Source organism: Cervus canadensis, chromosome 28 (genome assembly GCF_019320065.1).
Source record: "Cervus canadensis isolate Bull #8, Minnesota chromosome 28, ASM1932006v1, whole genome shotgun sequence".
Lineage (NCBI taxonomy): Eukaryota > Metazoa > Chordata > Mammalia > Artiodactyla > Cervidae > Cervus > Cervus canadensis.
In genome coordinates, this window is record NC_057413.1 from 44,921,909 (window position 1) to 44,988,939 (window position 67,031).

At 42.3% G+C, this 67,031-nt stretch overlaps 1 protein-coding gene and 1 pseudogene across 1 annotated transcript in view; both read right to left on the reverse strand.

Moving 5' to 3' along the window:
* KIF6 (kinesin family member 6) overlaps positions 1-10,930 on the reverse strand; it is a 393,571-nt gene extending 382,641 nt beyond the window's left edge. The window contains exons 1-2 of the mRNA XM_043450851.1: positions 10,788-10,930; positions 6,451-6,560 (exon numbers count right to left, since the gene is read on the reverse strand). Coding sequence (XP_043306786.1) covers positions 6,451-6,560; positions 10,788-10,853 — 176 coding nt within the window. The 5' untranslated portion in view covers positions 10,854-10,930. The remainder of the gene's footprint in view (positions 1-6,450; positions 6,561-10,787) is intronic.
* Positions 10,931-28,616: 17,686 nt separating this feature from the next.
* Positions 28,617-54,063, reverse strand: LOC122429295 (annotated as a pseudogene).
* Between the last annotated feature and the right edge of the window lie 12,968 nt (positions 54,064-67,031).

Genomic DNA, 67,031 nt, shown 5'->3' on the forward strand with positions numbered 1-67,031 from the left:
GTTTGTTTTCACTACTAAGGAGTTCAGAAGGATGTCTGGAGCTGGATTGGAAATATAAAATGGAATGAATTTCACTGTCTTTCAACAACATTCATTTCAAAAGATTCCTATAGCATAACAACCACCCTCTTGAAGAAGCAAATAATGAAACTGTATATAAAGAGAGATTGTAAGGCACTCTGGGTACTCATTTAGCAGACAGGATTATAATTTAGCAATATTTACTGAGTGTGCCCAGAACACTCCTCAAAACCCCAAAGGTGTTTGAGGGCTTCAGGTATGAATATTGAGATAACGCGGCTGCTCAACTGCTCTTTGGAGGACTGCCCACTGTGATGTCTAAACAGGGACCCAGTGGTGCTTTTCGGTGATGACGATGCTTCTGAGGTTGTTTTGATTCTTTTACCAAGTTGGTGATGACTGAGTAAATGAATTAGTCATTCCCAACCCCACTTCCTTACACTTCCCTGGTGGCTCAGATGGTAAGCAATCTACCTGCAATGCAGGGGAGCTGGGCTTGATCCCTGGGTTGGGAAGATCCCCCTAGAGAAGGGAATGGCTACCCACTCCAGTATTCTTGCCTGGAGAATCCCATGGACAGAGGAGCCTGGTGGGCTACAGTCCATGGAGTCACAAAGAGTCAGACACGACCGAGGGACTAACATACATACACAACCCCACTTCCTTAAGGGGAATGACATCTACCACCATGTAAACCAAAGAGATGGGAGGAGGTTCAATAAAGCATACATTGTGCATTAAACATCAAATATCATCACTCTCAAACACCTTATTTTATATAACAGAGCTATACAATAATCTGGAAATTCATTATGATCAGCTGTCTTCTGAAAGCCACTAAAAAGCAAAATAAAATCATACAGTTTAAGAGGTTTAATCTAATCCTTTCCAGAGGAAGAAACGGAGGCCTGGAGAGATAAAGCAATCTACTCTTGGTCCTGGAGCTAATCTACAGTGTGCCTTGAGACATAACTTAAGTTTCCTGATTCCAAGCAGGTCCTTTCATTTATTAGGAGGTCACGTTATTGCTGTTGTTCAGTCGTTCAGTCTGTTCGACTCTTTGCGACCCTATAGACTGCAGCATGCCAGGCTTCCCTATCCTTCACTATCTCCCAGAGCTTGCTCAAACTAGTGTCCGTTGAGTAGGTGACGCTATTCACCATTTCATCCTCTGTTGTCCCCTTTTCCAGCCTTCAATCTTTCCTAACATCAGGGTCTTTTCCACTGAGCCTGCTCTTTGTAACAGGTGGCCAAAGTTTTGGAGCTTCAGCTTCAGCATCAGTCCTTCCAATGAATATTCAGGGTTGATTTCCCTTAGGAGTAACTGGTTTGATCTCCTTGCTGTCCAAGGGACTCTCAAGAGTTTTCTCCAACACCACAGTTTGAAAGCATCGATTCTTCAGTGCTCAGCCTTTTTTATTGCCCAGCTCTCACATTCATACATGACTACTGGAAAAACCATAGCTTTGACTATATGGACCTTTGTAGGCAAAGTAATGTCTCTGTTTTTTAATACACTGTCTGTGTTTGTCATAGCTTTTCTTCCAAGGAGTAAGTGTCTTTTGATTTCATGGCTGCAGTCACCATCTGCAGTGATTATGGAGCACAAGAAAATAAAGCCTGTCACTGTTTCCACTGTTTACCCATCTATTTGCCATGAAGTGATAGGACCTGATGCCATGATCTTTGTTTTTTGAATGTTGAGTTTTAAGCCAGCTTTTTCACTCTCCTCTTTCACCTTCCTTCATCAAGAGGCTCTTTAGTTCCTCTTCACTTTCTGCCATAAGAGTGGTGTCATGTGCATATCTGAGGTTATTGATATTTCTCCCCACAATCTTAATTCCAGCTTATGCTTCATCCAGCCCAGAATTTTACATGATGTACTCTGCAGGTAGCAACAGTTAGAACTGGACATGGAACAACAGACTGGTTCCAAATAGGAAAAGGAGTACGTCAAGGCTGTATGTTGTCACCCTGTTTATTTAACTTATATGCAGAGTACATCATGAGAAACGCTGGGCTGGAAGAAGCACAAGCTGGAATCAAGATTGCTGGGAGAAATATCAATAACCTCAGATATGCAGATGACACCACCCTTATGGCAGAAAGTGAAGAGGAACTAAAAAGCCTCTTGATGGAAGTGAAAGAGAAGAGTGAAAAAGTTGGCTTAAAGCTCAACATTCGGAAAACCAAGATGATGGCATCTGGTTCCATCACTTCATGGGAAATAGATGGGGAGACAGTGGAAACAATGTCAGACTTTATTTTGGGGGGCTCCAAAATCACTGCAGATGGTGACTGCAGCCATGAAATTGAAAGACACTTACTCCTTGGAAGGAAAGTTATGACCAACCTAGATAGCATATTAAAAAGCAGAGACATTACTTTGCCAACAAAGGTCCGTCTGGTCAAGGCTATGGTTTTTCCAGTGGTCATGTATGGATGTGAGAGTTGGACTGTGAAGAAAGCTGAGCGCCGAAAAATTGATGCTCTTGAACTGTGGTGTTGGAGAAGACTCTTGAGAGTCATTTGGACTGCAAGGAGATCCAACCAGTCCATCCTAAAGCAGATCAGTTCTGGGTGTTCACTGGAAGGACCGATGCTGAAGCTGAAACTCCAGTACTTTGGCCACCTCATGCGAAGAGTTGACTCATTGGAAAAGACCCTGATGCTGGAAGGGATTGGGGGCAGGAGGAGAAGGGGATGACAGAGGATGAGATGGCTGGATGGCATCACCGACTCAATGGACACGAGTTTGAGTAAACTCCGGGAGTTGGTGATGGACAGGGAGGCCTGGCGTGCTACAATTCATGGGGTCACAAAGAGTCGGACATGACTGAGCGACTGTACTGAACTCTGCATATAAGGTAAATAAGCAGGATGACAAATAGCCTTGACATACTCCTTTCCCAACTTTGAACCAGTCCATTGTCCATGTCCGGTTCTAACTGTTGCTTCTTGACCTACATACAGGTTTCTCAGGAGGCAGGTAAAGTGGTCTGGTATTCCTTTCTCTTTAAGAATTTTCCAGTTTGCTGTGATCTACACAGTCAAAGGCTTTAGCATAGTCAATGAAGCAGAAGTAGATGTTTTTCTGGAATTCTCTAGCTTTTTCTATGGTCCAACAGACATTGGCAGTTTGATCTCTGGTTCCTCTGCCTTTTCTAAATCCAGCTTGTACATCTGGAAGTTCTTGGTTCACATACTGTTGAAGACTGGCTTGAAGGATTTTGAGCATTACTTTGCTAGCATGTGAAATGAGTGCAATTGCATGGTAGTTTGAAGATTCTTTGGCATTGCCCTTCTTTGAGATTGGAAGATTGTGTAGGTTTTTCCTACACTCCATTTCAAATGTGGTATATGCTGATTACTTCTCATGCCAAACCAGCTTCTTCTGGTCTTCTCCATCCTGGTAAGTGCCAACTCTATCTTTTGCAAAGTTCAGTCCAAAATCTTAGAATATATGCTTGACTCCTCTCTTTCCATTATACTCTATCCAACCCATCAGCAAACTCTGCTCGCCTGACCTTCAAAACACACGCAGCAGAACCCAATTACTTCTCAACATTTCCACTCACTACTACTCTGGCCCAAGCAACCATAATTTCTTGCCTGGTGTCCCTTGGCCCTCTTTTAGTCCATTATCTACACGTTGGCAAGAATGATCCTGCTAAAACATAAGTGAAATTAGTCCAGTCTTCTGTTCACAACCCTCCATTACCTTCCCTGAGCACCTCGGGAAAAGCTCCAAAGTAGCTGACCACTCTGCTGCCCCTTAGCCTTCGTCTCCCTCCAGCCCTCTTGCTCACTCTCCTCTAGCCACACACATTCCTTGTGCTTCTTCAAGCAAGCCAGGCACTCTCTCATCCCAGGAACTTCATTTTTGCTCTATCCTGATATTGGAATTCCCATTCCTCACACAGCAGAGTGTCTGGTTTCCTTACCTCCTTCAAGTTTCTGTTAAAATGTTCACCTTCCCCGAAGCCCCTGTGAAAAACTGCAGCCATGCCTCCAGTTTGCTGCCCCTCATCCCGGCAATCCTTATTCCCCTTCCCTTAACGTATTTTCCTCCATGGTACTCAAGCTTTCTGACACACACACACTGCCCATTTATCTTCTCCCACTAAAATGCAAGCACCTGAGAGCAGAAATTTGGTGCATCCTTGCTGTATTCCCACCATGAAAGCAGCACGTAGTGGATGGGTAATACAGATTCACTGACTGCATGAATTTTCTTGGGTGAAAACAGCCTTTAAAATGCTTAAATATTTTATCTCTGAACATACATGATTTCCTAATTTCTTTATTTAAAATACTAAAGCCAATATTTTTTTGTTTCTATCATCCTATAGGTGACACAAATTGAAAGCTATTCCCTATTCTCTGACTTGTGAGGATAACATAATGGAAATTGGAAAGCTCAATGGATGTTGGGAAGCTCATGAAGAAAAAAAAAATCCTTTAATTTTAGTTTTCCAAATTTAATCTTATTTCATGTATATGGATCATACTATACACTCTCTATTTGTAACTGAATTTAATTCATTCAGCAATGTAATCAGATATCTTCCTATGAAAATAAATCTTACTTTATTACATCAAATAAAATAAAGATTTTTAATTCAGATGTTTAGGAAGAATGATCAAGAGATTTAAAAATAAGCAAACAGCACTTTTTCAATAAGCGTATGTGAAAATACACTGTTTATATCTGCATAACATACAGAATACTTTGGAAATGGCCAAAAGATAGGGACATGGCCAATTGTTTCTTAGCAATCAAACAGAATCAAGCTGAATACAATGTTTTAGGAAATTGTGGCTTTGTGGAGACAGGCCTAGCCCAGCTGTCATTAAGTCATCGCTAGTAAGGTATGTTGCATGCTTATACCAACGGGAGAATGCCCCCTTCAGAAAAGTAAGTCGTGTATTATGAGGCTACTCCTTAAAGGACAGAATATAAGGCAATGAGGAGCCACAAAGACAAGGTTAGACCTACCTCACCATGCAACCATGGGCTAGTCATTCTGCTGTCCTTACTGTAAAAGGTGACACAAGACACAGATGTGGAGGTGGCGGGAGAGATAACCATGATAGACATAAGGGGGAGTTGTGAAGACCAAAGAGAATCTTTATCAGACAAAGTCATCATCATCATCATCATCATGAGGAGGGAGGAGAAACAAGAAGTAGAGAGAGAGAAACACAAAAAAGTATCTGAGGTGGTTCTATCCATGGGCAAGGGCAGGAACGGTCTCAAATTAAGGCCCATGCAGAACAGCCTAGAGAGGAACACAAGAGGGCAATTAGGACACCTTCAGCAGGACCATACATAGTCACTCAGTCGTGTCCAACTGTTTGTGATGCTATGGAGTGTAGCCCGCCAGGCTCCTCTGTCCAAGGAATTTTCCAGGCAAGAATACTGGAGTGGGTAGCTATTCCCTTCTCATTTGGCCCAGAGATTAAATATGGGTTTAACTTGGGCTCAAACTTCTCCAGAAATTAAAAGTGGGGATATTAAAAGAAATTATGCCATCTGAAACTGGAGAATAAAGACAGTATGGAATGGCTGTAATCTCCAAATTTAAGGCCTGCCTACCAGGAGAGTTATTTGGACCAAAGGCACTGATGAAAATCCGGGAGTGGCTGAATGTTGCTTTTCCTCTGAATCTTGCAGTTCAACACTGTGACAGAGAATAAAATGCAACCCATAAGTATGAGTATATATGTAATTTAAAATTTTTACTAGCCACATTTTTTTAACTGAAATGAAACAGGTGAAATTAAATTTAATAATATATTTTAGCACAATATATTCAACATTTTATCACTTTACTGTGTAATTAATATGAAAAGAATTATTGAGCTATTTTATATTCTTTTTTCAGAGTACTCTTTCAAAAACCCTTGATATATCTCATACTCACAGCACATCTCAATTCAGACTAGCTCCATTTCAAGTGCTTAGGAGCTACACGTGGCTAGTGGCTGGTACCATAGACAGTACAGGCACAGAGTGTACATATGCACATGTGAGGTCACTATACCTTTTATGTTATTAAGAAAGCTCACCTATTCAGCATACAGATTGTTCCTTAAGTTGTCATCTTTAATAAATTTTAGTCACGCATTAAATGTCCTAAAAGTGGGCCAAAAAGGAAAAGATAACACTTGATAAACAGATGTAATTTTTTTTTAAAAAAAGGGTAGGATCTTAGGATAGCCTGTTGGATACAGAAATATACCCCCTTTATAATGCTTGGCACAGTAGTGAAAAGACAACTTGAATTCTATTTACTAGATAAGATAGAGAACTGTACTACATTCTCCCCAAGAAATGATACCAATGATTTCACAGTGGATATTAAAGCAGTACAAGAGTCACTTCAATAGTAAAACAGAACTGAAGATGAAAAAAGGAAAGCTTACTTAAATCTGTAGCTTTCTCGCTTATTATTCACAAATCCATCTGCCAAATCACGAGGTAATATGATTTCCAAGCTAGGTGTTAATTTTTCATCTTCATCTATGGAATAAATCTGCAAATATGAAGACAATAAATGAATATAAAATGATAAAATTACAACTTGAACAATAACCATGTTATTATGACATGTTTTGTAATAGTATTTTAACAACTGTACTTTTCAGATAAAAAGTCATAACATAACACAACTTGGATAATTTTCCTGTTTAAACTCTGAGCACACTCAAACAAATATATGGAACTGAACAAAAAATAAAACCTAAATCAATGCCTGATCAAAGCTCAGATCCTCTTTGAATGATCTAATACTCAAATTTGAGTCTTTGAGTGTCTGTCTCCATTGTTGAGAAAGTAATAGCCCTGACAACAACATATTCTCTAAGTATTGCTTTGGAATTATGTGCCAGAAATTAACATTTTACTACAACCAATAAGCATTTCTCAGCATTTACAAAATGCTAGACACAGAGATGAAAGGCCTGGGTCTGAGCCTTCTCAGAGAGCTCACAAGAATGCCCTAATTCAAGTTATGTTCAAAGAAGTCCGAGTTTCCATGAGACATATTTAAGCATTTGATAAAAGACATGTGGTTTCAAAAGACACATGTAATTCACGTCTTTGATGTCATTTTCTAGGTTCTCCTCCCAGTTCAGCCACTAATTAGAAAATGACCTGAGAGAAATCACTTAACCTCTTTAAGCAGATAGGGAAATGAAGGGTCTTAACCAACCCCCTTTACAACTGTAATATTCTGATTCTCTTCTTGGTTATCTACCCCTTTACTTATTGTCCAGGAAAAGCAAGAGTCCAGCCTATAAACAGATCATAGGGAATAAACAGAAGTCTACAATTTGATGTCCAAAGACCTGCGTCTAACACTGATCTCAATTTACCAGCTGTGTGACCAGTCACCACTTTTAGCATCTCAGTACATACATAAGATGAAGAAAACAGAATCGCCTCCATTACAAGATTGCTGTGGGGATCAAATGATGTCATGGAAATGGAAGCATTTTGTAATGCACCATAAAAAATGTTAGTCATTAGGTTTAGAGGTTTTTAAAAAAGACTTCTTGTCTTTCACCAAGAAATAAAATTCTTTCTAACAAGCAATACTTCCTGTTTAAGACCCATTTAGATGCTTGATTATGGGGGGAAAGTCATATTCTGAAATAAGTAAAAAGCCTACCTAAATCTCCAGAAAGTCTGAATAATTTTCCTAAGCAGATTTTTATTGAGCTCTCTCATTTAAAATGTGAGGAATTCATGTAAGAAAAGTCATGCTGTAAAATAAAATTATTCATAGAAAGTTATGGCATCAGGTCCAAGGCTTTCTGGTTAGATTTTCTCAAGAGACATTTAAAAATTATATTCTATAGGGCACTACATTGTTTTCTTAAAAAGGTTAACGGTTAGACAGGTGAGTGAAAGGGTAAGACAAAAAAGCATACAGGAGTGAGGGATGCCATACATTTTTTAAAAACCTGTAACAGTACTCAGAAGACAAAAAGGGCCAATAACTATTAACAGAGTAGGAACAGTGACTTTCCACTCCTCTCATTAAGCCATTCTTTGAGGCATTAAGAAAAGTCCACAACAAGAAAACTTGTTTAGTCTAATAGACTGGCTTTCTACTGTTAGTCATAAAAATATTTGAGATGGAGCTGTTCTTTAATAGGAGACAATTAAACCAAATGCAAGGATGAATATGAAGATATTTCAAAATATACAAAGCACTATGCAAATGAAAAGCACTGCTACTGTTAAAATTATCACAGAGGGTCATCTTATGTATCTTTTAATATATTAATCTATAAATTATCATCATTTGATTTATAGGGTCTCAGGGAGTATGATTAATGAAGTAACAGAGCCACAAAATGAAGAAGAAAAAAAAAATACCTTTGAGTCACTCTTAGTTTAATGCTACAAGGGGTATATCTAATCAGTGAAACAACCACACAATCTTTGGTAGCAAAAGTACAGGGTGCTAACAGTGGGATTTCTAAGGAAGGGTAGGGATACACTAATTCAAAACTCGTTCATCTGTGTTCCGTGATTTTTCTGTACATGGCATAATGTTGCAACTCAGTAAGAATCTGGCATTATTAAAGCACAATATGATACCTAAAAATATTTCATGGAATAGCAAACAAGACATTCCACAGAATCTCACGGAAGAAATGCAAAAGAAGGCACATTTAAAAAATACAAAGACTGCACTTTAAGGAAAGAAGTTCAAGTCAAATCCAACGTTCTCTATCAACTCCCCCCCTCAGTCCCACCTCTATCCATCCTGTCACATGATCACATCCAAGCACCTGTTTCTGACTGCTGAGTCAATATAGGCAGGTTCAGTATTTTTAGCTAAGAATCTGGGGGTGGGTATGGGGGAAAATGTGGGTGTGGGGGTAATCTTTATATGTGATGTACTTTAAAAAAAAACCTTGTAAGAGAATGTAAGAGGAGAAAAAATGGGAAGATACTCAATGGTTGCTTTCCATAGTCTATATTCCTTAAATTTTTTAAATGCCACACTTAGAGTGTTTTCATGCATCTTTTCCTAACCGTATTCCACAAATGAAAAGACTGAAGATGAAAACAATGACAAGACACTATATTCTCCTTGTTTTAAATATATAAATTTACACGAGGCAAATCTTAAATTATGAGCTGCTATGATGTTACATGGACTTCCCTTGTGGCTCAGCTAGTAAAGAATCCGCCTGCAAGGAGGGAGACCTGGGTTCGATCCCTGGGTTGGGATGATCCCCTGGAGAAGGGAAAAGCCACCCATTCCAGTATTCTTTCCTGGAGAATTCCATGGACTCTATAGTCCATGGGGTCGCAAAGAGTCAGACACGACGGAGCGACTTTCACTTCACATGATGTTACATGGGCTTCCCAGGTGGCTCAGTAGTAAAGAATCCACCTGCCAATGCAGGAGACAGAGATACTGGTTTGATCCCTGGGTCAGGAAGATCCCCCGGAGAAGGAAATAGTGACACACTCCAGTATTTGTGTCTAGGCAATGCCATGGAGAGAAGAGCCTGGTGGGCTACAGTCCATGGGGTCGCAAAAGAGTCAGACACGACTTAATGACTAGACAACCGCAAATGTTGTTACATATATACATACACTCTTTGTAGATAATGGAGTAGAGATAAAATATTATTAAAAATATACCCATTCCAGAGACTCATGAATATGACTCAGATGGCCGTTGCCTATATCCTTATTTTCTGAGGCAGAAAGGTTTTGTCCCAAAAGCTTTGGAATAAAAAAATCCTTAATTAAAATCAGGGTTCTGCCACTCACCAGGTGGCTGGCTGAGCCAAATTATTTAACCTGTCTGAGACTCAGCTTCCTCATCTATAAAATGAGGAAAACATCAGCCTTGCAGGGTTTTCATGAGACTCAGGGATAATGCAGACAAAGGATCTAAGGGGTAAGAATGAATACGCTCCCTCCCAGGGAAAGAAAACAATGTTTTGAAACATCTGAGGAGCATTCAAAGTATTTCTGCTCAGAGTAGGATCACGCCTTAGCTTCCTTTGTACACTTCTGAGCTTAGCATCCTTGAGGAAACGCCAAGTAAATGCTCAGTTAATGTTTTCAAAATAAAAGGTATGTACATTCTTTGTGTAAGTTGCATACATACCTGTTTACATCTGCAACGAGTGTATGTCAACGTTTATGTTCAGAATGACAATATAGTCAAAAAACCCTAAGGGCCCACTGCGTGAGAACCACCGTGTAGGCTCTGCGTGTCTCTATCTGTATCTATCATCCGTAACATCTTAGACGTGTGTAGACACTATCTCTGGCTTGCACGTTTTGCCCGAGGGTGAAACAGAAGTTTGAAAGCACCTGGGTGGGCAGAGCTGCGTGACTGTTTTCGAGAAAAGTGCAATAACGGCGCACAGCTGAGGCTAGCCTATGATCACGCATACACGCAGATGTACATGTGCGTGCACGGGTCTGCAGCTGCGTGAACACGTGTTCCCGGAGTACACAGGTGGTTCCGTGCAGGTTAATCGGGGCCCGCAGGTCTGTGTCGGATGGAAACGGGCTGAGTGCCTGTCTGTCCGCGCCCCCTGACAGCAAAGTGTTGGCGTCTGTGGGCTGCTCCACTGCTAGAACCGAGTGTGCTGGACGCCTGGCCGCATCCCGCGCCGGGCGCCGAAGCCCTCACCCGGGCCGGGGACCCTCGCGTGCCGCCCCTCCCCCGGCCTGAGAGGCCCCGCCGCGCCGGCGCCCGTGCTGCTCCGACCCGTACCCCTTGCTGCTGCTTCCGGACAGTGGGCTTCACCCTGGCGAAAATTTGGATCGTCTGCTTCACCATCTCCTTCTCGGCTCTTGCACTGACCCTTGACCTCTCTCAGGCACTGGCTCCCGAAACTTCTGACTCCTTCTGCCTCAGGCAAGCCGTAGCCTTGGCAACAGTAACTAGGGACACTACCCATGGAGCACCGCGCCAACCAGGACCGCCTCCTCTCCCCAATTGGTTGCTGACGGGGAAGGCCCGGAGGGAAGGATTAGGACGGGGGCGGGGCCGGGGGCGGGGCCGGGCGCGGGGCCGAGGGCTGGGCGGGGCCACGCGGAGAGAGAGCTGCGCGTGCGCGTGGTCACGTCTGGCACCTGGCTTAGAGCCAAAGCTAAACTGGAGAGTGGTTAATGGGGTGACAACCGTTATGCCTTGCCCGTTCTCTAATCCATTCTTTCTCTCTGCCAACACCTCTTTTTAGCACTGAAGTTCTGTTTTTTATTATCAATTTATTGAAAAGATGGCACTTGATTTGTGACAGCAATGTACTGCCTGGGGATTCTGAGCTAAGCAAAAACTTCCTGTGTCCACTTGGAGATTAGAGTCTGATGATGGAGACAGAATTTTAATGGGAAATCACAAGTTAAGACGGGGTAAAGCCGAGTCCTGTGGAAGGGCACCTTATCTAGTTCTATTTTGGAAGAGGCCAAAACTGGAGGAAGGGGGACTATTTCCCACGCAATAATCCTGTCATGAAAGGATGGGCTCTGGTGTGCACTGTTGGTGGGAATGTGAGTTGGTACAGTCACTATGGAAAACAGTGTACATGGGCCTTAAAAAATTAAAAATAGAACTACCATGTGATTCAGCAATTCCACTCCTGGGTATATATACAAAAGAATTGAAATCAGAGAGATAGTTGCACTCCCAAATGCACCAGAAATATTAACCAAGATATGGAACCAACCTAAATGCCCACTAATGGATGAATGGAAAAAGAAAATGTGATATATATATATGAATATTATTGTATATATTATGTTTTATATCTATAATGGGGGTGTATATGTATATATGAATATTATTCTGCCAAAAATATAAGGACATCCTGCCATTTTAACAACATGGATGGAACTGGAGGGTATTATGCTTGGTGAAATATGTTGGAAAAGACAAATACTGTATGGTCTCACTTACATGTGGAATCTAGAAAAGTTGAACTCATAGAAACGGAGAGTAGAATGGTGGTTTCCAGAGGCCAGGAAGTGGGGGAAATAGGGAAATACTGGCCAAAGGGTAAAAAGCTCCAGTTATAAGTTCTGGGGACTTAGTACAGCATGGAAACTTTGGCTATATAGTTGCTAAGAGAGTAAATCTTAAATGTTCTTACCAGGAAAAAAAGGAATTATGTGAGGTGATAGAGTTGCTGAGTGGCTTTATTGTGATAATCATTTCACAATATATGCATGATCAATTTATCACATCATATACTTTAAGCTTATATGTCAATTGTATCTCAGTAAATCTGGAAAAGAAGTAAATAAGAAAATAATAAAAAGAAAAGATGGAGTCTTCAAAAGATACTGTTAACCCATGAAAAGTTGTTCCACATGTATCCACCAAGGTGATACATGTTAAAAAACCACAATAAGATATTTCTACATGGTTTTCAGAATGGCTAAAATTAAAAATAGCCACAAAACAAGATGCTGACAAAGATATAGAGAAACTGAATCACTTGGGAGTGTATTACTGGTAGGAATGTAAAGTGTAAAACATATTGTGGATAATTGTACAACCACTCTAGAAAACCATTGAGTAGTTTCGTACAAAACTAAAGATGTAGCTATTATAAAATTCAGTATTAATCCCAGAGAAATGAACACATGTTCACACAAAAATCTATACATGAGCATATGTATGGCTAAGTCCCTTTGCTGTCCAAATGAAACTATTACAGTATTGTTAATTGGCTATACTCCAATATAAAATTAAATGTTAAAAAAATGCAGGAGACCCAGGTTGGATTATTGGGTGGGGAAGATCCCCTGGAGAAGGGAATGCAATCCACTCCAGTATTCTTGCCTGGAGAATCCCATGGATAGAGAAGCCTGGCAGGCTACAGTCCATGAGATCTCAAAGAGTCAGACACGAATGAATGACTGACACTTTCACTTTCTTTCATTAAAAAAAACAAAAACAAACAGAAAGTGTTCATAGCAGCTTGAACATGAGTCTTCATAGCACCTTCATTCATAGTAGCTCCAAGTTGGATGGAACCCCTATGTCCTTCAACTACTGAATGGCCAGACAAACTGTGGAATACTAGTCAGTGATTAAAATGAAGAAATTACTGACACATATAACTACGTGGATGAATTTCCAGGGAATTATGCTGAGGGAAAGGAATCAGACTCAGAAGTCAAATACTGTATGATTCCATTTATATAACATTCTTGAAATGACAAAATTATAGAGATGGAGATCAGATTAGTGGTTGCCAGGGGTCAGAGAGGCAGAGTAGGGGGAGGTGGCTGTGGCTATAAAAGGATCTTTGTGATGGATTGTTCTTTATCCTGACTGTGGTGGTCACAGAAATCTACATATGTGATAGCACCACACAGGAGGAGACACACACACACATGCTACATATAAACAGCTGAAAGTTTAGTAACATTGGATGAGATGGAGGGATTTTATCAACATTCATTCCTCAGTTATAATATTGTACTATAGTTATGCAAGGTGTTGCCAGTGGGAGAAACTGGGGGAAGAGGATGCCAGATCTTTCTGCATTATTTCTTACAATTGCATGTGAATCTACAATTATCTCAAAATAAAAAGGTTTAAAAAGAAACTCTTAGAGAATGAAAAGGCAAACCACAAACTGGGAGAACAGTCTTGCAAAACACATACCTAATAAAGGCCTTGCATCCAGAATACTTTGAAATTCTTCAAACCTAATAACAAATAGGAAAACAAACTACCCCATTTATTTTTATAAAGAAGGGTGTCAAAGATTTAAACAGACACTTTCCACTATAAGGGTGGCAGATACATGAAAAGATATTCAACATAATTATAATGAAATAAAAATTAAAAACACAATCATTATACACCATTACACAACCTTTTAGAATGACTAAAAAGAAAATAAGTTGGCACTAACAAGAACTGGCATGGATGCAGAGCAGTTGGAACTTTCAAACATAGCAGGAGAGGATGCAAGATGGACCAGTCACTTTGCAAAACAGCTTTTGAGTTTCTTAAATATAACATTATATATATACTTACCATGTAACCCAGCAATCCTACAACTCAGCATTTACCTAAGTGAATTGAAAACTGATGTTCACACAGAAAGGTAAACAGGAATGATTATCATGGTTTTATTCACAATTGCCAAAAGGTGGAAACAAGGCAAATGTTCTTCAGCTGCTGAATGGATAAACAAACTGGTACGTCCACACAATAAAAAGGAATGGACTGCTGATGACTGTAACAACATAGTTGAACCTCAAATTTATAATGCTGAGTGAAAGATGCCAGACTCAAAGTTACACACTTTAAAATTCCATTTTTATGACACTCTGGAAAAAGCAAGACTATAGGGATAGAATCACTGACCAAGTTAGTGGTTGCCAAGGGCTTGGGGGTAGGGAAAGAGATTGACTACAGATGAGCATGGCGGTTTTTGGAGGGTGATGGAATCGTTTCACATCTTGATTTTAGTTTTGATTACATGTACAGTAACATCTTAAGTCGTCATAATCGGATGTGTGAGTTGGACCATAAAGAAGGCTGAGCACCAAAGAATTGATGCTTTTGAATTGTGGTGCTGGAGAAGACTCTTAAGAGTCCCTTGGACTGCAAGGAGATCAAACCAATCAATCCTAAAGGAAATCAACGCTGAATATTCACTGGCAGGGCTGATGTTGAAGCTGAATCTCCAATGCTTTGGCTACCTGATGTAAAGAACCAACTCACTGGAAAAAACCCTAATGTTGGGAAAGATTGAAGGCAAAAGGAGAAGGAGGGGGAGGCTGAAGATGAGATGGTTAAATAGTATCACTGACTCAGTGGGCATGAATTTGAGCAAACTCTGGGAGATAGTGAAGGAGAGGGAAGCCTGGTGTGCTGAAGTCTGTGGTGTCACAAGGGGTCAGACATAACTTAGTGACTGAACAACATTACTGTGTACATTTGTCAAAAGTCATAAAACTATATACTTAAAAGGGTAAATTATACTGTATGTAAACTAGTATAAAAAAATTAAAAAAATGAAAAATAGAGAATGGGGAATGAACAGGTGGGGCAGTAGCAAGGCTGGAGAACAGGAGAGAACCAACTATGAAACGATTTTAAGAGTTTTTTTCACCTGGTGCTAAGTGGAAAGGAAGAAATGACTCAAGATTGGGCTGTTACATTGTTTTTATATGTTGGTTCTTGTGAATCATGCTGCTGGGTACATGTGGATGCAGATGTCTCTTCAAGATACTGGTCTCATTTCCTTCAGGTTTATTCCCAGAAGTGGAACAACCTTTGTCCACCCAGAAATAAATGGTCAAAGGTGTTGTGGCATGTGTATATACAATGGAGTATTATTCAGCCATAAAAAGATAGAAGTCATGATTTGTAATAACATAGATGAAGGTAAGTGAAATAAGCCACACAGAGGACAAACACTGTATAGTATCATTTATATATGGATTTTTTTTTAAGTCAAACTTATAGAAACACAGAGTAGAATGGTGGTTACCCAGGACTGGGATGGGGTGGGGGATGGGGAGATGCTGGTGAAAGTTTCAGTTATAAGATAAGTAAGTTCTGAGGACCTGATGGTACAGCATGGTGACTGTAGCTAATAATACTCTATTGCATACTTGGAATTTTTCTAAGAGGATAGATCTTAAGTGATCTCACCGCAAAAAAATTTAAAAGTAGCTATGTGAAGTGATGAATGTGTTAACTTGATTGTGGTAAATATTCCACGATGTATACCAATATTAAATCATCACATTGTGCACTTTAAATATATACAATTTTATTTTTTGATTATACTGTAATAAAGCTTGGGGGGGGTTGGAAAGATTGGGCAGTTGGACAGGTAACTCACCTGGACAGGTAACATAGATTAGAGCAGGAAAGAGGAGCATAACGAGTCAAGGACATGCTTAATTTCAAGTACCTGTGGGACCTCCGTCCGTAACTGGATAAATTTTAGGAGGAAGCTGTGGCTGAAAATACGGACTGGGGAGTCCTCCCAGGGTTGTTTTTTTTTTTCCCCAGAAAGTGATCGAGTTATTCACAAGGAAGAAGGCTGCAAACATTACAGTTATGGTTGGTGGTGTAAGCGAGACTGCACAGCAGACTGGAGGAGCAGCTGAAGTGATGCTCTGAGGCAGAAAGGCAGATGCTGTCACATGTAAACCAGGAGGAGAGTGGAAGTGTCCAATGGTGTTGGATACTAAAGAGGATGCCCTGAAAAATGTCCTTGCAGTTTAGCAATTAGAAGGTCACTGGTAACCTCGACAGCAGCTTCAATAGAGTGATGGGGTCAGAAGTCAGATTACAGGAGGCTGGGAAGTAAAGGGGAGGCTAGGAAGTGGAGGCTGCTGAGAGGCTACCTTTCCAGAAACCGGCAAAGGGTTGCAAAGAAGCAAAACACAGGGTGAAAGCTGGAGGAACATGGTAGGAAGGAAGGGTCTTTTGTTTGTATATGAGGGGGTGAAACCAATACAGAAGGAGAGGTTGAAGGTATAGGACAGAGAGAAGATAATATGTATTTGCCCCAGGTGAATAATGGGCATTATACCAAGATGGTGTGATGCAAGAGGCCAGGAAACCAAAAGCATTCAAAAAAGCTCATTTTAAGTGTTGAATCATGGAATTTAGGTTGGTTAGAGAGGTAAGAGACCTTTGACATGGAGGAATGTTGTGAGTTTCAGAGAGATCCCTATGGGTGCCGCATACAGAAAATGGGCACGTCTTGTCTTGAGCACCCAGCCACATGATCAAATGCATTGATGGGGAGGAAGTATATGTTCAGGTCCTGCTTCTCTCATACCTAAGGGTGTGACACAGGGTGGATTACTTATGTTATTAAGTTTCATTTACCTCATCCAATACATGAGGATGGATTGGATAATAAATAGCTATGTCACTGAGTTGGAAAGATCACATGTGGCCATGAATGTAAAATTGTTATTCTAGGGTGCATGCTCAATACCCGAAAGATTCTGACTTCTGAATTCTTTTTTTTTTTTTAGTTTTTATTTATACATTTATTTTTGGCTGTGCTGTGTCTTTGTTGCTTTGTGCAAATGTTCTCTAGTTGCGGCAATCATAACTCTCTAGTTACGGTGCCCAGGCTTCTCATTGTGGTGGCTTCCCTTGTTGTGGAGCATGAGCTCTAGATGCCTGGGCTTCAGTCGTTGTGGTGTGTGGGCTTAGCTGCCCTGAGGCATGTGGGATCTTCCTGGACCAGGGATCGAACCCACGTCCCCTTGCATTGTCAGGCAGATTCTTAAACAATGGACCACCATTAAGTTCCTGGTCTGTATTCTTTTGATTGTAAACATCTCCTCAAGAGTTGAAACTTCAACATATATATGTATAGGAGATACACCAGGGATTACAAACTTGCATCTGCTGGGCCCAGACTGATAGAGTAAGCATGTCAGACAGATAGATATATGACAATAGACTGCAGTCATGTGATCTGGAGACTAAGTGCCCACAACTAAAAACATTCACATTTAAAATGGTTAAAGCACAAGGCTTCCTAAATAAAGCACAACTATAAGTCCCCAGCTTGCAACCTCTGGTTTCTTTTCCTGGTATAATCGTCATCGGTAACTGGCAGGCCCAGAACCTCTGACAGGTTTACTTAAATCTCAAACAGATGGTTCTAATGAGTATTAAATTGGAGATTAAATCCCCAAGTTACAATGTCTTTCCCGCAAGTAGAATGATACTTGGTATTATTATTTGCACCTTATCCACTTGCTTAAATGTGGGAATTAAGATCCCTTCAAATTGTTCAAAAGATTCTTGAGTTCTGCAGTTGTCAAAATAACATATAATTGCATAGGCAAATTAGCCAAGGTTTAGAAGCCTCAAATCTGAAAGAAATTAAGGCTGTGCCTGAAATGAATTAGTCTGTAAGCAAGTTAGTTGGGTTTTGTGTGTTTGATTGTATGCTTTTTAAGAAAAATTGTAACTGTGACCTAGTACTAATTTTCAACCAGCTCTTTAGCTGTTGATACTGCAACTATAAAATGCATTAATCTTCTTTGTAGGTCTGAAGAGGGACTGGTTAAAATTTTAGGGTTGGTAATTTTGATATTATTGAATACATACATAAAATTACCTAGCTGAAATAAACTTCCCCTTCTGTTTTATTCAGTGACTTTGGGGGATTTATGATGGTTTGTTCAAAAATCTTTCACTGACATAGCAGTCCTCTTTTGTGTCAGATGAGCAAGCATGTTCAGACAGAGGTGGTAGGGTCCCCGCAAATGGGACAGAAAGTATTTGACTGAGATCTTCTCCCATTAACTCACTCCAAGGGGCAAGACAAGGAACCAGAATTTTGCTGCTTACTAGTTGTTGTTGTTTAGTTGTAAGTTGTGATTGACTCTCTGCAACACTAAGGACTGTAGCCTGCCAGGCTCCTCTGTCCATGAGGTTTCCCAGGCAAGAGTAATGAAATGGGTTGCTTATTGGTAAATAGCATTATTAATAGAATAAAAAGTCAGCCAATGTAAACTCTCTCTCTACTCTCTTGAAAGCTGCTGTTATCCATAATAAGAACTTAAGAATGTGTTTGAAGATGATGGAGAGGATATTGGGCATGATTCCTTCATGACTCCTGAGTGTCCCTCACTGAGGATTCCATGGAAAGGAATTGAAAGCTGAAGAAGAAAGCATATTTTTGGTAGTGGATGCTTTTCTTCCTTAGAAATCCCTTTTTCAGTTGAGCTCTTGTTCATCAGTCTTACGAATGGTCAGTATGGTCATTATCAGAGAGATCCGCTTATACCTGGGAGAATAAAAAAGCTGTTTATTCACTTGTTTCTGAATCAAGTGGAGAATACATAGAACATTTTCTGGTACTCATTAAGTGCAGAATAATAACAACATGCCATTAAATTGCAGAGTAAGTGTACCACAAAATCTGTAATATATAATTTCAGCAAGGAATTTTCTTTTGAGAATATGTTCAGCTAATTTAAAGCATAACTTCATTAACATAACCGTGTCTGCATACAGAGCAGAATGGAACTCATAAACTTTACCAGCACTTGGGTTTATAAGATCGCAGTGGGAATCACCAGGATTGGTAAACTTGCAAGGCTTCCCTTTCCCTATCAGACAGTGGATGCAGATTTGCAACGTTATACTGGGACCTCTCTCGGGTTCATCTCCCTCTGGCTCAGAGGCAGAGGCCCCTTTCCTCTTGCTTTGTCTGATCCTCTTCCTGCAGCTCTCCTGGGGCTCTCCCTGAGCAGCAACATCAAAGTCACTTATGGCTGGAAGCTGGTGGCCAGCCATATGGAATTACAGCCCAGGCTCTCGCAGGATTACAGAGTGTAGCATATGAAGCAAATGACAGTACCATGGCCCAGAGGCAAGGCTGGTGGAGCCTCCAGTTTTGAATGGAAAATATGACTGCTTGTGTATTTATATACAGGCTCCTCATAAACAACCTGAATGTTTCACCAGCGTCCCAATGAAGCAAGGGATGGGCTGAGTTAAAAATAGCTCCAGAATGCCTCTCTTCTAAGTAAATTACCCACCCTGTCCTATCTCCTCCGGGTGTTTACTGTAATATGTTTCCCTGCATATTTCAGAATTCAGGAAATGCTTACCAACACATAGCATAACTTTTAAGAAAAGAAAATGGCTCTCATAGCAGAGTTTCTTCATCGAGTGCTTTATTTATTTATTTGACTGCGTTGGGTCTTAGTTGCAGGACATGAGATCTCTCATTGCAGCACACAGACGCTCTAGTTGTGGAGCAAGGGTTCAGTATTTGTGATGTGCTGGCTTAGTTGCCCCAGGGCATGTTGGAGCTTAGTTCCCCAACCAGGAATCGAACCCACGTATCCTGCATTGCAAGGAGGATTCTTAACCACTGAACCCCCAGGGAAGTCCCTCATGTGTTATTATTGCCACTAAGTCCAACAATCCAACTTACCCATCCTGGATCTAGCTGTTTAGACATTGCATGTACCCGAATATCTACTTCCTCATCTCCTATTTGTTTCTCAACCCCTGCAGCATGGCTTTCATCCCCCAACACGCCACAGAACCTGTTTAAGCTTTGCAGTTCCAGAGTGATACCTTTTTGTGTGTACATCCTGGAAGTACAACGTGGTAGACCAGTTGTCCAGGTTTGACCTCAGAGCTGCTCCCTGCTGCTTTCTACCTCTGAGATAGCCAGTTTCCAAGTCTCAGTGATCCTGCCTCCTAAACCACTTTTGTCTCCTTCTGGTCAACTCCATGTGTGCTTAATGTGACTATCCATTCTTTGTGACAGTGAGCAGAGGTCTCCTAGCTGCTCTTCTTGCCTATAATCTTGTTCCCCCTTTATTTCATAGTCTACACCTGCTACTGGATTATCTTTATGAGGTGCAAATCAGTTCATGTCACTCCTTGTTTGAAAGCCACCAATCCTTCTCTGTTATGAATAAAACCGAGTCCAAAGAGCCTTCTTAACCTGATCCCAAACTGTCTTTACATCAACTTCGCATCCCTTATCATGTTCCGCACCCCTCCTCCCCTGTCCTACTCCTATCACGGATTTTCTGCAGTTCCCAAGCCTGCTATGATTTTGCATGCCTCTGCGCCCTTGTCTGTGTCATCCCTACTGTTTCCACAATGCTCCTTGAGAATATTCAACCCACCTTTCAAAGACCCAGCTCAAATGCCACCTGCTCTATAAAGGCCATCACCCTCATCTCCCTTCGGCAAAGTTAGTGACCTTTTTCTGAGCAGCTACGTCTTATGTGTCCCTTTGTAATAGCATTTATTGTCCTGTCAATATTGCCTGTACAAATCTATCCTCCATTCATGCCAGGGATTATTTAAAACTTCAACTGTTTCCTGCTTCTGCCTCTGTATTCCCAGTGACTAATAAGGTTTTACACACATACCAGAGGTTTCTACATGCCTCATGAATGAATGAGCGCATGCATAACTCATTGCAAGGAATCAATAAAATAAAACCCCTACAATTGAAATTTTTTATCTGAGGTTCATATTTCCAAGGCAAAAATCCTCCTCCTTCTCCTCTCTCAGCCCGGGGAACAAAGGTAGCCTGCAGACTGGGTAGAGACTGAACAGGAGGAAGAGAAGCAAATACAGCATCACCGTTTCCATTTCTGAACCCTCTTTCTTCAGGCACAAAAAGATGGTTACCAATTTCCCAGGGCGATAAAAAGAGTGCTTTTACTTCGGTGTCATTGGAAGAGAACAGAAACAGAGCGATAAGTCATAGAAGCAAAGGAGCCCCATTGTTAAGTCAGTGAGTTTCATCCAGGATGTCTGGGAAGCATTTAATGAATCTTGGAATAAACTTGTTTTTCATTTTAAAAAGAATGCGCTATTTACAAATGACCAATTAAATGTTTATTCACCTTCTTTTGTTTCACTTTGAAAAGGGTTTGTTTGACAGTTTGACAAAGGCAGTCTCTGGCAGTTCAGTAAAGGGCTCTCCCAGGAGCTTTAGTCCCCAGAAAAAAAGGAATGTTTCCTAAAGTACACAGCCTCTTGCCGCTTTCTCCTGCCTCTTTTCCCAGCCCTTGCTCAGTATTCAGGCCCAGGTGAAACCTCACTTTCTCTGAGCAACCTCTCCTTGTTACTGAATCCAAGCTCACTCTGCTCTTCGCGTGACTGGCCGATGGCTGGGAGATGAGGTGTTGAGGCGAGGAATAGCGACTCCTTGCAGAAAGCCAGATATCCAAAAAGATGGCGGGCTTGAGCCATCTTATCAGGGTCAGGATGCCATTTTCTCTTACAGAACCAAGAAGGGGAGGAGGTGAGTAAGTGAAGTAAAAACGCCATTAGTCTTGCCAACTATCTCCTGGCTTGGCCAACATCAAGAGGGGATGTGTTAATTTCTTCTTTTCTGTAGCCATTCGCAGGTGGGCAGGGTCAGAATGTCTCTCTGTGAACCGAACAAAGGCACCTTAGTTTAACATTCAAGCAGAGGGGCAAGGTTCCAAGATACAGGCCATTATGTACACTTTTAGCTACAGACAGCATCCTTTTAGTGATTATAATAACAAAAGCAACAAAAAGCAAAGGTTGAAGTAAAAGGAACGGATCCAAGATGGAGTCGAGCATGGCTCTTCCCTGTTACACACGGATCCTCTCAGACTCCATACCGCACTCCAGCTCTGCGAGCCCTTAGCTCCCCAAACACCCTATTGCACCCTTACTCCACACTATCATTATTGCTTATAACACTACGTACTCACTGTGGTTGAGACTCGACTATTTTTTTTGTGGGCATCAGTAGTCCGTTCTCTTGATTTTGCTGAGTATTGTCTGTGAGTTAGATGTGCTGCAATGTGTTTATTGCATTCCTATCATCCAGGGTCCTATCATCCAGGGTAGGACATAAGTCTTCATTTCTCAAAATTAATGCCTAGTGGTGCGATTGTTGGGTCATGTGGTTAGCATATGATTACATTTATAATAACCCCTAAACACTGTTTTCCAAAGTGACTCTACCATTTTGTCCTCTAAGTGGCAATATTTAAGAATTCTTTTTTCTATCCTCATCAACACTTGGTATTCACATTCTTAAAACACTTTCTAGACATTTAATAAGTACTGGTATCTCACATGGTTATAATGTTCATTCTCCTAGTGGTAAATGACAGTGAGCCTCTCTTTATGGACTTAAATATTTGTCATCTACATATCTTTGCTAAAGTAAAAACCTTTGGGCCACTTTCTAATTGAGTTACTTGCATTTTGCTGACTCTCTATTTATCGCAGCGCTTCCCCGGTGGCTCAGTGATGATGAATCCCCTGCAGTGCAGGAGGTGCAGGTGACATGGGTTCAGTCCTTGGGTGGGGAAGACTCCCTGGAGGAGGGCAAGGCAACCCATTCCAGTATTGTCCCCTGGAGAATCCCCACGGACAGAGGAGCCTGGCGAGTTAAAGGCCATAGTGTTGCAAAGAGTCAGACACAACTGAAGTGACTTAAGACACACATACAAACACATACATATCATATATACGTGTGTTTATATATGATCTATGAATATTTTCTCCCAAGTCTGTAGTTTATCTTTTCATTCTCTGAACAGCGTCTTTCATAAAGTAAAAGTTTTAAAACTGCTAATGAAATCTAATTTATCATTTTTTTATAATATTACTTTGATGTCATATCTAAGAACTCTGTCTAATTCACAGTCATAAAGATTTCCCTCCTCTTTTTTCCCAAAAGTTTTATAATTTGACATCAATTTCTATACTTAGACTTATGATACATTCTGATACATTTTAAATTAATTTTTACAAGATGTCTTTGGAGACATTTTACCTTTACCTTGGAATACTTTGCTTCCAGTTCAACCATTGCAAGATGGTTTATTTTTTATGTCATGGTTATCACTAGTGAGAATCTTTGAGGCTGGGTAAATTTGATTTGAAGAAAGGCTTAATTTTAACCAGAGAAGCTGTCAGCAATGAATATTAATAAAGAATAAAAAATGCAGATATTAAAATATCTAGTCCTTGCTTTGACAAGCATTGGTTGACAAAATCAACATACAGTATGTAAGTGTTTATTTGTATGTATGCATATGTTCATTTATTCACACATGCACACACATCTATAGACTCTTAAATATTTCTGAGTTTATTGCTTCTCGCTAGAGCTTTAAGCCACAATTTTACTTGTTCAGAAATTCCAGCTACCCTTTTCCCAGAGGCAGGAGATTTTGGTTAGTGGCTTTAGAGTTTGTCACAAATTGTCACATTCTTCAGTTAATAAAATGGACTTGACTTGGGTAAACCGAAGATGGATTTTCCATTACATCATTTAGAAATGGATAGGCCTTTCCATAAACACACTTAGACACTTTATCCCAACTTTTACTTTATTTCTATTTCATTTTCATGTTTTAATGGCCCTCTTGCAGGCATATCCCTTTTGGCATTGTTGGCAACGTCAAGAAGCTTGAGTGCATTTGCCTTACCCTGAATCCACCAGAATGGCAGAGGGGCTTCTTTGCCAAGCCCACTGAGCTTGAGGCCTGAGGCATCCCCATTACCACTTAGTACCATGAGACCTTCACATGGAGCTGGGAGCCTTCTAAATGTCTTGGATTTAGGACTAACGACTTTCTCTGTTGTCAATTCTTCAGTGTTTCTGGATTCACTCAATATAACACTGTCAGGCTTTAGTCTAAAATATATTCTGTGAATTAAATAAAAAAGCAGTTATCTAGGCCAGCCTTTACCAAAAAACACAGGATACTTACTATGAAAGATTGGATTATTTGTTTCAGGTCTTCACTCCCATGCAATAGTGTTGTACATCCACACCCTTTCTCTGCAGCCAGCACTGTACCCCCACAGGACAATGGGACGATGGGAAGAATTTGCTTTCCCCCAAACTCCACTTTGTTGGCAGTTGGCTTGGCCAGTGGAGGGCTGTGGAATCGACGTGAACATAGGCCTCGTGTCTGTTTGTATGTTGTAGCTTGCCCTCTCGCATCCCTGTGATCATGGGATGTAAGAAGAACATGGCCCTGCTATGGCTTCCCTCTCTTCAATGTGGGCCCGGAATGGAACACAGACAACTGACCCAAACCTGATCTGCAGCTTGGACCTAAACTAGCCAAACTGCAGCTTGAAGCAGAGCTACGCTAACCAGTCCACAGACCAGTGAGTAAGAAAAGTAAAATTCTTATTTGTTTATGCTTGTTGAGTTTTGTTACTTAGCATTATTCCAGCAATAGATGGCTAACACACTTATCTATCTCTCAGTCATGTTTCCACAGGCAGTGGAGTCCATATGAAACCCAGAACAAACTGTTATTTGCTAGGAGAAACAAGTGAATATCGTAGCCATGAATCAGATGAGTTACCATCTTCTCATGGATTTTTTTCCAGTTTACCCCAATCTTCAAGAATCCACTCTGAGCAGATTTTCTGAGCATCCTTTTAGTCAGATTAGTCTGTGTAGAATTACAGAATGTGAAGGCTGTCATTTCCTAGTGGTCCTCACAAGTGCTAGATCCCAACAACTGAAGCCTCTATCAAGTTGTTATGTTATGATTTATACATGGGCAATGGTACAGGTTCCAAGCTGTAGAAGCCAGATTTCTTGGCACTAAAAAGCACTATTAAAATTCAGTTTTTACCCAAGAATATTAACAAGCTCTGATCTCTAGCAGTTAAGGTCCATGGCAATGTTCAGCAAGTATCAGCATGAAATGACAGGCTGTCCTTTGTCTTCCTGAAATCCCCAAATCCCCAAATGAACACATTTTCTTACATTCCTTGCTCCATGAACATAGGTATATTTTGCAGTTAACATTAATGGGGTTGGCCAGACCTCAGGAGTCTATTTCCTTACACCTAGATTTTTAGCTAGATAATTTTAATTGGAATCTTTTATTACAGTGTGCTCTTTCAAAATCTAAGGATATAGCTGGATATTTTGTTTACCAAGCCCATCTCAGAATTAGATGCCATCATCTTCCTGGCAGAAAGTTCCTAGGCCACCTTGAGCTTCAGATTTGTATCTTTACAACATGATCAAAGAGTCTTCCTACTTTTAATGCATCACATGAGCCCTAAATATTTAAAAATAATCACCAAGTACATAAAAGTCATGCTTAACCTTATAAAACATGTGTTGGCTCTGTTCATTTTCTCAAAGTTCACCTCCCCTTCTGTGCTTTAACTTTTTCTACTTCTCATCCGGCCATTCCTTTCTTCCTTGAATCCAGTTGTTTTTCTTCTGACTAGCCAAACACAGGCAAATTGAGCAAGGCTTTGTCACAAGAGAGTTGTTTAGCCTGAGAGAGGAAACACTAAAGGGGGACATTATAGTCACCTTTTAAATTTCATTTATTTATTTTTGGCTGCATTGCATTGGCATACAGGATTAGTTCCTCAAGTAGGAATCAAACCCATGCCCCCTGCAATGGAAGCAAGAAATCCTAACCACAGGGAAGTTCCTATGGTCATCTTTTAACATGCGATGGTCTGTTATATAAAAAAGGGAATATGCTAGAGGGGAACAAAAAGAAAGAAAGAGGGAATAAGCTTGGCCTCTGTTGCTATGGAAAGGATGGAGCTAAACAAGTTAGAACAAGTCATAGAAAAGAGCTGTCAGGGAAACTCTCCTATAGAAAAGAAATTGGGCTCAATGTGAAGAAAGCTGAGCACCGAAAAACTGATGCTTTTAAACTGTGGTGTTGGAGAAGACTCTTGAGAGCCCCTTGGACTGCAAGGAGATCCAACCAGTCCATCCTAAAGGAGATCAGTCCTGGGTGTTCATTGGAAGGACTGATGCTGAAGCTGAAACTCCAATACTTTGGCCACCTCATGCAAAGAGTTGACTCATTGGAAAAGACCCTGATGCTGGGAGGGATTGGGGGCAGGAGGAGAAGGGGATGACAGAGGATGAGATGGCTGGATGGCATCACCGACTCAATGGACACGAGTTTGAGTAAACTCCGGGAGTTTGTGATGGACAGGGAGGCCTGGTGTGCTGCGATTCATGGGGTCGCAAAGAGTCGGACACGACTGAGCGACTGAACTGAACTGACTGAAAAAATTTTCAATCATAATGTTCAGTCATAGAATAAAAAGCAGTGAGTCATTGTCAGTGAGTGGATTCAAACTTTTGAGGCATAATAAACATGTAATTCCTACATCTCTGAGTAACTTCCAAATTTAAAATATTATGATTTGATCTATTTGATTCTCTATAGTCTATCTATTACGAGTGTGCAGTGCAGGATAACATCAACCATAGCAGTTGCATGATTCTGTGATTAAATGAAAAAGTCAAACAGAATTTGTAGTCTTGAGTCTAGTAGGTCCTTCTGAATACTCCTGACTTCTGTCGAATCCAAATTGAAATATCTTACATAGTGAGATAGAGAGCATCCTACTTTTTCATATTGTGCTGGTTAGATTTTTAATTATAACTACAGCTTGATCTCCACTGTTTAGAAGCATAAATATGCATATATCTTTATGACTGGGATTCATGTTAATTTACTACCTCCTGATGTCATCCTGAAAGGAGCTTGTTACTCTATTTTCTAGTTTATAACCACAATGACAATATTAAAAACAATATTAAAAAGCAGAGACATTACTTTGCCAACAAAGGTCCATCTAGTCAAGGCTATGGTTTTTCCAGTAGTCGTATATGGATGTGAGAGTTGGACTATAAAGAAAGCTGAGCATCGAAGAATTGATGCTTTTGAGCTGTGATGTTGAAGACTCTTGAGAGCCCCTTGGACTGCAAGGAGATCCAACCAGTCCATCCTAAAGGAGATCAGTCCTGGGTGTTCATTGGACGGACTGATGCTGAAGCTGAAACTCCAATACTTTGGCCACTTGATGCGAAGAGCTGACTCATTTGAAAAGACCCTGATGCTGGGAAAGATTGAGGGCAGGAGGAGAAAGGGATAACAGAGGATGAGATCGTTGGATGGCATCACCGACTCAATAGACATGAGTTTGAGTAAACTCTGGAGTTGGTGATGGTCAGGGAGGCCTGGCGTGCTGCAATCCATGGGGTTGCAAAGAGTTGGACACGACTGAGCGACTGAACTGAACTGAACCACAACAACTTTGGGGTTAACTTTCTTTTAGTCTGGCTATATTAACATACAAAGTGTACTAAGAGAAGCACTTTCTATGTTGACTTTTAAAATCATGAATACAATTCCAAGGAACAAAAATAGTATATAGTGAAAATTTTTCTTTTTAAACAAAATCTAAAGTCAGATTTAAAATCTATATTTAAGACTTAAAGACCATCTAAATGCTTTAGTATGAGATTTGGGATTATTTTCTTCTAACTACATGTACCTTTTAGAAAATCCTTTGCTGTGACTGATTAGTGGTGAACTAAGGGTTTGAAAGAAAATGCTATTCCTGAAGGACATTTTTCCTGGTGCAAAATTCTAACAGTTATCATTTATTTATTGCTTTCAGCACACCAAAGACTGGTTTCTGGCTTCCATCAATGTTGTTGAGAAGTCAGCTGTCAGTCTAATTACAGCTCATTTGAAGGCTTTCTTTTTTCTTTCTGGCTGATTTTACAATTTTGTTTTTGTCTTTGATTTTATAAAGGTGCTCTCTAATGCACCCAAGTGTGAATTTCCTTTATTCATCTAGTTTTTGACTGATTATGCTCTTTGACTTGGTGGTGTTCATCAGTTCTAGCAAATTCTCATCCATAATTCTTCAAATATTGCTCCTTTGTCTTTTACTTTTTCTTCGTGAATCCAATTAAGCATCTTAGAATTCTATTACATGCTCTATACCTTTTATCTTCACTTCTGCATTTTCTAAGGATTTGTTCATTTCTCCAGGATTCATTTTTAATATTATTTTTAAATGTATGAATTGCAACTCTATTTTTTACACTTAAAGGCTGACGAGAAACCTTTACTAACCCTACTAAGAAAATCTAACATGACAGCTCAATTGAAAAGTATGGTAAGCATATTTACTCATTAAATACTACTTTTCTAGAACACGTGAAACATCTAGCATGCATATTTAATCTCAGTACAATAGATTCAAAACCAAGTGTACATGTTTACATGCTTCAAGGCTAGATTACAAATTATCATAGTCATTGTCATCATCATCTTCACATTTTCTTTTCAATGCATTTGATGCTTTATTGGCAGTATTTTGTGATGACACCATGTTAGTGGTAATATTTTTGGACCCAATTAATGACCAATTAATTAGAACATTCTGAACTGCTGATGTTGCAGGAATTGATGCTTTTACAGCTGGGGATAATGAAGTGGGCATCTGTACTGTGAACCTTTGCCCTGTAAGGGACACTGAAGCCCCTACTTTAGTTGAAATGGACATGGCTTGTGGGGTTGGTGTGCTAAGTGTGGGAGTACTTGGTCTGCTAGTAACTGAACCAACACTTAACTGTGGAACTATCATTCTTCCTGCAGAAGTAGACGCCTTTTTTGGTAAAGACTTAGGTCTATAATTTGGAGCCGTCAAGCAATAAATATCAGGTGGCAATCTAGGACCTGAATATGGCTTGATCAATGGCAAAGGGGTTTGATTTCTTTGCCCTGCAATATCTAATAAAAATATCTCTTGGGGGAGGAGAGGTAAAAGACTGATCAGCAGGACACTGGATCACCAATAATGCATCATCTGCATCAACAGTAGCTTTCTTAGCAAGACTTGAATAAATTTTTGCATCATCTAGAATTGTGGTCACATATCGGAAAGCAGAATCCAACATCTGATTTATAACTCTTGGTTCATATTCTGGTATCCCCATACCCTTCAGGATTTGTGCCATCATCTGTGCATCTTTTTGGCATGCTGTTGGGAGAAGCCATCTTGCCAGACTCCTTGATATTTGGTGGTCAAACTTCTCGAGCTAAATCACACACATTAATGTATTTCAGTCCTGATCTTGATGCAAGTCCTTCACCTAATGTAGTTTTTCCAGCCCCTGGTGTACCAGTGAGCAGGATGTTTGGAAGCAACATGGTCCTTGCCCCACTGGCTATGGATGCCTTTGCACATGGACTCTACACCCAACTCATTTTTAATATTTTTTATCCATCTTCCAATTCTCCAAGTCTCTCTTTAGGTGGTATTAAACCTCCCTGCTGAGATCTTATTTTTATTATTATATTTTTCAACTCTGCAACTTTTTATTCAGTCTCTTTCAAAAAATTCCAGGTCACTTTTTTACAGTTTCCAGTTCCATGCTATAATTTTCAGATTGTCTTTTTAGCTTATTGAATATACTACACATAGTTTTTCTTGGTAGTCTGCCGCTAGTAATCTTAATATCTGCAGTCCTATAGCCTACTTTTTTTCACTTCACATTGTATTGTTCACATAATGTTACTCAGTTTCCTGTCTTATAATTGTGGTATCTGAATAATATTCTGTTGATCAAATGAATGGTAGTTTCCTCATTTATAAGACAGGAATAATCCTACCTCTTGGGGTAGCTGCCTGGCTCACAATAATTAATCTCACAGGGTATACTCTAAGTAATTACTTCTGTCCTTCTGTATCTTTGCAATGATTATGGCTTTAAAAATTATGTTTATGGGTAGATGGGATCTTAAAGAAAACATGCAGAAATGAAATAAGTTTATTGGGTATTTGGATTGTGTGTGTTAAAATTTTCCATTATTTACATTGAAATATGTTTATGTACTAAACATAAATCATAAAAGTAAAATGAAGTTCCTTAAAGGTAAAAAGGTAATATTTATATTTTAATGAGCACTTCCTGTGTACCAAGCCCTATTCTAAGCTCTTCACATGTATTAGCTCATTTGATCATCTCCCAGAAACCCTCTTTGAGAGGTATTATTATTAGTCCTACTTTACAGATGATAAAGTTGAGGCCCAAGAGGGTTAAATAACTTTCTATGGTCATACAATTAATAAAGGGCAAGGCCAGGATTCTAACACAAGCAGTCTGGCTCCAGAAATCAGTTTGTTAAATATGGTATATGAAAAAAAAAAAAAAAAAGGAGAGGAAACAGAAAAGAAAAAGCAAGAGTATCAAGTGTTCCTCCACCAGTATACCTCATTATCACATCTTCTTCCCCAGCTCCATTCTATACTAATCTTAGAGAACCAGGAAAAGATGTGAAGAGAAAAAAGAAAATGTTCCAGGTACTATGGATGTGTAACAAGTCATGCTTAGTAGCAGAAAGTAGCCATTTGTTTTACCCATGGATTTCATGAGTCAGAAATTCAGAAAGGGTAGAGTGAGCAAGGTTTGTCTCTGCCTCACAATGTCTAAAGCAGCTTTTTTTTTTTTTTTGAAGAAAAAAATCTTTATTTCAGATAAAGTTATTTCCATAATTAAGGTTAAAGTAAATGCACTTCCCTGAGTCCGTTATTTCAGGTGACTGAGTCCTCAGATGGAAGACTTGAAACTGGGGATAGAAATTAGGCCGTCATCTGAAGGCTCCTTCACTCACTTGTCTAGCTGTTGATGATGATCCCTGGCTGGGAGTCTCAGAGACTCTTTGTGAGGACCTCTCCAGAGGGACTTCCCTCAGAGACTAGATTGAGCTTCCTCATAGCCCAGGGTTGGCATCATCCAGAGTTAGCAATTTCAGAGAAAGAGAGAAACAGATGGAGAGAAGGAGAGGGTGGGAGAATGAGAATAAGGCTGAAACTTTTATAATCTATCTAGGAACTTACTTAGTATCTCTCCTATGTTTGTCAATGAAGGAGATGCAAAAGATGCAGGTTTGATCCCTGGGCTGGGAAGATGCCCTGGAGGAGGAAATGGCAACTCACTCAAGTATTCTTGCCTGGAAAAATTCCATGGACAGAGGAGCCTGGTGGGCTACAGTCCATGGGTTTGCAAAGAGCTGGACATGACTTAGCACACAGCATGATTTCCTACCATACTCTGTTGGTTGACGTAGTCGTGACCTCCCCAGTCTGACTCAGAAGAGGGACAGCCACATTGTAAGAAAACTATATGAGGTGGGATGTGAAAGTGAAAGTCGCTCAGTCGTGTCCAACTCTTTGGGACCCCATGGACTATACAGTCTGTGGAATTCTCCAGACCAGAGTACTGGAGTGGGTAGCCTATCCCTTCTCCAGGGGATCTTCCCAACCTAGGGATCGAACCCAGGTCCCCCACATTGTAGGTGGATTCTTTATCAGCTGAGCCACAAGGGAAGCCCAAGAATACTGGAGTGGGTAGCCTATCCCTTCTCCAGGGGATTTTCCCAGCCCAGGATTCAAACTGGGGTGTCCTGCATTGTAGGTAGATTCTTTACCAACTGAGCTATGAGGAAAGCCCACGAGGTGGGATACATATATGCCAATATATATGTGAGGTGGGATATATATTGGCAAATATATTGTGCCTGAGAAGGAATACACAAAAGTTCATTTCTGTGTTGTACTGAAGCCAACAGAAAGAAGAGTGGTGATTTAGGCAGTCTTTTTTAAGTTAAAAATAACAGCTAACAGCATCTTCACCCAGAGTAATGGTGAATGAACAGATATACTAATTTACATAAATGCAAATGACTTTAAAACTAGCAACCTTTATAAGTCTGCCCTGATTGATTTATAAACTACCTCTGATATTTTACAGAAGGACACATTCTGGAGGAAGAAAAAGTCTGATTTCACGTGTCATGACTGATCTTTATATCCGGGGCCCACACTGAGAGTACATTTGTGGGACAAGGCTTACCATTAAGCAGACAGATTAAATAGCTAGAGCTTATATGATGTGGCAGTTTGGTTCTTACGTGTAAATTATTACCCAAATAGACACTTCATAGGACAGAAAATGCATCTTTTGTGTCACTGATCAACAATGACAGCAAAAAATTAATTTTAAGAAAAATAAATATGATCTTTCAACAAACATGGTCAATGAGACCAGATTGAACATTCAATTTATGAGATGAAACTGATGCCTATAACAAACCAACAGATTCTGATACAACGTGCCCTCTTGAATATCAAAAAGCCTGAAATATCAAAGAATGTTCTGCATTCACTGGTTTTACCTAAAACTCTGGGTATAAGGTCAAAGGCAAAGTCAGAATGCTTAGAAGGAGCTGACTGTGCATTTCCACTGTATCATGGAAGGCATAACCACTTCTCAAGCATCCCTACTCCGGTATGCATCAGATGAGGTGGGCTGAATTTCAAACCCAAGAGGCTCAATAAAATCCTATTCAGGAACAAATCAATATGTATTAAAATTAAATCCAAATTCTCAGCCTGTGCAAAAACATTTGTAAGTTACTAGCAAGATTTTTCTTTTCCTTAAATTAAAAAAAAAAGTTTGCTTATTTATTTGTTTATCTGGGTCTTAATCATAGCATGTGGGATCTTTTTTAGTTGTGGCATGTGAACTGTTAGTTGCAGCATGAGGGGTCTAGTTCCCTGACCAGGGATCAAACCCAGACCTCCTGCAGTAAAAGCCCAGAGTCTTAGCCGCTGGACCACCAGGGAAGTCCTGCAAGATTTTTCTTAAAGAAAATGATCATAATTACAAAATTCAGAGGCATCAAAGCTAGACATGGACACAAAACACATTCCTATCCAAGGCAGATGGATACATGGATTGGACTAAATGTTTTATGGGAACTTCAGTAGATATACAGCCAAGATGGTTGGAGGGAGGACCAGAAAGAACTGGAACTTCTTTCCTGGACCATTTCTCATGCCTGCCCAAGCCCTCTGGATCATGTGAGCTCCTTCTCCTCATGTCAAGTTTTTTGACCCCTTCCATTGTAGTAGCAATACAACAAGAACAAAGACAGTTCTGAAGCAAGATGTAATGATTATAATAACTAGCTAAGAATCTCCTTGTGTGTACATTATTTATCCTCACCATTGGCAATTGACAAGTTATACGGAGATCACCTGCTTGTGTTTTTTTTTTTTTAAGTCACAAACATTTTCTTTTATGGTGGTGGGAGTCTGTTGAAGATTTGTAAGCAGTGAAGGAATACAGTTTGTGTAAATCAGAAATGAGTCCAAATTTCATGTAAAAAAAACTAGAGGAGACCATATAAAAATTTTCCTCTTAAACTAAGTGATTTTTAAATAATTAAAAAATATGCTCTTGAGCTGAAAAAACTTGGATGTTGGGAAAACTCATTTTGCATGCAGAAGGAAAAAGAAATGTCCCAAGAATGCTTATGTATTTTGCTCTCTTGTAGTGGTCCTCAGCTGCAGGACAGTTCTGAAAGTGTGTCTGTGGAGACACCCCCAGCTTAGTGGTGCATAGAGTCTGGAGGCTGCTGTGCTGTGGATACTGACAGGGGGCATCCGGCTTCCTCCTAGTCCAGGGGTCCCCAGCCCTGGGACATGAACTGGTACCTGTTAGGATCCAGGCTGCCCAGCAAGAGGTAAATGGCAGGTGAAATGAAACCATCAACCCCTCTCTCTGCCTCCCTGTCTAAAGGGAAATTGTCTTCCACAAAACAAGCCCCTGGTACCAAAAAGGTAGGGGACCCCTGCCCTAGGTCATCCTGGAGTTCTTGGTAACTCTCTACTGGAGGACAGAAGAAGCTTGCCATCCTTTGTGGAGCAAACTTGAAGAATGACATTATATTTCCAGCTCACTCATAGTTAACATGGATGGAACACATTTGGTGGGTCCCTTCCCTTGTCTGATGGTGGAACTGGTGGCCCACTCCAGTTCTCTCTCCCTTAGCCATATTGTGTCATTTGGAGCATCACTGCAGTTGTTGACACAGCAGTCTCCTTACCACACCACAGGGGGATGCCACTCCCTGCCCGTGATCGTCAGAATGTGTTGTCTCTCTGTGTTCCCACTCTTGACGCCTGCTACTTTTACTCCTCCTCAGTGGCTTTCAAAGGCCTCATTATCCATTTGCCAATCTCAGCCAATAATTTCCTTCCCTCTGGCCACAGAGTTTATAGAGCTGCCTTTCTCGCTCAAATCACTTGTCAGACCCACCTCCAGCTCCTGCATCTGTATTTCCATGTAGGGAGGTTGTTTACAAAAGGTCAAGAGACCTGTTTCATTTCTCCATTGTCTGGAGCACACCCATCGTTGCATGGAATTACACAACATATTCATGGCTTCTGAGAATAATGCTTACCGTGTCTCTCGGAAAATCAGGATAAAATTCAGTTCAAATAAAATGACCAATGTGAACTTAAAAAAGAAACCCACAAGAACTCACTTTTTGAAACAAAACAGAAGCCTTTTTGGCCTGAGCAATGTCCTCAAGTTTATTTCCAGTAAAGGATCATTACAGAGACAAATAACCCAACAGTTACTGTTACCGGATGCAAGATGGTGTGCCCAACGTACAGAGGGACCAAACAAAATGAAAGATTAGATTTTAGAGTAGAGAGAAGTTTATTTCAGGACATGCAAGTAGAAAGGATGACTTGTGACCCCTCAATCCCAAACTTCTTAAAGTGTTTCAACAAAGCATTTTTCATTGGCAAAAAATTCCAATTTTTATGGATAATTTTTAAAAATTTTTTAAATTTATGTTTAATTTTTTAAAAATTAATGTTTAATTGGAGGATAATTGCTTTACAATTTTGTGTTGGTTTCTGCTGTACAGCAACGTGAATCAGCCATAAGTATACATATATCCCCTCCATCTTGAGCCTCCCTCAAGAGCACGAAGCTGAGTTCCCTGTGTTTTATAGTAGCTGCAAAGCATTTTTAAAGGTAAGGTGAGGGAGGGGTGTGGTTAGTTGTTAAAGACTTCTCTGGTGGAAATCTTTTGTTCTTGCTGCCATCAGCTTCCAGTGTTCCTGTAAACCTCTAACAAGACCAATGTTATTCTCTTTTCAGCAACTTTTAATCTCTGTATGAATGGAAGAGTGTTACACTCTTAAAGAATGGACTATCCTATATATTTCAGACTATGGGCTACATTCTTTTTTTTAATATTAATTTTTATTTGTTTGGCTGTTCCAGGTGTTAGTTGCCACCATTCTCTGCCTACTCCAGAATCCATATACTGAAAAGGTACAGCATCTGTAGGACCAGACTGCAAACTTCTTGAAATCAGCTCCTCAAACTTAAATTCCCTTGCAATCTCAAGAATGCTTAACACATCATCATGTGTAGGGTAGGTCCTCAGATATTGTTCACTTGGCCATGGTTCAGCTTCCAGTTATGTGACGTAAGATAAATATTGGATAATACAGGCTGGGTTAAATTACCTCTACATAATAGCTCTGACATTTATAAGCGGAATTTCTAAGGTCTTGAGCTACTGAAAAAATATACAAAGTATAAGGCAATTCCTTCCTATCATCACACAAATAATGAAATACTCTCTAGGGAAGTTGACCTTCATTAGGTTGCTCACAATTAGTTGAAAATGTATTTCAACTGAGCTTGAACCCTCACTTGAATATTCTTCTTGGAGGATTTCAGCCACTGTTAGAGTTTCAGCTACCTCCTTAAAAGTGGATGATTTCTCAAACACTTTCCAACTCCTATCCCTTTCAGGATCTCTAGACTACTCATTACAACTCTTCATTGGAAATCTTCATCGGGTTTTCAAAAGCCAGCTTAAAATTAACATGTGCAAAGCTAAATTCTAAATCTGCTTTTCCTCCTATTTCAAATATTATTTTATAACATTATCCTCCCTGATGGACCCTAGCTAGACACCTAGGCATCATCCTTGACTTTTTCTTCAATCTTACCCTCTAGACATACAGTGAGTTGCCATAGCCCATCTTGTTTGCCTTCTTAGCTCATTTTATTTTTCACAGTTTTTTGAGATTTAATTTACATTTCATAAAATTCACTCACTTTAAATAGGTTCTTCAATGTGTCTCAATAAATGTATATAGTTGGGCAACTGTCATCACAATTCAGTTTTAAAACACTCCTGTTATACTGAAAAGTTCTCTGTACCTTTCTCTGTACTCCCACCCTGGCCTCAAACAACCGCCTGTTTCTACAGTTTTGCCTTTTCTAGAAATCCCGTATAAATGGGATTACATAATATGAAGTCTTTTGTATCTGGCTTATTTCACTTTCCATGATGTTTTTGAGATCCATTGATGTTGCATGTATCAATAGCGTGTTCCTTTTTTGTTGTTGTTCAGTCGCTCAATTATGTCCGACTCTCTGCAACCCCATGGACTGTAGCACACCAGGCTTCTCTGTCCTTCACAATCTGCGGAGTTTGCTCAAATTCATGTCCACTGAATCAATGATGGCATCCAACCATCTCATCCTCTGTCGATCCCTTCTCCTTCTGCCTTTAATCTTTCCCAGCATCAGGGCCTTTTCCAATGAGTCAGGTCTTCTCATCAGGTGGCCAAAGTATTGGGTTTCAGCAGTTCCTTTTATAGTTAACAGTGTTCCATTGTATGAGTATACCATAGTTTGCTTGTTTATGGACATTTGATTGCTTTTCCAGTTTTTGGCTATTGTGACTAATATTGCTAAGAACATGCTCATACAAGTCTTAGTGTGGACACAGGTTTTTGTTTCTCTTGGGTAGATATTTAGAACTGGAATTGCTGGTTTATATGGTTGAGTGTATGCTTAACTTTTTAAGAAACTGCTGTAGTTTTACAAACTGGATGCTCTAGTTTACATCCCACCATCATTGTATTTAGGTTCCAGTTTTTCTGTATTCTCATCAACACTTGGAATTATCCATCTTTTAATAGTTGATGTTTTGTTCAGTCACTGAGTCATGTCAAATTCTTTGTGACCCCATGAAGTCCACCAGGCTCCTCTGTCCATGGGATACTCCAGGCAAGAAGACTCGAGTGGATTTCCATTTCCTTCCAGATCAGGGATCAATCAAACCCATGTCTCCTGCATCGGCAGGTGGGTTCTTTACTGCTGAACCACCAGAGAAGCCGTCTTTTAATGGTAGCCATTCTAATAGGAGTAGCAGCACATTTCATCATCATTTATTTTATATTTTCCCAAGGACTAACGATGTTGAGCATCTTCTCATGAAATTTGCATCCATTTATCTTCTTTGGTAAGGTATCTAGTAATATCATTTGCTTTTCTTTATTGAGTTGTTTGTCTCTTTTTATAGAGTCATAGAAGTTCTTTGTATTTCCTGGATGTGAATCTTTTATTGGATATATGTTTTGCCAATATTTTCACAGAGTCTGTGCCTTGCCTTTTCATTTTCTTCATTGTGTCTTGAAGAGCCAACATTTAGCTTCCTAGCTTTTGAATGCAGCTCATGCCTCTCTTCCCATGGCTGCTTCTTTGCTCTCAGCTCTTTTCCATTCATGGCTGAATTTTTGTAGCAGCCTACTGACTAGTCTCTTTATCTCCCCATTGCATTTTCTAAAATGACCTTTGCTTTCAGGACTAAATTTAAGCTCTGTAGCCACACATATGTGACAACTACGGAGGGATACTCCTCACATCGCTTCCCAAACAGCCTGCTGCAAAGAGCATGGTGACTGTCAGCATCCAGCCACCAGGGCTGTGGGTCTGCCACAGCACTCACTGCAGGACCACTCTTGCTCCAAACTGCACAAGACCGTGACTGACCACAATGCAAGACTCTCCTAACAGGTGACCCTCGCTTTTAGGAGCTCCTAATCAGCTTTGCCAAGGCTTTCTCAGGATTTTGCTGCAGTCTCTGGAGCTTTTCCAACCCAATTTCTTCATTCCTCATTTTTTAAAAAAATTTTCTAAGTTTCATTGTGAATTGTTCCCTTTTTTTGAGTCTATATTGAATTTGTTGGATTTCCCAGGTGGTGCAGTGGTAAAGAATCCGCCTACCAATGCAGGAGATGCAAGAGATGGGGTTTCGATCCCTGGGTAGAGAAGATGCCCCTGGAGTAGGAAATGGCAGCCCACTTCAGTATTCTTGCCTGGAAAATTCCTTACACAGAGGAGCCTGGAGGGCTACAGTCCATGGGGTCACAGAGTTAGACGTGACTAACCACACACACACACTGAATTTGTTACCACATCCCTTCTGTTTTATGTTTACTTTTTTGGCCACGAGGCATGTGGGATCTTAATTCCCTGACCAGGGATTAACCTGTATCCCCTGCCTTGGAAGCTGAAGTATTAACCACTGGACTGCGAGGAAGTCCTCTTCCTTCCTTCTTTCCTTTCACAGGTGTCAAATGTACATCACAATCTGATGGCTCTTCTAGCCTTCTTCTATTTCCTCTCCCTTTATCCTTCTGGTGTTTTTCCCAATAAACCTCTCACACGTCTAGTCTTATCTTGGCATCTGCTTCTCAGAGAACCCACCTGCCACTATAGACAAGGCCATTCCTGATCCAGTCCCCTCTGTAATCTTGCTAACTCCTCAGTTGTCAGTGAACTTGTGACTTCTTCCAGTTCATGATGACTATATAAGGAACCAGGGCTTCTTCTGCCAGTTTGCTCTCTTTTGTTCAGACTTCTGAAGCAGCAGAAGAAAAATCCATCTGCAATAGTAGAAAGGCTATGATAATGTGCTGAGGAAGCCTTATATGAGTAATGTTAGGCAGGAAGTTAGCCATGAGCAGCAAGACATGGCCCCATTGACTGAATGTGAAATAGCCCCCTAATCTCAAGCTATTTGCCAACCCCTTCCCAAGCACATATCCCATCAGTACTCCAAAATGGTCAAGGGACTGGAAAAATCCCTCACCGGCCAACTTGAGGGACTTTCCCCACTCTGGCACATGTACAGACCTCATGCTATCATATCCTTAGATAACCTTTGGTGGCCATAGGGCTCATTAAGTGTTCATAAATAGCCTACGAATACATACATCTAATTATAACAGACTGAATTATTGGAAGGAAAGGTGCAGTAGAACCTCTTGTTATACAAACTGCAGCTGTCAATTAAGACTGTCAATCAACAGCCTCCTGGATTATGCAAAAGAACCTTACCTTAAAAACCCTACACCCCAGCTCTCCCCAAGGCCATTGGCTTCCTTGGCCTGGCCCACCTCTCTCTTGAGGTGTTCTCTCTGTTCTCTCTTTACCTTCAATAAACTCTCTTGCAACAGGTAAAACCTCAGATTCTTTTTTGTGTTCTTACCAAGAACTGAGGCCCACAGGAGAAGGGGTCTCCAGACTCTCTTCCATTAACAGTAAGAAGAGCAGGAACTCCAAAGAAAAGTCAACCCTTCTCAAGAATGTATACCCTCAACACCTTCTTTTGAGCTGTGAATGTTGGAGGAAGGAAAAAAAAAAAAAAAAAAACCCTTTTCCATTGGGAGTTATTCTCCTTGTACTCACAAATAAATTCACTCTTCCTTGCAAAACCCAATGCTTCTGACAGTGCTCAAATGTGCTGTTAGAGGGGTTTTGTCAGTAGTGAGAGACAGCAGGCAGGCATGCTGTGTTTATCATCGCAGGAATCTCATGGGGCTCTTAAAAATTTGCAGGGCTCTGGGTCCCAACCCAAAACTCCTAGACTAGGTTTTCCAGAGAAGGTAACTGGGAAGAGTATTTTGGACAAATGCCCCATTACAATGTTTGAAAAATACTGGTAGAGTGGTTAAGATTACAATTACTAAACCTAGCCTGATCAGTTTGATTCTCTGACTTTTGCTAGCTGTGTAATCTTGGACAAGCTCCTTTGTTTTCTCATCTGTGAGATGCTATAATGAATAGTACTTCCCGCATTGGTTTCTGTGAGCACACAAAAAGTTAATGGTTTTGGTATGTGTCGGACAGTGTCTGTTGTTTGTGGTTTAGTTGCTAAGTTGTGCCTCACTCTTTTTGTGACCCCGTGGACTGTAACCTGCCAGACTCCTCTGTCCATGGAATTTCCCAGGCAAGAATATTGGAGTTGGTTGTCATTTCCTTCTCCAGGGGGCGTCTTCCCAACCCAGGAATCGAACCCGAGTCACCTGCATTGCAGGCAGATTCTTTGCCATTGAGCCACCTGGGAAGCCCAGGACATTGTCTATCTTATAGTAAATTGCTTATTAAATTTTAACTCTGTTTATTGTTGCTATTGTTATCATCACTATCATCATTATAAGTCTTATTAGTGACAGATTGAATGCAACAAAATCATGAGCACCCGCCAGGTGTTCTACTAGGATCCAGTAGGGAGATAGTATGTTTTTGAAGGGTAGGATTAGAATACAGAAATGAGCCCGACCTACCACCTGCTCATAGCTATTTGAGTTTTTCCCTACTGGCCACGTTCTCCCATCTAATCTCCATCATCTAGGGCATTCATTAGTCAGCCCTCTGCCAGGATTAGGAGTGGGCTTGGTGGTTGGTGCAGAGACAAACTAATAGTCTTTGATCTAGATTTAGGAGAGGCTCTGAGAAAAGTCTCTTAGTCATCAGTTCAGAGTTCACATCCCAGGGAATCTTATTAGAGAAGTGAATGACCTTGAGCAAATTATTTAAGCTCTCTGAGCTTTTGTTTCCTTAATTTCAGAATGTTTTCTACCTCTCTGGGCTACTGTGAGGCTTAACTAGTGATATGATAGATGTAAACTCCCATGCTGGGGGCTGAGGAAATGGGAGTCCCATCTTGTTTCATTAGGACTGTTTTTAGTTCAATGAGATAACCTATCCACAGACCCTGGATGAGCCCAGCTATCTCCCTTGGAAGGGAGAATTTCAAGACCCAAAAGGCTCCCCAGACTGCCAGACTTATAACTCAAATAAGCCACCTTCACTGTGAATGTCTCAGCGGTGCGTGGGAATTGTCACTTCTCACATATATATTGTCTTGTCATTTACTCCTACAGTCCAGGAGTGGCCATTCCAGGGTCATTTAAAAACACTGAAAGAAATACATAGCTAAACAAATCCAATTCTTTCCCCAAACTTTGGCTTTGGTTTTATCAACATGGTTTTTAATTCTTGCCCCGTCTCAATGGTGACACATATGGCCTTTGTAAACATGTCTTCAAAGTGTCTTCAAAGTTTACAAAATGAACTTTGAAACAGGACAGTAAGTAATATCACCAAAGCAGCAGTCATTGAGAAAATGATCTCTTTAAATGGACTTTGATGTGTCCAAATTTCAGAGGAATATATATATATATATATATATATATATATAAACGTGTTGATATAAACTTTATTTTTTTTTTAAATTAGGACATTTCCTTAAAGCAGTTGCCAAAGTGGTGCCTAATTTGGAATTGTTCTTTCCACCCTGGTTTGCAAGGGATTTGCTAGGGGGTAAGAGTATGTAACAGAGACTGCAAATCAAAATTTGCTTTTTACAGATTTCCAAGCTTAAAGAAAAAGTCCCACAAAATGGATTGGAAAGTACTTGAAATCTCTCTGAAGTGAAGGGTAGGATTATGCAAAGATAGTAACAGGCAGTTCATAACCTTTTTGCTATTTTTCAAGTGTGATGGTGAACTCCTGCAAGCTAATAAAACATAGAAATAGAGACGTAACAAAAACTTTTTGGCGCTGAGAATGAAAACACTGGGATACTCTAAAAAATTTGCTAGATAAGCAACTCATGTTCAAAGGTGAAATAAATCACACACATTATATGACTGATTTATTTAAACATGAGTCTATACTTCAGGGAAAAAATGATTTCTGAGGAATAGAATGAAATTCTGGGTGCAGTTGCCAAGACATCCCTTGGAGAAGAATTGTATCTACTTAGATAAAGCTGGGATGGAGTCATGTGAGGTGGAATACCAACTCCCAGGAAGCTGAGCCACAGCCGATCCTTATGTCCTTTGTACAAAAAGGAGAGGTTATGCCTAGGGTGACAGGAGGAACCTCCTTTCCTTGACAAAAGACAAACAGTAAGTAGAATCCTACCAAAATGGTTTTAGAAAGGCCAATAGATGAGGGTTATAGTACCAGAGCTGGAGTGGCAGTAGGCAAACCCTCCTTTCCTGGCGTGACTTGGGAGACTGTTGAAGATGTTTATGACAGGGACTTTCCTGGTGGTCCAGTGGTTAAGAATCCTCCTGCCAATGCATGGGACACAAGTTTGATCCCTGGTCCCAGAAGATCCCACATGACACAAGGCAGCCAAGTCCATGTGCCACGACTGAGCCCACACACTCTACCATCCATGCTCTGCAACAAGAGAAGCCACTGAAAATGAGTAGCCCATGCACTACAGCTAGAGAGTAGCCCCCACTTTTGGCAACCAGAGAAAGCCCCCTCATAGCAGCAAAGACCCAGTATAACCAAAAATAAATAAAAAATATTCTTAAAAAAAAAAGATGTTTATGAGTCTTGCCCAAATTCAGAGATTTAAAGCACATCCCAGTGCAACCGGGCAGAGAGATATTTTCTAACCTTAGTCCTTGGTGTGAGTTTTATTCATTTATTCCTGCATAACAAATTATCTCAAAACTTGGGGCTTGAAATAACAAGCTATTATTTTTCATAATTAAGCACAAATTTGACCTGTTTTCTTCTCCAAGTGGTATCAGCTGGGGAACTTAGAAGCTTTCAGCTGGTAACTGGGCTGGGAGGTCCAGGAAGACTATGCTCACAGGTCTGCCAACTGGTACCCCATCAGGCTGCCTCTGCACATGGTTAGCTTGGGCTTCCTTACAGCATGGTGGTCTCCAGGTAGTCTGGCTGCTGACATGGCAGCTGGTTTTGCCAGGTCTTAGAAGTTACCACTTGCTGCTTTTGTAGCATTCTGTTGATCAAAGCAAGACATAAGGCCAGTCCAGATTGAAAGGGAAGAGACATGGACCCCTCATCTTGATGGTGTAGCATGCACCTTTGTTAATCTTAAAGGAGGAAGAGAACTGATGGCAGCCCTCTCTGGAGACTCTCTACCATAGTCTGAGAAGGTGGGGCTGGCAGATGATGGCTTTGGAGAAGAGCGTGAAATCAGGCTAAGCCAGAGAGAGCTGCATGGAGGCAAAGCTGATATGTGAATGGTTATTAAAGTTTAGGCAGTTGGGCACCAACCTTCAGGTAGGAGTTCAGACATAGTGCAACAGGAAGTTGATCCTAAGGAATCCTAGGGGCAAGGAGTAAAAGAATCTAGGAGTATTATGCCAACATGAATCAGGCTTCCCACAATTCCATGGATTTTTTTTAAAAAGTCAAACATCAGACATCCCTGGTGGTCCAACAGTTAGGAATCTGCCTGCCAATGCAGAGGACATGGGTTCAACCACTGGTCCAGGAAGATTCCACATGCCACAGGGCAACTGAGCCCGTGTCCCACAGCTATCAAACCTGTGCTCAGGAATCCCTGCCCTCCCACAACAGAAACCACTGCGATAAGAAGCCTGAGCATCACAACTAGATAGTATGCTTCACTTGCCTCAACTAGAGAATGTCGATATGCAGCAACAAAGATCTAACACTGTCAAAAATAAATAAATAAAAATTTTTAAAAAATACAATGGTATATATTGACATTATTGTTTTTTAAAAACAAAGTCAAATATCTGTACAAAAACAAGTTCCTTTTGCATCATCTTCGTGTTACTGATGTCTCTAAGCTTATGACTTTACATAAAGAGCGGGCAGATGAATGGCTCAGAAAAGATGGGGCCAGAAAAGCACAGTTAGTTGCCTACCCTTGTCCTGGCTGCATCTGACTTCCTCATTGCAGCTCTGGAGGCTTCACATGAAATAGCCAGTGTTCTTATTGAGGAGAAGGCGGTGCTCTCCTAGGGAGTGCTTGTAGATGTGGTCATCCTAAAGACCTTTGCAGGTGGGAGTGCTCCTGGTGTTGAGTGGATAAGAGCCAGAGAGGCTAAGTATTCAAACACCCTGCACACTTGCAGGGAATTATTGCAGCCCAGATGCCACTGGCACCCTGACTGAGAAACACAAGGTAGACAATTGGGGTGATATTGAGTATGTGGGTGGAAATATGGCATTTGGAAGATGCAGGGGCTGCAAGATTCCGTAATAGGCTGCTGTCTTCTAGCAAGTCCAGTAAGTCACTGCTGAACTGTAGGAAGCATGGTGCCTGTAGGAAATACACTCTCTAGATCATGTAGCCCCAAAAAGGCCACCTTTGAAAGCATGCATTTCCTCACTTATCTCAACGATTCTGAAATGATAGCTGGAGAATCAAAAAATGTTATAATATTTTTATAGAAATAAAGTTGTACCATAACCTTGTGAAAAGAAGGATTGGCTTATCTCCATCTGTGGAAATTACTGCATCCTATTTTTGTTGTTCTTATTCAGAATAAAACATGTTCATTTTTGCTGTGAAGAGATGTTTCTGCTAACATGTATAGAATCCTCTTTATTCTCTCCCAATCAAACTGATTTTCTCCTACCTGCCAAACCACCAGGTTTACACGGTCAAGTCCAGTCTCTGACGGCAGGGGAACCTGACACGTAGAACCTTAAATGGGGTCTAACGTGTTGCTTTTCCTCCAGAATAAACGTCACCGTGTGTGGCAGAAACATACTCTGCAGCCTTTCTCTTGCAGTGATACATGTAAGAAGTGAGCTTGAATTTGGGAGTCCTGATCAGTCTGGCCATGAAATTGCTCCTCCTAATGTCAACCTTGTTCTTCTAGTCCTCCTTTGTTTCTTTTTATGCTTTTACTCTTTTGTGTAGCTGTGACTAATGCAGAGATTTTCTTGGAGGGAAGAAAGCATTCCATGTGAAGCTTAGTACTGTCCATTCCAAGCTCTGGAAATGACCTAGGTGTTTGCCGCTGTGTGGTCAGCAGATGGCTATGTCTCACCCACTCCTAAGCTCAGAAATCTTCCAATTTTAAAAGCTTTTTAACGACCTCTATTTTGTCAATGGATAATACAAATTGGCACAAACAAGCAGTGATTTAATTGGGTACATTGACATCTGCTTTCACGGGCGTGTACTTTTGAAAATTGTGCACAAGTATTTTGGTTGAGTCTACACTGACCATGAAGAAAGTCATTGAGTGGGGGCAAGCTGTAACAAATGTAGTATAGATTTCATTATCCATACAGTGAATTACCTGTGGCAAATTTGAAATCCTCACGTTATTTCTTCTTCTACCTAGCACTTATCTGGACTCCTTCCCTCTGTGGTTGGTTGATGTGTGCTCTGGGAATGCAAAATCATTTTAGTGAATTCCCTTTGATGACTTGGAAGCATCTGAGACCACGCAGAGCCCCAGGGTCATGGTTATGAACAACAATTATTGTACTGGAGACTTACAGATGTGCTGGTTACTAGAGGGTTGTGGTTAATAGAATGTTAAACAACAAAGAGTTTATTGTAGAACTAAGGAGGAAAAAAGCTCCCCAACAGCAAAATACATAATCTCAGAAAGTCAGGGGATCTGGAAGAAAACACACAAAGTTAAGTTTTCCCTTTATAAAAAATTGTTCCCCCAAATTAAATGGTCTGAGTTTTGGAAACTTACCCTGTGGGAAATACGTTGCTTCAAAGGAGAAAGAGATTAAATGGAGATGCAGCAAGCAGTGTCTCCCACATGTAGACTCTCTTCCACAATGTGGTCAGGCATTTGGTGAAATCTGATTAAGTCCAGTCACTAGGGAACTGTTCAGTGGCTTTTTAGTTCGTGGCACTGAGTCTGGCCCCATGCACCAACTCATGTCCTCCTACTGCACATGGAACATCAGACCTGATATTCCCATGGCAAATTGAAATGCAATTCAGGAACTACCATGATCCTTTACACTGAATGCATTAACGTGGCACTGCCTTTTAATACCATCACCTTAGCCTTGGCCTATAGTAACCAGACACATAAATTGGGCCTTGCTAAGAAGTTCACTCCAGTATTCTTGCCTGGAGAATCCCATGGACAGAGGAGCCTGGAGAGGTACAGTCCATAGGGTCACAAAGGCTCTGACACAGCTGAAGTGACTTAGCAAACACACACACCCACAAGAAATTTACCAGCGCTTCCTTGATGGTCCAGTGGTTAAGAATCCTCCTGCCAGAGCAGGGGACATGGGTTCAATCCCTGTTCCAGAAAGAACCCACATGCCACGAAGCAACTAAACCCATTTACCTCAACTACTGAGCCCATGGGCCTAGAACCTGTGCTCTGCAACAAGAGAAGCCACCGCAATCAGAAGCCCATGCATCACAACTAGAGTGTAACCCCTGCTCGCCACAGCTAGAGAAAACCTGCTCGCAGCAACGAAGACCCAGCACAACCTAAACAAATAAATTAAAAATTTTAAAAATGTTAGAATGGCAAAAACCACTACAGTATTGTAAAGTAATTAGCCTCCAATTAAAATAAATAATTTTTAGAAAGAAAGAAAGGAGCAGAGGTGAGAATCCAGATTATAAAATATTACAAATTAAAGAGACTAACAAAATTATAGACAAATGCCACTCATTAAATTTTTTATTTTGGAAAAAAAAATACATGTCAGCAAGTAATTCTCATTTTTATTGATTTGAACATTATTTATCCTTGAATGGTAAGAGATACATCACCTGTAAATGGAAAAACTGTTTACTCACAGTGTAAATCTTTTTATAGCCAATAAATTTCTCAAAAAAAAAAAAAAAGAAAGTAAAGTTCACCAAAAGCAAAGAAAACTCCATGGTGTTGATGCTCATCATATCACAGGGGATGGCCTTGTTTCTGACCTATTGAGCTGGCTGGAAAGTTCACACTTACAGAAAAACCTGAACAAAATTTTTGGCCAACTCAATATTTCCCAAGATCAGTGGGTTGAGCTGTGTAACAGACCAAACCCCACTGGGTTTACCTAATGCATTAGATAGACAGGCTACATAGTGCCAGGCAGTTGGTGGTAGAATGTATTTCTGCCCAGTGACTGCTCTGAAGGTCTTTGACTTGTCCCTCCAGATTCATTCCCTACCCCCTTCCATCCTTCTCTGTGTTCAGGGAGGCTGATCTTGGACTTGCCTGATAGGGAGGGAGAATATAGCATTGGGAGACTCAAAGAAAGCAGAGAACAAGATATACTGCTCCCACTCCTGGTTCCTAACCTACCTGGTAGCCACTTCCCTCTATCTTCAATTTCTACTTAAGCCCCCGGCTCCTTTGGGGCAGTCCACTCTGCCTCTGGGTTCTGGTAACCACTCCTTCCTTTCATCCTTTCAGGCCAAGGATTGTGATAGCTCTTGCTATGTCTGGCCCCAGGTTGCTGTCATGCTCTGTAGATTCTCTTTCCCACCCAGATCTTTGGAAGTGCCGCTTTGTTGGCCTTCCCAGGAGGGTCAGCAGTAAAGAATCCACCTGCCAATGCAGGAGGTGCTGGAGATGCAGTTTCCATCCCTGGGTTGGGAAGATCCCCTGGAGGAGGAAAAGGCAACCCACTCCAGTACTCTTGCCCATGGACAGATGGGCAACCTGATGGACTATAGTTTATGAGGTCACAGAGTCGGACATGACTGAGTGACTGAGCAGGCATGCAGCCCCTTTGTTAGGCTGGGCTTAAGTAACCCAGTGAGTAGGATGGCCTGTCTTCTGCTGGAACCCTGATGACCACATAGACTTGGTTCACCCCTCTTCGTATGTGACTCCATGTGTCCCAGGCTGCAGGTAGGAGTGCAACAATAATAACAGACACAAAAGAGTGTTTCTCTTGGTCCTTTGCCCCAATGCTTCCTGCAGAAATTTCAGCTCCTTGGTGCCCTAATGATGAGTCTGCTTGATTTGACCCTTTGGAGACACAGCCTTCCTCTCTTCCTGCCCCAGTTTGGTATGTGGACAACTCCAAACTTTTCAAAAGGCAGCAGAGCCAGCTTTGCCCCTGTTGGCTCCTCTAGGTTAGCTGCTGCAGAGTGTCTGGGCCAAGGTCCCTGGTGTGGACGCTAAAAGTACCTCCATAGCTGATACTGTGGCTTTCAAATTGCAGCTACCATCACCAGTCCTGGCTGCATCTGTCACACTCTGCTCCTCCATTCTCAGTGTTCCATGGAAATGATACTCTTTATCTTTGCTTGCTTTTTATCAGAACCCACTCGGCCAAAGACTTGGTTTTAAGCCCAGTGGAATGGGTCAGAGTTTAGTCTACGTGACAGAGCATGCACTGATCTCAGAATCAGGCATCCCCTTGTCCTTAAACCAACTTCCCCACCTCCATTTATCCTTCCCCTGGGAAGTGTTCTTTCTCAGGAGTCAGATTTCTCATATAAACAGTGCCCTGTGGGGCTGCCCTGTTTTTTATTTCTCCAGACCAACCTAGAAATGTCTGAATCCTCCGGGCAATTCAGCTTAGATTCACTTGATACCCTCAGTCTTCTGGCCATTTTACTTGTGCCCCTAGAGCCCCACCCTCTACCCTTATCTGCATCAATCTGTGCTCGGAAATGCCAAATTCTATGGATCCCATCACTTAGGCACCCCCTGCCCTCTCGGTGCCATCTGGGCTCAGGCAGTGGAAGGCAGCGGCAGGACATGAGCGTGTGAACAGGGAGAGATCTCAGAGGGTGCAGCTGGGGTCAGCTGCTAGTAGTTTACATACAGTCACAGTGCCTACCAGGTCACTCTCTCCAGGGCCACAGCTTTTGTTGCATTCTTGTAAAAGTACCCACCACCCAGCCCTCTGTCCTTTTAGTCCTAGGAGGTGTGGTGGGCGTAATTGCCCCCCAAAGATGACCACAGCCTAATCCCTAGAACTTGTAAGTATGTTGCATTACATGACAAAAGGGACTTTGCAGGTGTGGTTAAGGTGCTTAGCTGCTCAGTCATGTCTGACCCACCAGGCTCCGTGGAATTCTCCAGGCTGGAGTGGATAGCCATTTCCTTCTCCAGGGGATCTTTCTGAGCCAGGGTCTCCTGCATTGGCAGGAAGATTCTTTATTGTCTGAGCCATCAGGGAAGCTGCCGTGGTTAAGGTAACAGCCCTTTTAAGACAGGGATAGTGGGGACTTGCCAGCTGGTTCCAGTGGTTAAGAATCCGCCTTGCAATGCAGGGGACATGGGTTTGCTCCCTGGTTGGGGGATTAAGATCCCACATGTCATGGAGCAACTAAGCCCGAGTGCCCAACTAGAGAGATTAAGTGCCACGACAGAGATTCGTGTGTTGCAACTGAGAATGAACACAGCCAAATAAATTTTAAAAAAGAAAAAAAAAAGATAGGGAGAGTAACCTGGATTATCTAGGCAGGCCCAATCGAATCACATGAGCCCTAAGAAACAGAAAATTTCTCTAGCTGGAATAAGATAGAGGCCACGGTAGGATAAATCAGAGACATTGCAAATATGGGAAGGATTCCTTGTTGGTTCTGAGCTGGAGGAGCCAGAAAGATGGGAGCTCTGACTCCCATCTCTGACTCCCATCTGTCAGTCAGCAAGGAAACAGCTCTCAGCCCCGCACCTGCAAGGAGCCAGATCCCGCCAACAACCTGCGTGGGCTTGGAAGCAGCTTCATCCTCAGAGTAATCAAAAAGGACCATGGGCCTGAGAACACGGTGACTCCAGCCTTGTGAGAGCGATCAGAGGACCAGCCGAGTTACACTGCAACCAGACTTCCGAACTACATCACTGTGCATATTAAACCAGGTATCATTTGAAGCCACTAAGTTTTGGGTAATCTGTTACAACAGCTGTAGGAAATATTCCAGCAGGAATACAGGTGATGATGGCTTTCTACTGTTGCTCGTCTCTGGGTGCTCCTCCTGCTGCTCCTACTCAGCCACTCAATTGTATCCAACTCTTTGCGGCTCTATGGACTGTAACCGCCAGGCTTGTCTGTCCACGCGATTTCCCCGGCAAGAATACTGGGTTGCCATTCCCTTCTCCAGGGGACCTTCCCGACCCAGGGTCGAACTCACGTCTCCTACATCTTCTGCATCGGCAGGCAGATTCTTTACCACTGAGCCACCTGGGAAGCCCCCCAGGGGTACTGCACCACCCGCTAACTCTTCTCACACCATGTCAATGGTCCCCCCAGGCTCTGTTCAGTTAGCCCTTTGAGTGGCTGCCTCTTTCCGGCCGGGTCCCTGACTCACATGCACTGTCCTATTTAAAAGCCCTGAAGATACTTATCTACATATTTGCTAAGTGGTCACACATGTTCTTTTTTATTTTCCTTTTATTTAATGTTTGCATTTTTAAAATTGAGGTACAGTTGATGTGCAAATATCATTTAAGTACAACATAGTGATTAGAGTTGTTAAACGTTATAGTCCATTCATAGTTATTATAAAATATTGACTATATTCCCCAAGTTGTACAATATTTTCTTGTAGCTTATTAATTTATACAAAGTAGTTTGTACTTCTTAATCCTCTATCCCTATCTTGCCCCTCCCCCTTCCTCCTCCCCACTGGTAACCACGAGTTTGTTCTCGACATCTGTGAGTCTGTTTCTTTTTTGTTAAAAATCACTGCTTTATTTTGTAGATCCACATAAAAGTGATGTCATACAGTATTTCTCTTTCTCTGCCTGATTTATTTTACTTAGCATAAGACTCTCCAAAGTTCATCTATGTTTTTATTGTTGTTTTTCAGTTGCTCAGTCGTGTCCGACTCTTTGCAACTCCATGAATTATAGCACTCCAGGCTTCCCTGTCCTTCACCACCTCCCAGAATTTTCTTAGAATCATGTCCATTGAGTCGGTGCTGCCATCCAAACATCTCATCCTCTGTCATCCCATCTCCTGCCCTCAATCTTTCCCAGCATCATGTTGTTACAAATGGCAAAATTTTCTTAATGACTAATATTCAATTTATATATGTATCACATATTTCTTTGTCCATTCATCAGTTGATGGACACTTAGGTTACTTCCATATCTTGGCTATTGTAAATAATGCTTCTAAGAACATTTGGGCTCATGTATCTTTTCGAATTAGTGTTTTCATTTTTTTCAGATATATAACCAGGAGTAGAATTGCTGGGTCATATGATAGTTCTATTTTTAGTTTTTTGAGAAACCTTCATATTGTTTTCCACAGTGGCCGCACCAATTTATATTCCCACTAGCAGTATACAAGTGTTCCCCTTTCTCTACATCCTCCTCAACATTTATTTGTGGTCTATTTGATATTAGCCATTCTGACAGGTGTGAGGTGACATCTCATTGTGGTTTTAATTTGCATTTCTCTGATGATTAATGATGTTGAGCATCTTTATCTTTTCATGTGCCTGTTAGCCATCTGCATGTCTTTGGAAAAATATCTATTCAGGTCTTCTGACCATTTTTAATCAAGTTGCTTGTTTTTTTTTTTTGATGTTGTCTTGTATGAGCTGCTTATATATTTTGTATATTAACCCTGTTCATGACATGTTCTTGACATACAAAACATAATAGGTTTCATCAGTGTATATAAGCCACGTGTCTCTCATAGCCCAGCACCTATTAGCTGATGGGGACGTTTTAACACCAAGCGGCAATATTATGTGTGGGGTCTGTGACCTAAGAGAATTTTGTTGCTCTTATCCCTGGGGTTTCTGAGGTCCTTCTGGAATAGGATGAGACCAGAAATAGAAAGGCATGACATTTGCTGCTTCAAAGTGTTCCCAAGAGCTCAACTACTTGGAGACGAGTAGCTGTACCAACACCGGCTAGGCAAGTCACTGCACGGAGTGATAGTGACAGGTCCGATCCCCATGTAGTCGGCTCATTTCCATTTCTCATGGACATGAAGGCCACCCAGTCCTGCCAGCTGTCTCACAGGCTTCTCCGGAGGGTACAGATGAGATGGTGTAAATGGATCCCCACTATTAGTGAAGGGTCTGCAGGTGGTGGGTATTTTTCATTTGCCAAATACACTTAATCATCAGATGCTTTCCTGCAGTCCTTGCTCCTCTGAGTTCACAAGTACAACATCATTGCCTTGGCTTTTGTGAGTCTCCCAATATAAGAGACTTTTAAAAATCAGCTTCTGGCTCAAGGAAGGAATAAGGCTGAGCTTCAGAGAAGCTGTATGGTTAGCACTAGAGACATGAGGAAAAGACAAAGGATTGGCTTTCATGTGACTTGGAAGTGACATCTCCTCTCATTTACATTCCCCAGGGGTTCTTTGGGCCTTGGGTATTTTCAAAGGGACCTGGACCATGCTTCCACGACAATAGGCCATGGAGCTGGGTATCATAACAGCTCCGCAGCTTAAACCAGAGCACTAGACACTTCACAGAGCCCTTGTTTCCCTCACCAGTCACAGCCAGTCCTAGAATCATGGGTAATATGTCACTAATTATAAACAAACAGACAATGGGGTTTGTTTTTTGCCCCGGGAATCTCTCGCTCCCAGTCAGATCTGAATGCATTTGCAACTGTAATAGAAACCAGAGCGAAGTGCTTTGGGACTTCATTATGGGCACAGAAAAACAGAAGGAAGGGAAAAAAAAACCCAATCCAAGTTTTTAAAAATTGAGTCCCTACTATGTGTGGGTTGTTTTACATATAGTTTCTCTAGTAGGTAAAAACAACCCTGCACATTTATTACGATCCCTGCTGTCCCTAGTTCATCAATGAGAAAACCAAGGCTCCTGTGGTTCTTTTCACTTGGGCAGGGCCACCGTGTTAACAAGTATCGAAATTGGAATAAAATATTTTGACCTTCTGACTCCAGAGCCTAAGCATCAGCTGTTTCATCACACTTCCACACAAACTAATTTTTCTCCAGAACTGAGGGGTATTTAGTCTTCTTCTTGGGTGTGCCTTACTAGAGCTGGAAACTTCTGCCTCATCCACTCTTTTGCCTTCCAATAAAACTACTTCCAGATAACTGATGAATACCATTTCTAGGACTTTCTCGTAATGGTTCTCACTGCCTGGAAGTTCTTTCTTATGACTGACCCAAATATTTCTTGCTGTACTTCGACGACTTCTCCCTTGCTATGCTCTTATTGCAGAGGGTGAGCAGCATACCATAAAACCTCCTCGCAGACCTGTGAGTTGTGAAATCGCTGCTCTATGGAGGGGGAGAATTCACCCCCTTAGGCCGGACGACAGAGCAGACAGAGAAAATCAATCTCGTCCGCAGGAGCTCAGTGTAGGTTTTAACCTTTCCTGGCCTCTCCCAACTAAAAGTCCAACTTGGAATAAATCTTCAGTGCTGTTAGCCATCTTTTCCACACCTCTACTCTCCCCATGCCCCCTCCATGATCATCTTATTCCCCACCATCCTTGAGTTAAAAGATAGGGAAAGGGAAATGGGAGGTTAAGGGGAATTGAGTTAGTTATACACATCAACTGCTGTATTAAACTCCTTTGCTGAAAAACGTCCTTGAGAAGCTCCAGTTGACAGGGGCACAAAAAGGCCAGGAGAGGTAGGGAGGCCACCGCTCCTGCCCAGCACTGCCCAGGCCATTAGACACAGCTGGCTGAGCGTGTGAGCCGCCTGCTGGAGCCTCTCGTGTGGTTCGAAGATCAAAGCAGAGTGTCCCCCGTGTCTGGTCTCTTCTGAAGGAGCCTCAGGCTCATCTGGGAAAGGGAACCCAGAGGAGGGAGGCTACCTGCTGCGGCCAGAGATCAGAGGGAGGGCTGGGCAGCCTGGTCAGTGGTTAGCAAGAGAATTCCCAACCGGAACTTGCAAGGCTTTGAAAGGGAGCCAAGGCCCTAGATGGCAGGCCCTGGGCTTGGTTCAGGGAAAACCCCAGAGGGTACCAGGACGCTGTGAAGATCTGGGAACTGGTTGGCTTACCGGTGTTGGCATCTGGCACTCCAGGCACGCTGGGGGAGGCGCAGAGCCGTGCAAGCTGGGTTCTCGCCACATTCTCTTCTTGTGCTCAGTGAGGCCTCCCTGAGCTGCTACATCCTTCTCAGGGCTTCAGTCTTCACCTGGATCGAGATAAGCTTCCTTCAGTCTTCACCTGGATCGAGACGAGCTTCCCTCCACCTGTATTTCTGTGCTCAGCTTGGACTCTTCTCCTAAATAACTGACTCTTGTTTTGACAATCCCTGAGCAAACCCCCTCAAAGACCCCACGGGTGCCTTGTTTACTATCCCAAACTGAGACAACCACTTTCTCCTCTTTAAAATTGCTTCTCCTGGAATGTCGCTGGTGGTCCAGTGGCTGAGACTCTCAGCTCCCAATGCAGGGGACTCAGGTTCAATCCCTGGTCAGGGAACTAGATCCCACACGCTGCAACTAGGAGTTCGCATGCCACAGCTGAGACCTGGCCCAGCCAAAATAAATAAATACTTTTTAAACATCCTTCTCCTTCTTTGCCAGGATTCAAACTCCAGCATGCTGGTTTCAGAGCCTTGGCGACAGGGCATGAGGAGGGTTGATGGACTGAGGTCACTGGGGTGACTCTTCCTGATTCTCCTAAACAGGAGAATTCTGAATCCTCTGCCTCTGAACCCTCTGATCCCCAGACCCTGCCCTCAACCACTGTCTTAGCTCAGGTCTCCCTCATCTCCATATAAGGTGGTAACAGCCTCCCTGGGCTTCCTTGCCAGAGCCCTGTCCGTCATTCTCTCCACCCTGCCTAGATCCTCTAGGTCCAGCCGCAGCCCTGCTCTGTAGCTCCAGAGGCTTCCATGCTGTCTGCAGAACACAAACAAGGCTCTCTGGCCCCTCATACTTCCATCTCCAATTAAACTTCCTGACCTCAGTCCATCAACCCTCCTGACACCTTGCAGCCAAGGCTCTGAAACCAGCTTGCTGGGATTTGAAACCTGGGATCTTAGACAAGGGTTTTATTTTGTTTTGACTTTTCCCTAAGGGTTAAAAGCTCTTAGGAGGCCTCTGGCAATCTCTGCTACACTCACTAGACCTTCCAACCCCAGGAGAACAATATATGTACATATGTACACATACACACATCGGTGCACATGTAAGTATATATTTATATTAAAAAGTACCCACTGAGCACTTTATAGGTGGGTGGGCAATTCTGATTGTCTTGTTTGTGAGTCAGGGGCTTTCCTGGTGGCTCAGATGGTAAAGAATCTGTCTGTGATGCAGGAGACCCAGGTTTGATACAGACACAGTTCTAATTGCCTTGTGCACATTATTTATTCCTTCCTTAAGCTCTCTGAGGTACCTATTATTGTTAGCCTCAATTTATAGATGAGGAAATAAAGGCACAGGGAAGTTAAGAACCAGCTCAATATTGCGTAGCTGGGAAGTAGCAAAGTTTGGCCTTGAACCTGTGCCATGTGACTCCAGAACCCGCACAATTAAGAACAATTTCTTACCACTTGTGCCACATTACCCCCTCATAATACACCTCCTGAGTTAGGGAATGTCCCCCTGCCTAGGCACCCCAGGGATCTTTTTCACCATTAATTCTCTTATATTTGAGAATCATGGAAAATAAAAATTTGGAGGCTTCTCAGTTCTGGCCCTCTCTCCCACTGCTCAGAGAGGAAAAGTGACTTATTCAGAGTCACACAGGAGACAGGGAAAGGCCCAAAAAGAACTTCCACACTGCTTTTCTTTTCTGTCTCTGGACATAATTTCTCACTCATTAGCCCCTTGCTATGTTGGTTCTGATTTGAGATGCTAGCAATATCTACTGCATTTCAGAAAGAAAAGGGGGGAAATGTGTGTATGTGTATATGCACAAGCGCACACACACTCCATTCTGTAAATGATGATTTCTTCTCTAGTTTCTCCATAGTGAGTTCTTTGTGTGTGTGCGCGCATGCACGCTCAGTCGTGTCCAACTCTTTGGGACTCTGTGAAGTGTAGCCTGCCAGGTTCCTCTGGCCATGGAATTCTCCAGGCAAGAATACTGGAGAGGGTTATCATTTCCTCCTCCTGGGGATCTTCCCGACCCAGGGATCGAACCCGCGTCTCTTGCATCTCCTGCACTGGCAAGCGGATTCTTTACCACTGCACCACCTGGGAAGCCCTGGTGAGTTCTTTATCCCCAAACTCTCCTCTCCCCTCCCTGGGCATCTAGCCATGGCGTCCTTTCCTGGTTCTTGTTGATTTTATCTAGGCTCGAAATGTGGAAGCAACTACAGTGTCTCAAAGGGCTAAATACCTTGTGATGACTCTTCTCATCTGTTACCAATGCCCAGCGAATGCAAACAAGGACTCACAAAGGCAGAGGGATAAACATATTTAAGCCAGACCGATTGCCAGAGAAATAATTTAAAGACGGTTCAAACAAACGCTTCAAACACACAAGAATAATGATTTCCCCATGGATACATTGTGTGCTTGCTGGCACTATAACTTTGGCCTTACATGCAGGATCCCATAAAAAGTTAGGGGCAGGATAAAAAGAAACAAGGAGTGCACGATGGAGTGAAGCCATTTGCGCTGCAGCCGAATATCGCTGCCCCAAATTACCCTGCTGGAGTCTGCTGTCTGGGGATTCCAGACGCCTGGAATGCAGCGAATTTGATGTCTGTGGAAGCGCCATCTGTGGATGCTAAGACACGCCAGGAAAAGACCCCTACCTGTCGCCGCCCTGTGATTTTTTTGGGGACTGAGCTTCTTAGCCTGCCCACAAGGTAGGTTTGCCCATGGCTATCTGTCTCCTTTTTTTTTTTTTTTTGCAGAGAAACATGCCAAAGCAGATACGCAGTTGGTCAGTGGGGGAGTGGCTCGGTTCCACGGGAGAGACTGAGTTATTTTGGATGAGGGTATAGTCCACCCTTCTGCACCTCTGCGCCACTGAAGACCATGAGAGACTTTAGCCACCTCGATCAGGTTGTCTAGCCCTGATCCCCAAAGACCACCTGTAGGTATTCCCATGACCCTCACTGTAGCCCATATTTTGACAGAAGAGATTCAGGGGAAATCAGTGCAGCCAACTATATCCACTTTGATCTGCTCCTAAGCCCTCCACTGGGAACATCATCAACATGGCAAACATCTTGAAAAGGTCCATCTCTGTGCCTCCTTGCCTAGGGTTTTCAGGGTCTAGGGATCCATCAAAAGTGATGAGTTGTTTTGAGTTGTGTCCAGGATTTTCACAGTATGTTTCTTTGCCACAGACATTTTTGCCACAAACATTTTCACTGCATAAGTAATTGGCCATAAAGCAATTGTGTCATAAGAGGAAAAATAACTGGCTGACAGTTTGGTTTGATGTATACAGTGCAAAGATCATGACAGATAACAATGAGTTGCCCTGAGAGTTGATTTCTTAATTGTGAAACACACTACACTGGAGGAGAAAGAGGCCTTGAGGGCACAGAGTTGAACCCTCACTTCCCAAAGAACTTTGGAACGTCTCTCCGTGGACACATGACAATATGCCAAGGACACACAAAGGTGTAAAGGCTTTCACAACTCAGTAAAGCTCAGTTGCAAACATGCATCGTGTGTTGGGAAACGGATACCTCTCTCTACCTTTTTCAGCAATTTAATTAATTTATGTCTGGCTGTGCTGGGTCTTCATTGCTGTGCATAAGGCTACAGTGAAGGTCATGGGAATACCTACAGGTGGTCTTTGGGGATCAGGACCAGACAACCCGATCTGATCTCTCATGGTCTTCAGTAGAGGGGCAGAAGGGTGGACCACGCCAGCATCCGAAATAACTGTCTCCCGCGTGACTCTGGCCCCACTCAGTGAAACCGAGCCACTCTACTGCTGGACTGAATATCCTCTTTGGAATTTTTCTCTGCGAAAACAAAAGGAGACAGATAGCCATGGGCAAACCTACCTTATGGGTAGGCTAAGAAGCACAGTCCCCAGAAAGCAACTCTCGACCTGCTTTCTCTAGTTGCGGTGCACGGGCTTCTCACTGTGGTGGCTTCTCTTGTTGCAGGGCACAAGCTCTAGGGCATATGGGCTTCAGTAGGCACGGCGCTTGGGCTCAAGTGCGTGCACTCAGTAGCTGTGATGCACGGGCTTAGTTGCCCCTCGACGTGTGGAATCTTCCTGGAGCAGCAATCAAACTGGTGTCCCCTGCTACACTGGCAGGCAGACTCTCAACCACTGGGCCACCAGGGAAGTCCTGATACCATATCTTTTTGAAAAATTTGTATTTATTCATTTTTGGCTGCGCTGGGCCTTTGTTGCTGTGTAGGCTTTTCTCTAGTTGTAGTGAGTGGGGGCTACTCTCTAGTTGCAGTCCATGGGCTTCTCATTGTGACGGCTTCTCTTTTGGTGGGGCACAGGCTCTAGGATTTTGGGTTCAGTAGTTGCAGCTCCCGGGCTCTAGAGCACTGGTTCAATAGTTGTGGTTCACAGGCTTAGTTGTTTCATGGCATGTGGGATCTTCCTGGATCAAGGATCAAACTCGTGTTTCCTGCATTGGCAGGTAGATTCTTTACCACTGGGCCACCAGGGAAGCCCCTGATACCTCTCTTAATGAAGGAAGAAATACTTGCAAAAAAAGTAAATAAAAGAATCAGTGCAGTGTCAAACAAGGAGACAAATAAACATGCAAAAAAAAAGTAAGATACAAAGAAAGACTTGGAAGACAAGTGCTTAGGATCAACCTACAAAATAAAAATAAAACCAATTATTTGCACAGATTGGCATGAATCTATATCCATTTAAAATATATTCAAATATCTTGTATGTCCCAATAAAGTCTTAATTTTTAAAATCTATTTCTCGTGTTTCTTTATATCCTTTTTATCATCCCTCTTTTATTTTTCATATTTTATCTTTCATGGCAAAATTGTCTAATGGCTAGTTAGTTATGTGGCAAAAACATTTGTGGCAAAAATGCAGCAAAAATGTTTATAATAAAGAAGCTTATGTCGAAAATACCTAGAACTGGTTTCAGTATTTCAAGAAGTTTTTTTTAAAAGTCTACTTCTTTGGTAATAGGCCTGCATGTAATGGTTAGAGAATAGGTTTTTTGCTTACCACTAGCATTATATTAGCTCAGAATGTCACAATGCTATTACATCCTGCTCTGAGTGTTGATTGACTATTGGTGGTATCTTGGACTTGCTGGGACTTTCTTAGTGCATCAACTCTGGTTCTCAGAGCCGCAGGCTATTTTCCTCTTTTCCTCCAACATGCGTCCTGCCCAGTTCCTCACTGTTTGCTTAGGTTGCCAAGATGTACAACACCTGCTTCACTCCTGAATTCTGTTGACTTTCCCAAGCCAAGGTTCCCAGGTGACTACCTTACACAAGAATGAAGACTAGAGACACTGCTGCTGCTGCCGCCAAGTCACTTCAGTCGTGTCCGACTCTGTGCGACCCCATAGACGGCAGCCCACCAGGCTCCCCCGTCCCTGGGATTCTCCAGGCAAGAACATTGGAGTGGGTTGCCATTTCCTTCTCCAATGCATGAAAGTGAAAATTGAAAGTGAAGTCGCTCAGTCGTGTCTGACTCTTCGCGACCCCATGGACTGCAGCCTACCAGGCTCCTCCATCCATGGGATTTTCCAGGCAAGAGTACTGTAGTGGGGTGCCATTGCCTTCTCCAACTAGAGACACCGCAGTGTAAGAACTTTCCTGATCTCCTCACCTGTCTTCTCCAAACATCAGCAAGGGGGTTGGTGGGAACTCAACAGGACTTTGTCTTCCAGCGGCCTCCGTGTGGGTCCTGAATAAAAACCAAATCTCCCTGGGAGGAGTTTTGAGAGAGGGGACAAGTTGTGGGGCCACCTAGGAACCCCAATGCCCAAAGGGATCTTGTTTGTCATCCTCATTCATTATCGGATCAGGCTAAGTAGGTCCCAGAAAGAGTGCTGAAAGGGAACTTAATGGTAAGGTTGGTAACGACTGTCTCACCCTGTAAAGGCTCCACCCGTTGCCCTGGATTCAGGAGACTTGTCTGATCCCTTGGGAGGGGTCTCTCTTAGTCCCAAGACCTAATGTGTCACTATTAATGTGCTATGGGTTTGAAGATGGAGAAGAATCAGAATCAGGGATCAGAATGCTGCAAACTCAAGAAAGAGTCTTGATTCATCTGCTAGGGATAAAATTCCAAAAGACAAAATGGAGAAAGAAATGCTGATTCAGTATGTGGCTGGAAGGAAGGGAATCTTAGGGGCGAATTCAGTGGCTTCCCAAATGCTAGGCTGTTGCCTTGACTCATGGCTTAGGTGGGATGCCCTCGGGGCAGAGCTGAAACAATGACTTTTGTAGGAATAATTTATTAAAAAATGGCTCCTGGGGATGCTGATTAGGGAGTAGGGAGGCTAGACAGGGGAGGAAGATGAGCAAGGAGCTGCCTGGGGCAGAAGTTTAGTGGGGAAAAGGTTCAGCCAGATTCTACAGGGGACCACTGGACTGAGATCCTGCCTCTGAATGACTGCCAACTAAGGCAAATGACCTGGACTTTTGCACTCCCATCACAGTCATGGGTTAAAAGAGAGGGCTGTGAGCAGCCTTCAGCTGTGTGAGGGTTCAGTTCAGTTCAGTTGCTCTTTGCGACCCCATGAATCACAGCATGCCAGGCCTCCCTGTCCATCACAAACTCCCAGAGTTTACTCAAACTAATGCCCATCGAGTTGATGATGCCATCTAGCCATCTCATCCTCTATCGTTGTGAGGGTTAAAGAGCTCTAGTAACTGGAAGATAGGCCACTGAAGAGGAGTCTAAGGTGCAGAGATTGAAATCACACCAAACAAAATAAGGGATGAGCAGAGAAATGGTAAAAAGATGTTTCAGGGAACCATCTGAAAGCATCAACATTGTCTGGCCATAACCCAGCTTCCCTGGCTGATTCTTCTCTCTGGCTTCACTGACCTGGCCAGTCCCTGAGTCTCTGGTTTGGAACTGGCCACTCAGCCTTTGAGTTGAAGATCCTGTTCTTTGGTCAGAGGCCGAGTGTTAATGGTCTGGCCTAGAAGGAGCAGACGGGGCAGAAGGCAGGAGTCTGGTGTGGAGCCGAGCCTGTATTCATGATTGCCTGCTGTTTGGATTCACACCCTTAATCTTACTGTAGAGACCAGCAAGCAATGCCCTGGGTTTGTCTACACTACAGGTCTTGCATATACTGATTAACCACCAGTTAGGATGGCCCACACCACTGCTCCTTTCCAGTATCCTGTTTGAAGGGTTTTTCATCTATGTACATGGATTGATTTATTGTTGAGATGTATCAGATGACAAGGTCAAAAATAACATAGCAATGATTTATGTGTGTGTGATTTTGTCTAGAGAGAGAAATCCGTTTTGTTAAAGAGCATGCGTCAGTACTATCTATTCCATGTGGGTAATAATAACGATCATAATGATGAATATTGCAACAACAGTAGCTAGTGTTTTGGATTCCCTGCACTGTGCCTGACATGCGTCGTGCTGGCATTACTCCTGTGGTCCCCCTTTTGCAGAAGACAAATCACAGAGAGGTTAGGTAACATGGTCATAACCACACAGCTCCTAAGGCAGAGCAAACGGATTCAGACCCAGATCTGGCAGCTTCCGGAGTTCACCTTCTCCTCCTTCACACTCTTGTCTGATGCAGGGTGCTGCTGGAGACATTGAAATGCCAAGAAGTTTGATAAAACAAAACCAGCAGAATTCCAGACTTGCTAGTTCAGGGAGAAAGTAAGGAGGCACCCAAGGGACACTTAAAAATAAGAATAAAGTGAACAGAGGATCTTTCCTGACTGTCCAGAGGTTGAGACACCACACTTCCACTCTAGGGGGCATGGGGTCCATCCCTGGTTGGGGAACAAAGACCCCACATGCCATGCGGTGTGACCAAAAAAAATACTTTTAAAAAATATTTTAAAAATATGTCAGCAGATCTTGTGTCTGGTGAGGGGCTTAGAAAAAAAAAAATAAAGAGGACAGAGCCCTAACCCTCCAAGCAACTCTGATCTGGCCTTATCATAAGGCTGATGACAGTTGCAAGTACCCAACTTTCCCAGAAGCACAGACAACCAAACAACTGATGAAACTCCGTGAGCAGATAAATATGCTACTAGCTTAGCTTCAACTCATATCGTCATTTACTCTCACCTGATTTTGTCCAATATGTATGCATTTTTTTTCTTAGCTTCTAAGGGAACTTGGAAAACAAATGAGAGGAATAAAGAGAACAGGGAAGTCTGCTGACCTTGACTTTGCACACACACACACACACTCAGAGTGCACACTTAAGTGAGACCTGTAAGAATTCTTGGCCTGACATCTCTGCACATGAGGTCATGGAGTTTGTACAATTTGACCTTCTGCTTGTAAATAAAAGACATGGCCTGGAGATAGATGGAGATGACACTCCGGAAGAAAAGGAAGAACGCTTTACGAAATTCAGGTTTTATATTTTAAAGCAGTGACACAGAAAGATAATCTGACTTGTTCGTAAGGCTTATTTTTTAATCTAAAAATAACGACCTTCTACTAAGAAGGGAGACTTGGGGGAAATAAGGAGAAACAGTTTTCTGTGGGTGATTTATAAAGCAAGCTATTTCTGGGGATTAAGACTGTCTACCTGGGTTTGAGTTATTTGATTACTTAAAAACTTGAATGAGCATGAGTCAGTTAATTTGCCGGCTTTCTGGTTGACCTCTGTGTCATCATGTCCTCTCCAGATGCGCGCGGGCGAGATTTATCTGGGGTGGCCCCGCGGCCGGCTTGGGCCTGCAATAGCACTTAGCCCCTCTTCCTCCCACAGGCCCCTCCCTGGCCTCTCTCACAATGGTTGCCTTTGAGTCCAGAGAACCTTGGTCTTGCGGGCCCCTGGTCTAATGTCTCCGAGGAAAATGCTGGAATCCCTCGGAACGGAGTAGAACTGGACGGGCAGATGTCATTATCCCTGGGTTGACTGTAAATTGTGCTGTTTAGTCTGTAAAGCAATTAGGTCTGGGGAGTGTAATGTGATGCTGGAGGCTGGCTGGCCTCTCTGCCCTTCTCTGTCTGGTCTGTTAGTTCTCCATGGGCATTACCACCCAGCTTTTTGAGCCAATATCCTGCTCCCCTTAACCCAAAAGCATGCGCCGAAACACATCATTTTTGTCTTATCTGTGTATGCAAAGGACCTGGATCCTGATGACCTGAGTGTAAACTGCAGCTTTGCTTCCTCCTTGCTGTTTAATGAAGTTGGGCCAGTCACTGAACGGTCCTGAGGGCATCTTGGTTGCATTAAATGGGCCTCATCACCTCTATCACGTAGGTTTAACTGAACTGGGCAGGGCTAGAGCCTGGCAGGTGGTTAGAGCCCCAATGTTCTCCTGAGTCTATCTGGGTCTCTTTGTAGGGTGACTGGCGACTACTTGGTTGATATCAGCCCTGTTCAATAGATCTGCCATTGTTTCTATCTGCTTCTTGTGAACCTTGGCTGGCCTGACGACAGTCCCCATTGATGTCTCTCCCTTACCACTTCTACAACTGCCGGGAGCCAGCACACGAGATCCTACCCATGACAAGGTCATGAGGGAGAAAACCTGACGGGCAAGGTGGGTCAGGTTTTCAAGGATTTTGAAAAGGCTAGCTCACGAGATCCCACCCATGACAAGGTCATGGGGAGAAAACCTGACGGGCAAGGTGGGTCAGGTTTTCAGGGATTCCGAAAAGCTGCCCCAAAGCTGCCCCCGGCGCTCACCTTAAAGATGATATCTGTTTTTCTGATGCTTGCTTCAATAGACCACTCCCTAATTTCTGTGACACAGGCAGAAGGCCTTCCCAGATCTCTTTCCAAATAAGAATCAATTTAGAACTTTAATCAATAAGTTTCCCGGGTGGTGGTATTTTATGAGACTATCCAGGGTGAAAGGAGTGTTTTAATTTAAACCCCTTTGCTGATATTTTAGTTTGTTTGGCAAATGCATTTATGCCCTTGGTACTAATATGCATGATTGCTTATAATAGCCTAGTCATAAAATAACATAAAGAACCTGATCATATAAAAGCCCTAATAGACATAGAGCATTTTTGAGGGGTGAAGGAGTCCTATTAGAAAACATAAGAAAAATTATTCTAAAGGTGGTTATTGAGTTGATGTTTGCTTGCTGTGTTTTGCTTGCTATGTTTTTGCTTTTAATGTGCTAAGGTTGTGTTACAGAAACCATTGTTAAAAAAAAAAAAAAAAAGAAACCATTGTTAATATAGTTAAAGATCTAGAGAAATAAGAACTTAGCCCTAGTGTAGTAACAATGAGATGGTTGTTAATTGTCAGCCAGGAGTGCTAGGCAGGGGCTGCCTCACCAAAGTCGCAGAGTCAGTCTGGGGTAAACTTCTTAGATAAATGCAACTGACAACTTCTGCAGAAGGATTAATTTTTGTGTTAACAAGGTTATACTTCTACTCTGTACTGTTGCCCTGAGACTGCTACCTTTCAGTTAAGGTCACCAGAGAAACAGAAAATAGGTTTACATTCACCTGACTTGCATAAAACGTTAATAGGCCCCAAGGCCAGAAGATAATGTACAAGACCCTTATAAACACAGAAGTATGCAGAAAACACCCTGGTTTTGTGAAGAACAAGCTGATGTAATGTTAAACTATCTTCCCCTTAGAAACATACTAACTTAGGGTATAAAAGCTACGGTAAAAAATAAAGCATTGCCAGACTCTGCCAGACCCTGCAAACACCCCCGTCTGGTCATTCTCTCTTCTCTCTCTCGCTCTCTCTCTCTCTCCCTCGCAGACTTGGCCCTATCAAGGCTGGTCTCACATGTCTTCTCTCTCTCTCTCTCTCTCGCTGACGCCGTCCATCCTGAGTGTACCCCCTGGATCCTGCTGGGGCTGGACCCCGGCACACAACCTTCTTGCTGCTCCCTGTACCACCCTGAGTTAAGTCAGTCTCCCCTGCTATTCTTTATTACAGTGTCCTGGCTGTTTCCTAGGTGCAGCTTAGCCACAGAGTTCATTTTCTATTGAAATCTTCTTATGGGTCTTCTCCACTTGATTGGGAACTTCACAGAGTGTGGTTATAGTTGCCTTAGTCACATTATTGATCTGGCACCTGATGTAGTCCCTGGCACATAGTGACTTCTCAGGAAATATTGGATTGGCCACAAAGTTTGTCCAGGTTTTTCTTATGGGAAAACCTGAATGAACTTATTGGCTAAGCCAGTATCTTGTGGGATGAATGAGTGAAAAATAATACATTCATGCCCAACGGGCAGACAATGGGCAGGTTGGGGCCAATACTTGCCTCCTTGCTGGCCAGATACAATCTCAAGGCCAGAGTCACATCCTTGGAAGGTCTGCCAGAGCAGTCTCATTCCTTGGTTATCCCTGGGTACCTCCCTCATCCTCTATACCATAAACAGTCTTGGATTCCCTACCTCTGGGGTTCTTTTGCGTGAATAGAAGAAATAAACTTCTATTTCATTTATGCCATTGCTATCTTGGATTTCCTGTCATATGCAGCCAAAACTTATTTGGTTTATATGCCAGGGAATTTCTTTTCAAGGGCAGCTCCCCTGGGCTAGAGGCTGCTTTGGAACAGCAAAGTCATGAGGGCCCCATGTGTGTTTGTGTAGGGGGAGGCAGGGGAGGTTTCACCAGAATCCCGGGTGTGTTTGGTACAGGAAGGAACCCCTTTTCCCTAGTGAAAGATCAAGCCCTAGGAAGACTCTCGCCACACTGTGTATTAAGCCAAGCCTGCTCTGCTCCGCGCGGACTCCAGTGCACATTTGTTTTAAATTATTCTTTAATTGCTTAAGTGTTTGTGGTGTCTTTGCTCTTAACTTGGGGGCCTGAAGAATGAAAAGAGGGAATCTTGCTGTCACCGCCCCTCCACCCCCAGGATAGAGACCCTCCCAGAAGCTCCCCCTTACTTGTCCAAGGGAGAGGCCAGTTGGTCAAAAGACAAGACCCCCGGGTGTGAGAAGTGGAAAGACCACCAAGCTTCCCTTGTAATCCTCCAAATTCCAAGCCCCAACTTGGTGTCATGTTGGGAAATCTGACTGTTTGGATTTTGTGGCGATGCTAACATATACCTAATTAGTCTGTTTGTCTTAAAATCCACCCACTCTTCAAAAGGAAAAGAAAATAGCTGGGGCTGAAAATAGTTCAGTTGTAGACGTGGGAGCCATTGCCAGAGCTTTAATAAATACCCCAAACCTCTGATTGGTCTTTGCCAGACCTGCTCTTAGAGCAAAGAGCTGCAGGGACCTGGCCACAGCACTGTCTGCTGGGATCATGGGTGGGATCGCATGGCTGTGGCAGGGGAAGGCCCCACATCTCACAAGAGGTGGGAGTCATCATATCACAGACTGTCAGGGATGGGAAAGAAAGTGAAGTCGCTCAGTCGTGTCTGACTCTTTGCGACCCCATGAACTGTAGCCTGCCAAGGCTCCTCCATTCATGGGATTTTCCAGGCAAGAATACTGGAGTGAGTTGCCATTTCCTTCTTTAGGGGATCTTCCTGACCCAGGGATTGAACCCAGGTCTTTTGCACTGCAGGCAGACTCTTTACTATCCGAGCCACCAGGTAAGCCCCCAACAGGGATGAGGGAGACCAGGAAATCATGAAGATCAGTGTTCAGTTCAGTTCAGTAGCTCAGTTGTGTCTGACTCTTTGTGACCCCATGGACTGCAGCACGCCAGGCTTCCCTATCTATCACCAACCCCCAGAGCTTGCTCGAACTCATGTCCCTAGAGCTGGTGATGCTATCCAACCATCTCATCCTCTGTTGTCCCCTTCTCCTCCTGCCTTCAATCTTTCCCAGCATCAGGATCTTTTCCAATGAGTCAGTCCTTCACATCAGGTGGCCAAAGTATTGGAGTTTCAGCTTCAGCACTGGTCCTTCCAATGAATATTCAGGACTGATTTCCTTTAGGATTGACTGGATTGATCTCTTTGCAGTCCATAGGATTCTCAAGAGTCTTCTCCAACACCAGAGTTCAAAAGCATCAGTTCTTCGGTGCTCAGCTTTCTTCATAGTCCATCTTGATCATGAAGATC